This window comes from Pongo abelii, chromosome 13 (assembly GCF_028885655.2).
Source record: "Pongo abelii isolate AG06213 chromosome 13, NHGRI_mPonAbe1-v2.0_pri, whole genome shotgun sequence".
NCBI classification, from domain to species: domain Eukaryota; kingdom Metazoa; phylum Chordata; class Mammalia; order Primates; family Hominidae; genus Pongo; species Pongo abelii.
In genome coordinates, this window is record NC_071998.2 from 104,122,621 (window position 1) to 104,194,216 (window position 71,596).

General features: G+C 48.1%; 1 protein-coding gene across 5 annotated transcripts; it reads right to left on the reverse strand.

Annotated features, from left to right (window-relative positions):
- Positions 1-21,946: 21,946 nt before the first annotated feature.
- On the reverse strand, positions 21,947-37,137 carry ZFP37 (ZFP37 zinc finger protein). Of its 5 annotated transcripts, none has more exons than XM_063714367.1 (5): positions 36,760-36,833; positions 35,364-35,721; positions 29,990-30,071; positions 29,561-29,695; positions 21,947-24,547 (listed from the first exon to the last, which is right to left on the reverse strand). In XM_063714367.1, the coding sequence occupies exons 2-5, from the start codon at positions 35,424-35,426 to the stop codon at positions 23,004-23,006; spliced, it is 1,824 nt and encodes a 607-aa protein (XP_063570437.1). In that variant the 5' UTR covers positions 35,427-35,721; positions 36,760-36,833; the 3' UTR covers positions 21,947-23,003. The 5 variants fall into 5 exon arrangements, with proteins under 5 accessions (XP_063570437.1, XP_063570436.1, XP_009243034.1 ...); XM_063714366.1 differs by having other exon boundaries at positions 29,990-30,074; XM_009244759.4 differs by lacking the exon at positions 35,364-35,721 and having other exon boundaries at positions 29,990-30,116; positions 36,760-37,137.
- Between the last annotated feature and the right edge of the window lie 34,459 nt (positions 37,138-71,596).

The window sequence follows — 71,596 nt, forward strand, 5'->3', positions numbered from 1 at the left end:
TAAGCGTTACTTCTTCTCAACTTGTCTGCTTTTTATTTATTTTTCTTGTCTTACTACACTGGCCAGGATTCATATTGTTGAATAAAAATGAGAACAGATAATTTTTTTCTGTTTTTGATCTTACATACAAAGCAGTAACCAAAAAACTGATAGGGGTAGAAAAAAAACTTACTGTCTATTGTTCATTTGTTCAGAGTTTTCATCATGAATAGATGTTGAATTTTGTAAAATGTTTGTATGCCTCTACAGAAATAATTGTGTGAGTTTTTGCATTACTTTATTATGCTGAATTACATTGATTTATTTTCACAATTAAATTAAAAACTTGCATTTCTGAAATGCCGTTCCAATTAATCAGAACAAATTTCTACATTTTATGTAGAAATTGCTGGATTCAATATACTAATTAATATACTAAATTCTGAAGAATTTTTAAATCTATAGTCATCCAGGGTATTGATTTGGAGGTTTTCCTATTTATGATGTCTTTGGTGTTGCTTTCAGGATAATACTGATCCACTAAAATGAGATGAAAAGTACTTAATTCTCTTCTACTTTCTCAAAGAGTTTTTATAGGATTGTTATTATTTCTTCCTTAAGTATTTGACAGAATACACTCGTGAAGCCATCTAGACCTGGTTTTCTTTTGGGGAAGATTTAAAATTACTACTTCAATTTATTTAATTGTTATTGGGCCACTTAGGCATTCTATTTCTTCTATACTCTGTTTTGGTAAAATATTTTTAAAGAAAATCTTCCATTTCATCTAAGCTGTCAAATTTCATAGTCTATATTGTTTGCTTTGTTTTACATGCCTTCAAAAAATGCAAACATGATTCTTAATTTAAGACCTCTATGAAAACAGGTCACTGGACCAATTGGGCCAGTTGTCTGACCCCTGTTCTACTTCACTCATTTGTGCTCTTATATTTATTACTGATATCCTCCTACTTAATTTTGGTTTAATTTGTTTGCATTTTTCTTTCTTCATATGGTGGAAGCTTACATTATTGATTTTAGACTTTTATTCTCTTCTAACAAAACATATAAAGCTATAATTGTTTTTCTAAGCTGTGCACCAGGGCATCCCAATTTTTTTTTGTTTTTTTATTTCATTTCAGTATTATCCAAACATTTTCTGATTGTCTTGTAATCTTTTGACTCATGAGTGATTCAAATTTGTGATGTTTAATTTCCACATATTTGAGGGCACTTCAGTTATCTTTGGGATACTGGTTTTCAGCTTAATCCTGTTTGTTCACAGAATATATTCTGAATCCTTTCAATACTTTAAAATGTATTATGACTTTTAAAAAGTCATTCAGAAAATGGTCTTACTTGTTGAATGTCTCATGTGCACTTGAAATAATGTATAGTATGCAGATGTTGAGTGGAATGTTCTATAAATGTCAATTAAATGAATTTGATAGGATTGGTCATGTCTATCACCTTCCTGCTGACTTTTTGTCTACTTGTTCTATCACTATTGGGAAAGAAGTGCTGAGCTCTATAACTGTAAGTCTGTCTGACTCTCCTTTCTATTCTGTCAGTTTTTTCTCTTTATTTTGAACCTTTTTAATTAGGTGTAATCACCCTTAGTTAGGATTGCTAGCTATGTTTTTATGAATTAACCATTGTCTGTTTTTGTCCCTGGTAATATAGATTTTTTAAAAAAAAAATAATTACCTTTATTATTGCTCTCTCTCTCTGTCTCTCTCTGTCTCTCTCTCTCTGTGTTTGGGTGTGTGTGTGTGTGCGTGTGTGTGTGCATATGCACGAATGTATGCATATAGATTCAAATTTTCAGATTAGTGTTTTGGGTCGCTTGCTTTCAGCCTGAAGAACTTTCTTTATTATTTCTTGTAAGGTGGCTCAGTTAGCAATGAATTATCTCTTGCATTCATTTTTGAAAGATAAATGTTTTATGTTTTGCTGGATATAAAATTCTTAGTTGACAATTTTCTTTATGAGGCAGGGTCTTGCTCTGTTGCCAGGCTGGAGAGCAGTGACATATTCATGGCTCACTGCAGTCTCAATTTCCCAGGCTCAAGAAATCCTCTCACCTCAGCCTCTCAAGTAGCTGAGACTACAGGTGCACACCACCACACCTGGTTAATTTTTAAAATTTGGGTAGAAACAGGATCTCGCTATGTTGCCCAGGATTCAAACTCCTAGGCTCAAGCAATCCTCCCACCTCAGCCTCCAAAATTGTTGGGATTATATGCATGAGCCACCGTTCTTGGCCAACAATTCTTTTAGGACTTTAAATGTGCCATCCCACTGCATCGTAGCCTCCATTTTTTTTTTCTGATGATGAGTCAGCTGTTGATTTTATAAGGGCTCCCTTTTAATGACAAGTTGTTTTTCTCTTGTTGCTTTCAATATTTTCTCTGTATTTCAACATTTTAATATAAGGTATCTGGGCGTATTAGTCAGTTTTCACACTGCTATAAAGAACTACCTGAGACTGGGTAATTTATAAAGAGAAGAGATTGAATTGACTCACAGTTCTGCATAGCTGGGGAAGACTCAGGAAACTTACAATCATGGCAAAAAGGTAGAGGGGGTCAAGGTGCGGTAGCTCATGCCTGTAATCCCAGCACTTTGAGAGGCTGAGGTGGGCAGATCATGAGGTCAGGAGTTCAAGACCAGCCTGGCCAACATGGTGAAACCCTGTCTCTACTAAAAATACAAAAATTAGCCAGGTATAGCGGTGGATGCCTGTAATCCCAGTTACTCGGGAGGCTGAGGCAGGAGAATTGCTTGAACCCGGGAGGCAGAGGTTGCAGTGAGCCGAGATCACACCACTGCACTCCAGCCTGGGTGACAGAGCAAGACTCTGTCTCAAAAAAAAAAAAAAAAAAAGAAGTGAAGGGGAAGCAAGGCATGTCTTACATGGTGGCAGGAGAGAGAGAGAGTGAGGGGGTAAGTGCCACACTTTTAAACCATCAGATCTTATGAGAACTCACTATCACGAGAACAGCATAGGGGAAATCCACCCCCATGATCCAATCACCTCCTACCAGGTCCCACCCTTGACACATGGGGATTACAATTCAAGTTGAGATTTGGGCAAGCCAAACCATATCAATGGGTGTAGTTCTTTTGGAGGACATTGAGTTTCTTAGGTATGTATTTTAATGTTTTTCATCAAATTTGGGAAGTTTTCAACCATCATTTTTTTCATATATTTTTCTTTATTTTCTCTTGTCCTGAAATTTTCATTATATATATGTTGATGTGCTAAATGACATCCCACTCTTCTCTGAGGCTGTGTTCATTTACCTTCACTCTTTTCTCCCTCTGTTTTCGAATTTTATGATCTCTGTCACTCCATCTTCAAGTTCGCTGATACTTTCCTCTGCCAGTTGAAATCTACTGTAATCACAACTAGTGATTTTTTTCATTTAAATTATACTTTTCAACTCTGAAATATTCTGCTTATTTATCATTTTTGTCTCTGTTGATATACTGTATTTGATGAGGTTGTCATAACATCCTTCACTTCTTTAGGTATAATTTCCTTTAACTATTTGAGCACATTTATAATGGCTGATTTGAAGTCTTTGTGTATTGTCTGACATATGTGTCTTCTCACAGTTTCTATAGTTTGCTTTTCCCCTGTGTATGGGTTACATCATTCTGATTATTTTTATGTCTCATCATTTTTGTCAAAAAGTAGATGATTTAGATAATATATCTTAGCAAGTTTAGATATGGATTCCTCCAGGGTTTGCTGTTTGCTTGTTTACTTGTTTAACAACTTGGCTAGACAATTTTAGTCAAAATATTTCCCCCATAGTGTGAAGTCTCTGATGTACCTTATCAGAGGGTTCAGCCTTGGGCAAAAGTACAGTCACTCTGGGATGAAAATGGATTTAGCAGAGTTGTCTCTGTCTTAATCAAATCTCTCTGTTAAGCCATCTGCCTCAGTTGGTATCACATCCAGCTGTTAGGCTCCACAAGTTGCCAGCTGCTGTTCTATTGTTTTCAGCAATACCCTGAAGCATAAGTTGCTCCAGTCTTTTTAGAGGTAGCTTTTGAGGCCTATCTTTAAGGTTTTTTTCACACTCCAGGAGGGCCCTTCTAGGTATCTCTTTCCCTCGTTCTGTCTGGTAAACTAAATGGGTTATAGTTTGGGCTTATTGTCTTCATGGAGCTACTGGATTCCTCTTAAATACTTACTGCCAAAATCTCTGTTGTGTTTGAGAGCACCCTTAGGCTTGAATTTCCTTTCACTCTGTTCTAAATGAAGTCAATTTTGGGGGTGGGGAAAGGTCAGCTTGTGTGCTGTCTGTTCTTATGGTCTGCCTGTCCTCTGGACAGAATCTCTGAGTCGTTGCTTTAGAGCTAGGGTTGGAGGACAGTGGCCCACTTCTCCTGCAGTAACACTCCTGTTTTGTGAGAAGGTACTGTATGGGTGTGGTAGTTTCTGTTCTCAGCTTGCTTCTCCTGCCACGGAATTTCCTGGATGAGTAAGCTGAAGCAAGGGTGACTAGTGCCCCAGTATTCAATACCTGTCACAGATGGGGTAAAACCTCTGGCTTGTGTAAAGGGGTCAGTGGAAGAAAGAAGCGCTTGACCTCTCAGCTGTATTTGCCTGAAATTTAGCTTTCACAGTGTGGACCTGGTGGTGAGGGGATGAGAAATTTTGGTGGCCTGCCCCTTATGGGGTGGGGAAGGATGTACTATTACTTGATTGGAAACTGGAGGAGCCCTATCTTCTTAGCCACTTCCTAGAGTGGAGCTTCCATGATAGATGAAGTAGGAAAGTGGGAGGGAAAAGATGGGTCATGGCACACATGCTACAGATTCCCACTATCTTTAATGAGATTTAGATTTTCTTGAATAAATGTTTTTTCCTTTGCTGTGTTCCCTCAGGACAATTTTGAGTGTCTTTAAATTATAATATTACAAATGTCATGAGTTATGTTTGCTTTACTGGGAAAAAGGAACTCAGACCTCCTACCACCATTCTGGAAGTGGATTTGTGGCTATTTTTTTTAAGGTCTCTGCCCCAGCTGACAAAATTCCACATCTCTTCTGATGGTCTTCATGAATATTCCTCAAGGCATTTTGGGGCAGCTCTGACAGCTTGCAGCTATATTAGACCAGAGAGGACAGAAAACTCAGGGAAGGAGGAAGAAACAATGACTGATAGGAATGATGAGAGCAAGAATGTCTTTTAAGACATATCTTTAAATAAAGCTATTCTTATATGGTCAACATTTCAGTCTTGGCATTTCCCTTTCCACTTCAATCCTATTACGTGGTATTAATTTATTCTATGATTTGAAATATCTTCATTTCCTTTACATCACAAACTAGTATTTTTAAAACACTATAACCATATTAAAAAGATACCTTGCATAGTTACATTTGAATTCAATTGTTTTTTTTAGTTAAACAAGGGAAACAGTCTCAGCCAGGTTCTACAGATCTTTCTTCCTCTGTCTCCCCCAAGCAATTGCAGTTAACCCGCAAAATCAGGAACCATGATTGTTTTACTGCTTTATTGTTTGACACCCACCCCTCCCCCCAACTTTCTGCTAATGTACAAAAATTTTCTACAGACTATTGCTTGGCTGTTTCACCCTAGATAAAATATTGATAAAAGTCATTTTGTGTATACATTTTTATTTAGAATGTGCTGTTTTAAGCAAATATTGCTTTTAGTAAAGTTTTAAACAGCATGATGTAGCCACAAGACATTTTCACTTCTTTATTTGTTAAACTTTGTTTCCGTAGATAAGGTAAAGCAATTAAGCAAATAATGATGAAATACCTATTTCTCTGTGTCTTAGTGGTATATAAGACAACAAAAATGAATCTTCTCCATAGAAAATCTCCAAACCTTGAATATCTAGTGCTAAAGAAGATAGCAATTAAGAGTGTGTGTGTCAACACCACAAAGTGATTGAGTCTTGGTGATGAGGTTGGCATGCTTTTTGTTTTTAAGATGCTGCCCAGACCCAATTCTAATCTAATGTCCTCCAAAAAGGAGCCTTGGTAAAGCCTAAAATATTCGTGGATGTCTTGCTTATCCGTCTTTTGCCTTTGGATAATACAATATGCCCTGCAATCAGAATGCAAGCAAAGGGGAACTGTTGGTTCTACTTTACTGTTCATGACAATGAATACACTTCTTTGTTCCTTTTTAAGTTCCAGGATTTGAGTACTCAGTTTGGTTAGTAAGAACTTTAAAAATGAAATAGGCTGTTTGTAATTCCTCCGTCCAGCTCAGAAGCTATTCTGCAAGAGCCATACTGTCTTGACTAATCCCTACCTAAGCTACCAAAGGGGTTTTGAAATTCCATTTTCTGCACCTTGTCAGAAAAAAAATAGTCTGCAGTGTGACTCCCTCCTATCGCATTCACCACACACTTGCATAATTCCATTTCAATCTGTTATACCCTAAGAATGTCTGAAATAGGGTAGATTCAACTGTGAAAATGGTAAGACTTTCAACTAGAATTTTAAATAAATGTAACACCTAAGCATCAGCATATCTATACACTTCAGTACATACATTTAAAATAAACATTAGCATCTCATTGGAAGGCATAATTAACTATTTAGTCATTTAATTTGCAAACAATTTTTACCATATTTTTAGCACTAAGGTAGTCCCATTTGTTACAACTTTTAATTCTGCCTGAAATTTTTGAAATATCTGTAAGAGTTTACGTATAGTGCAATGTTTCAGAGTCTCTAGGTATGAGCTGTGCTTTCTTGTGTGACTTTAACAAGTTATTTTCTTTGTGACTCAAATCTCAGTTGTTTAAAATGAGAATGGTAACTGACTCAGAGCCCAGTATATATAAGTGCTATAATTTGAACAACCTCTACAAAATTCATGTTCAAATTTAATTGCCAATATAGTGGTATTGGGAAGTAGAGCCTTTAGCTCCTTTCCTATTTGGAAAAAAAAAAGTGCAGCTCACTGCCAGTGCTTGCTTAATTTTACATAAATATACTCTTTCAAGCTAAAGCAAATCTGACTGATTTTCAATGTGAAAATAAAATACAGAACTGTTATTGGAGTCACTTCTAAACAGAACTAACAGCAGAATCTTCTGAATCATCAGAATCATCTATTTTGGAAAAATCAGATTCATCAAATATATCTCCAGCTAACAACTGTTTGAGAGCAATGTTAACATCACACATAGGAATGCTACATTTTCTAGGATTTGACCTTTTCAGCGATTGAGAATTACTATATTTTGTAAATGGAAATAGCACTACTAAAAACAGAAGGCTATAAATAAAATAATGTCTTTTGTTTCCAAAGTTCATATATGAGGGCAATGTGAAAATATAATAAAAGTGAGATATTTCATGGCAATGTTATCTTGGGGTAAATGCTGCAGCTGCAAGCACTGCTGATGAGTATTCTTGGGGCAAATGGGAAAAGGGATAAGAGGTGATTAGCTCATAATGGCTCTGCTCTCATGAACGGACTGATGCCATTACTATAGAAGTGGGATAGTTTATGAGAAGTCAACTCCCAATAAAAGGATACATTTTGCCCTCACTTTCGTCTATCTTTCATGCTCCTTCCTTCTCACCATGTGATACTTTTCCAAGTTAGGATGCAGCAAGAAGGTCTTCACCAGATGTGGACCCTCAATCTTGGACTTCCCAGCCTCCAGAACTATGAGCCAAATAAACTTTATCAATTACACAGTCTGTGGTATTCTATTATACCAGAGAAAATGGGCTAAGACAATTAGTAATAGTAAAATTACTGAAGTAGGAAGGAGGCAGTATTTTAAAGAGAAAAAATGTAAATAAGGCTTAGATGTCAAATATTTGGGGAGAAAAGTAAAGAGGAGAAGCACAAGAATTTCCTACCTATTTGATGTTCATTGCAATACTAGCAAGAGACCATGAAGTAGAAGGCAAAATGGTGAAATAAAGATATTGGATATTCTAAGACCAGAAATGACTATAGAAGGGGCATGGCCTTTCTTCTTGCTGAAGTCATGCACAGAATTAATAGAAATGGTGGTGATGACTATGTGGGCAGGATAAAGACAAGAAAGACAATAAATTCTAATAATAATTGCTTTCTGAAAATATTACTTGGTTTCATCTGAAACATAATAGTAAACTGGATCTGCACGAAATTCTAAAAGACAGGTGTTCCACAAATTATTGGTGACACTGCATAACCTGCATTATTATTTATTTTCCAAAAATGACAATGTTGAAGGGCAAGACAGATATAGGTATTTTAGTCTGCCATGTTTAGAAAACCAGTCTCGTGATTTACAGTCCCACCTCAACATTTCATCTTCAAAAATGACTAATACAACCATTACCCAGATCATGACTGCAATGGACTTAGTTAAAAATCATTACTTGAAATTTTAATTTTTTTTAATTTAAATTAAAAATCATAGTTATTATTCACTATGTTCAATTTAAAAACACTATTTTTAATTTATAAACCTACAAAAGAAAAATTTGATGTAAGAAAAACTGGGTTCAAGTTCAATAGGGTATATTAATTTCATCTTCACTCAAGAAAAAGCTTAAAAGGTTTTTTGATACCAATCCTTTTCGTATTACTTGACAATGAACATTTATAACATGTAAGATTAAGTTATGCTTCAAAAGGCAATCATGCCTTAGATAATGACAGAATTTGTAGGAAAAGTTCTGAAAATAAAATGACAGCTCAATGAAGGAAAGATTAATTTTTTCAAACTAAAAAATAATGGTATAACTTCCAATGTTCAGGCTGGTCAAAAGGAAATTTATAGGGCAGTGAAACTGACATACCTGAAGCAATAGCCCCCAAAATATAACATTTCTAATACCTCCTACATATAAGGAATACGAATCTAATAATGTTTTTAAAATGAATGTTTCTTGTTAACTTGTTGAACAAAATGCAGGGAGAGGATACAAAATGCCATGATGCCTGATCAAATTAAATTCAATAATGTTTGGAGTTGAGGTGATGTGGCACCTATCCTTCCATGTGCCCAGTGGAACAGAACAGTGTCGGGGCTAAAAACTTGGTCTGAAGCACCGTCTTACACTTACTAGCCATGTGGCCTTAGCGGGGGCAGGGACCCTTCCTGGGCTCCACTTGCTTCATCTACAAAATGGAGAAAATGCCAGTCTCACAGATTTGCTGTACCTCACAGACCACAGATTTGTAATAATTAAGAAGTATAGGTCACGTGCAGTGGCTCACACCTATGATCCCAGTACTTTGGGAGGATGAGGCAGGAGGACTGCTTGAGCCCAGGTGTTTGAGATCAGCCTGGGCAACAAAGTGCGACCCCATCTTTACAAAAAAATTAAAAAAAAAATAGCTGGGTGCAGTGATGCACACCTGTGGCCCCAGCTATTTCACAATCTGAGGCTTGAGCCCAGGAGGCTGAGGCAGCAGTGAGCTATGATTGTGCCACCACATTCCAGCCTGGGTGGCAGAGCAAGACCCTGTTTTTAAAATTAAAAAAGTATATGCTAAATTGCTTAACAAAATTCCTGTGTGGCAGAAACATCCAATAAAAGCTTTAAAAAATTCACTGTGATCACCACAAGGAAACAAAGAACTTATGCTATGCATAACAGTATTTGTCTCAATACTATACTGAGTTAAAACTAACAGAAGTGTGTAAACAGGAGTTCCATGTGCAGAACTACTCAAGTGTGTAGCATGCCAAGCCTGTCAGCTGCCACTTTGCTGCCCTCTTTTGTGTTATTCTGGTGCCCTTCTTACCACTTTATAGAAAACTACACTTTTAAAGCCTACAAATGACTTTGGATTACATAGAAATACATTAAATTTAACAGACAAACAGCCAAATCATGAGTGAACTCCCATTCACAATTGCTTCAAAGAGAATAAAATACCTAGGAATCCAACTTACAAGGGATATGAAGGACCTCTTCAAGGAAAACTACAAACCACTGCTCAATGAAATAAAAGAGGACACAAACGAATGGAAGAACATTCTATGTTCATGGATAGGAAGAATCAATATCATGAAAATGGCCATACTGCCCAAGGTAATTTATAGATTCAATGCCATCCCCATCAAGCTACCAATGACTTTCTTCACAGAACTGGAAAAAAACTACTTTAAAGTTCATATGGAACCAAAAAAGAGCCCACATTGCCAAGACAATCCTAAGCCGAAAGAACAAAGCTGGAGGCATCACACTACCTGACTTCAAACTATACTACAAGGCTACAGTAACCAAAACAGCATGGTACTGGAACCAAAACAGAGATATAGACCAATGGAACAGAACAGAGCCCTCAGAAATAATACCACACATCTACAACCATCTGATCTCTGACAAACCTGACAAAAACAAGAAATGGGGGAAAGGATTCCCTGTTTAATAAATGGTACTGGGAAAACTGGCTAGCCATACATAGAAAGCTGAAACTGGATCCCTTCCTTACACTTTATACAAAAATTAATTCAAGATGGATTAAAGACTTAAATGTTAGACCTAAAACCATAAAAACCCTAGAAGAAAACCTAGGCAATACCATTCAGGACATAGGCATGGGCAAGGACTTCATGACTAAAACACCAAAAGCAATGGCAACAAAAGCCAAAATTGACAAACGGGATCTAATTAAACTAAAGAGTTTCTGCACAGCAAAAGAAACTACCTTCAGAGTGAACAGGCAACCTACAGAATGGGAGAAAATTTTTACAATCTACCCATCTGACAAAGGGCTAATATCCAGAATTTACAAAGAACCTAAACAAATTTACAAGAAAAAATCAACCCCATCAAAAAGTGGGTGAAGGATATGAACAGACACTTCTCAAAAGAAGACATTTATGCAGCCAACAGACACATGAAAAAATCCTCATCATCACTGGCCATCAGAGAAATGCAAATCAAAATCACAATGAGATACCATCTCACACCAGTTAGAATGGTGATTATTAAAAAGTCAGTAAACAACAGGTGCTGGAGAGGATGTGGAGAAATAGGAACACTTTTACACTGTTGGTGGGACTGTAAACCAGTTCAACCATTGTGGAAGACAGTGTGGCGATTCCTCAAGGATCTAGAACTAGGAATACCACTTGACCCAGCCATCCCATTACTGGGTATATACCCAAAGGATTATAAATCATGCTGCTATGAAGATACATGCACACGTATGTTTACTGCAGCACTATTCACAATAGCAAAGACCCAAATGTCCATCAGTGATAGACTGGATTAAGAAAATGTGGTACATATACACCATGGAATACTATGCAGCCATAGAAAAGGATGAGTTCATGTCCTTTGTTGGGACATGGATGAAGCTGGAAACCATCATTCTCAGCAAACTATGACAAGGGGTTCTGGTTCTAGCAGCTGGGAAGTCCAATATTGGGTGTCAGCACCTGGTCAGTTTCTGGGGAGATCTTGTGCTGCGTCATAACATGGCAGAGGTGTGGAAGAGGAAATGAGTGCATGTGAAAGGCGCAAACCACAAGGAGAAGTCTTGCTCCATAACAATTGGCTTTAGTGGTTAGTAATTCAGTCCTGTAAGAGTGAGAACTTACTCACTTCAGCAAGAATTAACCCAGTCCTGGGAGAGTGGCATTAATTCCTCTTAACAACCTAATCACCTCTTAAAGGCTCCATCTCCCAACACCTCTACCCAGGGACCGAAATTCCAACACATGAATTTTGGGGGACACATTCAAAATATAACACTTAGATTAGGCAAAAGCATAAAGACAAAGTAGAATGGTTGTTTCCAGGAGCAGGAGAGTAGGGGGAGGATGAGGAGTTATTTTTTAATGGGTATAGAGTTTCAGTTTTATAAGAGGAAAAGAGTAATGGAGATGGAGAATGGTGATGGTTGTACTTTGTGAATACATTTAATAACACTGAACTGTACTGTTAAAAATGATGAAGATAGTAAATTCTATATTATGTGTATTTTACCACATAAAAAATTGGAAATAAACAAATGCATTCTGGTGAACTTTTAAATGTTACCCCCACTAGTGTATGATGTCTACCTTACTTTAAACAATGAAAGTAATTCTTACTGTCCAAAAACTCCAGGATGATCACGGTGTGGTGGATGTTCTGTTCAATGTTTCCTTCCACTCCCAGCTAGATATAAGGTGAGAGGAGGCAAGAGTCAGACATTACATGAAAATGGTATTACATGGAAAATGTATTAAATGGAAATTCCATTACATGAAAATGGTATTATGCATATGAGGAAAAAATATGTATCAAATCTGTTAAAAGAAAACAGCTGAATTAAATTTAAAAGGAGTTTAATTGAGCAGTAAATGGTTCACAAATCAAGCAGCCCCCCGAATCACAGCAGATTCAGAGAGACTCCAGGGATGTCTCGTGGTCAGAACAAATTTACAGGTAAAAAAAAGGGAAGGGACATACAGAAATTGGCAGTACAATTTCTGTACTGCCAATAGCAGTACAAAAATAGCTGGATTGGTTACAGGTTGGCATTTGCCTTATTTGAACACAGTTTGAACACTTAGCAGTCTATGAGTGGTTGAAGTACGGCTGCTGGGATTGGCCAAGACTCAGCTATTGTTACAGGCCCACACTTCTAAGTTAGGTTTTCAATCTTGTCTGCCTATTAAGCTAGGTTACAGTTTATCCACAAGGACTCAAACATAGAAGTACAGAATCCTTCTCAGGCCATATTTAGTTTGCTTTAACAAATCTTACGTGCTGTAGACGTGTGCATATGTGCACTTACTGCAACACAAATGTATTTTATTATGCTACTTACTGCAATACAAATTTAGAATCCAAATATTGTCTCCAGTGAGTCAAATACAATCAAGACACATCTAAAGGAGGTGATTCTTATAGATTATTATAAACAAGGGATGTAATCAATCAGGAAAACCACACAGACAAGGAAATGCAAGGCACAAAAGATGAAGCCCTGGAAAATACCAACTGGCAAGGGATAAGAAGAGAAAGAGGAGCTGATGAAAGAAATAAAGGAGAAACAGAAGGAGCAGAAGATGAAGGAAGGCTGTGTCAAAAGAACAAATGGTAAAATATTTCAAGGAAGAGTGGAGGATTAAATGTTAGATGTAACAAAAAAATCTACTAAGTTAAGGACAAGAAAATATCCCCTGGATTTGATAACACCAAGATGGACTTTGTATTATAGAAGTTGTTTCAGAGTAATGATGAACACAGAAGCTCTACTGCATGATACTAAAGTGTGTATGTGAACTGAGGAAGCAGAAACACCAAGATAATATCAGTTTTCAAAAGCTTGTGTGTTAAGGGAAAGAAAGATGAGAATGCAGGTTACAAGACGGTATTTTTAATTTCAGAGAATTTAAGCAGGTCAAAGACTGAGGTGGGAAAGCTCAAGATGATTTGAACAGGTCAGAGATTAAGCAAAGAAAACTACAGAAGAAAAGGAGAAGTAAAAGGCCTATAAGAGAGTGAATTCCTAGTGGACAGTGACCCCTGGGTATAAAGGAGGAAGGTTCCAAGCTACTCAAGAGATCAAAAACAAGAGAAATCAAGAAAACAAAAACTGATGACATAAACAAATTTTAAATTCACAATGGAACCAAAAACAAAGTGAAATTTTAAATTATTATCGAAGAAACACATTTCTTCAGAAAATTATAAAGGCATTGATCAAAAACCCAATAGAAAAAAGGACCAAGAAAGCCCAAGAGGTCCCTGAGGCTTTCCACCATGCACTGTGCTCCTGGTTAATCGAGAATGGAGAATGGTGATGACTTTTACCAAGCATACTGCCTGTAAACATTTTGTTAACAAGGCACATCCTGCACAACCCTAGATCCCTTAAACCTTGATTCCATACAGCACATGTTTCTGTGAGCACAGGGTTGGGGCTAAAGTTACAGATTAATAGCATCTCAAGGCAAAACAATTTCCTTAGTACAGATCAAAATGGAGTTTTTTATGTCTTCCTTTTCTACATAGACACAGTAACAATCTGATCTCTTTTTCTTTTCCCTACAAAAACCTTCCTGCACAATGTATGCATTGAATCAAAGACTTTATATGGTGGTGTGCATCCACTGGGAAGAATACATCAGTCCACTAACCAAGAGATGAGAGTGGGAGTGGAGCCTATTTACCATCACTGCCAATGCCAATTCTACTAAGAGGCACTAGTCCCTAAAGGGGGCACATTTTCACCAGAGGACACATTGTTAGTCTCAGTAAATTATAAACTATGGCTACTCCCTGGATACTTTGAGCTCTTTGTGTTCAGGGACCAGGAGGAAAGAGGAGGAGTCACTCTCTTGGTACAGGTAAATAACACTGATATCGGTAGGAAATGGACTGCTATCGCACAATGTGGGCAGGGAGAAAAACATGTGAAATCTAGTGATTAGTATCTCTCGTCTAATTGTGATATGAATGCACTGGCCCAGCAGCTCTGGACTGAGAAGGGCATAATGACCAATGTCTCAGGTCAGCAGAGTTGATAGCTGAGAATGAATAATGAAGAAGGGAGATGATGAGTTACCTACTGTGACCCTGAGATCAGTGTAGCAGCAGGGGCCATGGTTCATCCCACTAATCTCCCTTTTCTAATTCCTCCTCAGGCATAGAGGCATACAGAAATCCTGGAGGAAGTACTTTCCAGATATATATGGATAATTATATCTGAGCTGAGCAAGGAATGGACTGTAATAGACACAGAGTTGCATGCCCAGATTCTCCTTTAAGGAAGGACTTGTTGCCTAGATGACAGGAGTGCCATCAGAAGACAACTTCTAGCTATCAGCTACTTCACGGTGGGCCTCATCTACAGAGAGCTCCCTTACCTAAAGTCATGCCCTTTGCAAGACAGCCTACATCATGTGAATGAGCAAGGTGGAGGTATAAAGGCTCAAGGCAGGACACTCAGCTGGGGGAAACATTTACTCCAGAGCTCCTCTCCAGGTTGGCAAGGCTTCGTTAGGCTTGCAATAAAATTTCAACTTCTTCCTCTGCCCAATCCTCTTTCTGTCCATTCCTTTCATGGGTGTCGATCTCTAATAAATATCTGATACCTCCAACTCTGTTATGATTTGGATATAATTTGTCCCCACCAAAACTCATGTTGACATTTGATTCTCAATGTTGTGGTGTTGAGAGATGCAGGCTAGAATAGTAGTTGTATGGGTTATGGGGGATGGATCCCTCATGAATGGCTTGGTGCTGTTCTCAGAGTGGTGAGTCCTCACTCTCATGAGACTGGATTAGGTCTCACAGCAATGAATTAGTTCCCATGAGAGTGGGTTGTTTTAAAGCCAGGACATCCCTCAGGTTTTCCCCTTTTCATGTATGCACTTCTCCTTTGACCTTCTCTGCCATGTTGTGACACAGCACAAAAGCACTTGCCAGAAGCCAGGGCCATGTCCTGGAACTTCTCAGCCAGCAGAACCATGAGCTAAATAAACTTCTCTTTATAAGAAGTTCTTTTCTTTCTATATACCCAGTCTCACACATTCTTTTACAGCAACATAAAAAGTAGTAAGACAAACTCCATTTCAACACCTGCCTCCAGGGAACTCAAACACAATTTTATTGTGGTCAGAAAACATACTCTGTATGATTCCAATTATTTTAAATATATTGAGACTTGTCTTGTGCCCCAACGTATTTCCTATCTTAGTGCACACGCCTTGAGCACTTGGAAAAAAAGGTATATTCTGCAGTTGCAGGTTCTATAAACATCAATTAGGTCAAGATCAAGGTTGTTGATAGCGTTCTTCAGATAATCATTGTCCTTACTGATTTTTCTAACTGTTCTATCAATTTCTTAAAGAGGGATATTAAAATCTCCAACTATGATTGTAGAATTGTTAGTATCTCCCTTTAATTCTTCCAATATCTGCTTCATGTACTTTGGAGCTCTGTTTAGGTGCGTAGACACTTATGAATGTTATGTCTTTCTGTTGAGTTGATCCCTTTATCTTTTTAAAGTGTTCCTTTTTATCTCTGCTCATACTAATTATCAAGAAATCTGTTTTGTCTGATATGAATATAGACATTTCAGACATCTTATGCTTACTATTTCTATGGTATATCTTTTTCAATTCATTTACTTTTAACATATCTGTGGTTTTTAAAGTCTGGACGTTGTAGAGATTGGGTCTCACTCTCTTAGCCATTGTGAAAATTTTTGTCTTTTAATTGAAATGTTTAGTCCATTCACTTTTAATGTACTTATTGTTAGGGTTGGATTTAGCTCTAACATCTTATTATTTGTATTGTTTGTCCCCTCAGATTTTGTTCCTCCATATCTCTCTTCATACTTCCATTAGGAATTTTTGAATATTTGTAGAGGTTTATTTTAATTTATTTGTTGTGTTTTGGCTATACCTCTTTGCATTACTCCTTAGTGGTTTCTCTGTAGATTGCTTTATACATCCTAGGCTTTCACAGTCTACTTGAAATTAATATTGTACCATATCACATGAAATTTATTGTAAACTTACTATAATATAGGTGTGCCCTCCTTTCATTATGTAAACTTGTCATATGTATTGCATTTAATACCTTACATTCCATATAAGATAATAAGTTTTGTTATAAATAATCCAAAATATTTTAAAGAATTTAAAAACAAAAACCAGTCTTTTATATTTATCAACATATTTACCTTTTCTGATACTCATCATTGCTTTCTGAGGTTCCATCTACTATGATTTCCTTTCAACTTGAAGAACCATAGAGTTCTCTGGGTATACATTGTTTTAGTTTTCTTTTATCTGAAAAATGTGATTATTTCACAGTCATTCATGAATAATACTTTTTGCTGGATATAAATTTTGAGGGTGAAGGTTTTTAAATTCAGTTTTGTTTCTTTCCTATAAGAAGGAAACAGATACACTGTCTTCTGGCCCTTGTAGTCTTTGATGGTAAGTCACCAGTCGTTTTTATTGTGTTTTGAAATACATTTAATGTGTAATTTTTCTCTGTCCTTGATGATTTTCTTTGGGTATTTTGTTGGTTTGTTTTAAGACAGGGCCGCACTCTGTCATCCAGGTTGGAGTGCAGTGGTGTGATTTTGACTCCCTGCCTCCCAGGCTCAAGTGATCCTCCCACATCAACCTCCCAAATAGCTGGAACCACAGGTATGCACCACCATGCCTGGTTAATTTTTTTGTATTTTTGGTAGAGATGGGGTTTCACTATGTTGCCCAGGCTGGTCTTGAACTCATGAGCTCAAGTGATCCACCCATCTTGATCTCCCAAAGTGCTGGGATTTCAGGTGTGAGCCACTGCACCCAGCCCAAGGATTTTCTTTTTATCTTTGTGTTTCAGAAGATTGACTAGGATGTGCCTTACAGGGTTTTTTTTTTTTTTTTTTTTTTCCACATTTATCCTGATTGGAATTCACTGAGATTCTCAAATCTGTACATTTATATTATTCACCAAATTTGGGGAAATTTCAACCACTATATCTTAAAATATTTTGTGTGTCCCATTCTCTCCTCATGGGATTTCAACTACACTTATATAAGACATTTTGTTATTGTCCCAAAGGTCACTGAGGTTCTGTTCATTTCTTCTTATTTTTTTTACTCATTTGTTTGGGTAATTTCTACTGATCTATTTCAAGTTAACTGGCTCCCCTGTCATTTTTATTCTGCAGGCAAATTTATTCAGTGATTTTTAAATTTCAGTGTATTTACAGTTGTAGAATTTTCATTTGTATTTTTTGTAGTTTCTATTTGTTTCATTGAGTTTTATAAAAACTACATTCCTTGTGAGAATATTTTTTAAATTTATTAAGCATAGTTAAAATATCTACCTTAATATTCTCATATGCTCATTCCATCACCTGGGTTGATTGTCTATTTTCTTGAAATGGGAGGTCATATGTTCTTAATTCTTTGAATGTCAGGCAATTTTTAAAAGTTGTGTCTTACATAACATGAATGGTTAAGATGCGGAGATTCTGGACTCTGTTTTGCTCCTCTGCAGAGTGCTAATGTTTTTGCTTCATTAAGTAATGAACTTAGTTAAACTCAAACTTCAAATGCTGTCTCTAGGCCAGCAGCACAAATGAAAGCTCAGTTCTTTTGTCCTTAGCGTATCCTATGCATGCATAGCTCAGGTGTCATCCAGAGACTTGGGCAGCTTATACACAGAATTTGGGATGTCCACTCTTTGAGTTCCTCTTTTCTGAGACTCTTCCCTCACTTTCCAGTGACTGTGGTTGCCCTGAACTTTGTCCTATGGTTTTTCATGTCAAAAATATTTTTTCTATCAAATTATCCCCCTCTGTTACACTAAATTCAGCCTATCTTCAAGCAAACAGTCTTAAAAATGTGATCTAACCCCCTTCCATTCCTTTCTTCCAAGATTCAAGTCTTTCACATAATATGCCTGCTTTTGTTCATTCTTCAGTACCACTGGATCATTGGGGGGTGTGTGTGTGTGTGTGCGTGTGTGTGTGTGTGTTTGTGTTTTGTCCAGAGTTTATAATTATCTGTGGGAGGGCCATGCCCAGTAGGAATCTACTTGGCCATATCAGAAATGTTATTACTTAAAAAAAAATTGATTCATGAAAATATAAAAATTGTTTAGAAAAACACAAAACTTACTCTTAAACCCACGATCCCAGAAGAACCACTATCCACATAATGATAATATGCATTTTTCATCATATGTATTTGTGTGTATAAACAATATCTATATTTAAATTAAAATCCTAATGTGCATATAGTTTTGTAACCTGTTTTTTATTTAGTATTTTAGATGCTGCAGGTTGGTTTGTACAACATCCATTTTTCAAAGCCCATGTCTCTTTGCTTCCTTTACTATAAAGGTTAAGAAATTAAAGATTTGGCCAAATGTGATGGCTCACACTTTTAATCACAGCACTTTGGGAGGCCAAGGTGGGCAGATCACTTGAGCCCAGGAGTTTGAGACCAGCCTGAGTAACATGGCAAAACTCTGTTTCTACCAAAAAAAAAAAAAAAGAAAAAATTAGCTTGGTGGCATGCACCTGTAGTCCCAGCTACTAGGAAGACTAAGATGGGAGAAGCGCTTAAGCCTGGGAGGTAGAGATTGCAATGAGCCAAGATTGCACTACTGCCCACTCCAGTCTGGGTAACAGAGACCTTGTCTCAAAACAAAATAAAGCAAAAAAAGAAAGATTCAATTTCCTCAAGCCACCTGAAACTAGGTGTGGTCATGTGACTCATTTCTGGTCAAAAGATGTGAGCACATTCTTCTAGAAGGGGGACTTTGTGGAAAATTTTAATTTTCTTCAATATTGGATTACTCACTTGATGCTTGGGGATGCATCACTCAAACACATACCTGAGAGTAAAAGTAATAATATAGAATTATTTGTATCTTCTTAAATATAGTTTGAAATTGTGGTTTTTAATGTCATATTACTCAATTTTTGAAGGTATCATGCTTTATTTAATCAATTAACTAGCAATGTATATGCTATTTCTCTCTGTTCTGCAATAAATATTATAGTACGCCTTGATTGTGCAACATAGAATAGATTCCTCGATGGACTGCCGACCATCATAAGGCTTTGATGTATACTGTCAGATTTACATTTTGGTAGGTGGTACAAACTTACACAACTACCAAAAGCAGTGTGTGACAGATTGTTTTCTACCTCTCACAAATGTAATATTTTTTTAAATCTTGATTTAAAAAAAATGTTTCCACTTTTTTTCCTCTTCTTTATGTCAGAGGAGTTTAGCATCTTTCTCTTCCCACACCCTCAGATTCTAAAAGATATATGCCTGGAATGCTCTTCCATCATATATATATACATGAGTTGCTCTTTTACTCTCTCTGGGTCTTTGCTTTTGTCACCATCCAAGTAAGCTTACTGCCTGCTTCCCATCACTATATTTAAAATTACATTCCCCAACACTTCCCTCCCCTTCCTTGGTTTGCTTTTTGCCATCTGGTGATCTGTTATACTTTACATTGTAGTTGTTTATTTATTACCTATGTCCTCCTCTAGAATTAAGGTCTATGAGAACAGGGTTTTGTTTTGTTTGTTTGCTTTCTTTTTGTTTTGTAGACTGCTGTATCTCAGGCACTTAGATGATCATATCACTTGAATAAATAAATGTTTCAAAACTGTTAATAATAATTTACTTTATGCCCCTTCATTTTCTTAAAGAGGATCTCAAAAACAGTTTAAAAATAATTTTTTAAACTTACTTACACCATGATTTAGATTAGTGGTTCTCAAAGGGTGGTCCCCAGACCAACAGCACAGGAATCCACTGGAAACTTATTAAAATGCAAATTCTCAAGCCCCACCCACAGGGTTTCTGATCCAATATGTCTGTGACGAGGCCCAAGAATTTGCACTCTAAAGTCTGTGTTTTAACAAATCATTCAGGCAATTTTTATGCACACTAAAGTTTACGTATCATTGATTCAGACTTACCACTGTGTGTCTGTTTTCCTATACTAACCCCCAACTGTATTTAGACATCCTTTCCTCGTTCATCAATCCTAACTTTTAATTCATTTTATTACTGCACAAAGTGGCTTTCAGCATTCATTTATACCATTCAGGCATACCTATAATTCTCACTGTCTCAGGTGTGGCAATACTATGGGTTCCCCAAGACATGTGGAAATTCAACATAGCCATAACCTGCAACTGTTTCATCCATCTAAAAAGTGCAGGCTTTCTACAGCTCTAGACAGTGATGACTCATTCTGTGCATAGTGCTATATTTCCACTTGTTAAGAAATTACTGGTAGAAATGGCTTTCATATTGCATTTTCTTCCCATGTGATAAGTTACTTGGAAATGAGGGGATATATTCATGAGTTGAGCTTTCAACCCATGCATGTGTATGCATGTGTGCATATGCACACACACGAACACATATTCCATTCTCAATGTGTTATATTAACACATTATAATTCTCTGAAATGAGGTCAGGAAGGAAGGAGCTTGAATGATAAATATTTGTAAAGATGGCATTTAAGCACATATTTCTTTAGGGCCCATTATTGTGCTAAATTACTGTCTAGGTGAAATATTTACTCAACAGAATTGAACATGACTAGACAAGTCCTGATTACTGCTCATATGTTAGTTCTGAGGAATAAATGAAATAATGTAGGGATTGTGCTTTAAAAAATGTAAACAATAACATGCTAAATTACAATATTTTATGTAAATTAATATTGTATTAAAATAAAGGTATGATGTTTTTGAAAACCATTTCTGTACTTATGTCTCTGCTTTTAGTGTAACAACTTAGATTTCAAAATAGTTCAGAAGTTTTGTGCATTTTTTCTATTTCTTTTTTTTGAGACAGAGCCTCACTATGCTGCCCAGGCTGGAGTGCACTGTAACCTCCGTCTCCTGGGTGCAAGCAATTCTCTTGCCTCAGCCTCCTGAGTGGCTGGGATTACAGGGATTACAGCATGCCCAGCTAATTTTTTGTATTTTTAGTAGAGATGGGGTTTCATTGTGTTGGCTAGTCTGGTCTCAAACTCCTGGCCTCAAGTGATCCACCCACCTTGGCCTCCCACAGTGCTGGAGATTACAGGCATCCACCATGCCCAGCCAGAAGTATTTTTAATCTATGGCTCAAGAGTAAAAAAAATCCAGGTGTGCAATGGCAAATAGGTCTCCTGTGACAGTCCAAGTTGATGCATAGTACCTTCTGGAATGCACGCTGCACAATGATTCTGAGGCCAACTCTGGGTTCACTCAGAAAGAGTACAGTGATCCAGTAAATAATGCCCAATATTGAGCGAGAACAAGGAGGGGTGACATTTGTTTCATTTGAATTCCCTGATTGAGGTGTTTGTGTGCTAGTTCTTTGAATATGAGATAAAACGGGGTGATTATTCAGAAAATCACTTTCATTCACCTGCAATCACAATTCAACATCAAAAAATGGCAAATATAGAAACAGTGGTGTTATAATTCACTATGTTAATGAAAGAACTTGTGTTTGATAGAAAAAGTCTTTATGAATTCAACATCAAGTTTCATACTATATACTTTAGATACATCATCATTCATGAATAAGCATAAAAATATTTTAACTCTGTCAAACAACATTGTGGAGGGGCTCAGTGACAACCTTAAATAATGTTGATTTATGCATATTAAAATATTTTAATTATAAAAATAATACATGTGCATGATTTAAAAATCCAAATATACAAGGAAGTCTTGCTCCTATCCTAGACCCCAATCCTATACTCCTGTGCCCAATGGCAACCACCATGGAGTTTATTCTGTATTTTTTCAAAGTCTATGCACATACAAATACATGTATATATGCATACAAAGATACATACACATACAGAGATAAGAGACAGAGGTTAAACAAACATACCCTTTTGTACACAAAGGGAAACATACTATATACATGGTTCAGCAACCTAATTTTTCACACTTCACAATATATCTTGAATATCACTCCCTACCAGCACATTTGTATCCTCAGTTGCTTTATTTTCTCTCATTTTCCTGTTAACAGTTTTTACATATATAACAACCCTTTTAAAAAGATTTCTGCTGATGCAGAAGCCAACACAGACATTAAGAAAGAGCTGGGTGAAAATGTCAAAGAGGCTTATACAAATGGCCACACTCATTTACATAAGGCAATAAACAGATATGCAAATTCAACTCTAATATATGGTGCTTAGGTACAAAACAAGAAGAAACACAGGAACTGTCAGCATATATAACTTGTTTCTCCATTGCTTTGAATATTCAAATTATTCACAATTTTTAAAGCTTTCAATTTCAATCTGAACATGTAGATCATTTATAATAATTGAGCATTGTTAAAACAATATTTTTTATAAAAGGTTTTGTATCAAGTTTAAACCCTTGTTTCCATCCACTGATTCTATATGAAGATCCATTTTCAAAGTTTCTCATGTACAACAGGGTGTGACATCTTGCTAAAGGCTTTCTAACACTCTTTAAATTCAGCATATTTCCAAGGTTCAACAAAACCTTAAATTTAGTTAACAGATTTCCCACATTAACTTCACTCATGAGATTTCTCTTCTGAATGAGTTTTCACATGTTTGGTTAGGGATGCATTTTGTTTGAAAGTTTTCCCGCATTCATTACATTCATAGGGTTTTTCTCCAGTGTGGGATCGCTGATGTATAACAAGCTGTGACTTTGCATTAAAGGCTTTTTCACATTCGTTACATTCATAAGGTTTCTCTCCAGTATGAGTTCTCTGATGTACAATGAGGTGAGACTTTTGGCTAAAGGCTTTCCCACATTCATTACACTCATACGGTTTCTCTCCAGTATGAATTCTCTGATGTTGAGTAAGGCCTTCAATTTGTTTAAAGCCTTTCCCACATTGATTACATTCAAAGGGACTTTCACCTGTATGAGTTCTCATATGGTAAGTAAGAGATGAGCTATGTCCAAAGGCTTTTCCACACTCATTACATTTATATGGTTTCTCCTTAGTATGAGTTCTTTGATGTATAATGAGGTGTGACTTCTTGCTGAAAGCTTTCCCACATTCATTACATTCAAAGGGTTTCTCACCTGTATGAATTCTCATGTGTTTAGTAAGGGATGAGCTATACTTAAAGGCTTTTCCACATTCATTGCATTCATATGGTATTTCACCTGTATGTGTTCTCACATGTTCGGTAAGAGATGAGTTATACCTAAAGGACTTCCCACATTCCTTACATTCATATGGCTTCTCACCTGTGTGAGATCTCACATGTTGAATAAGGTTTGAGCTGTGTCTGAAGGTTTTCCCACATTCAGCACATTCATAGGGCTTTTCTCCAGTATGAATTCTTAGATGGTCAGTGAGTGCATGTTTATGACCATGGGCTTTGCCACACTGAATACATTCATATGGTTTTTCTCCGGTGTGAGTTCTCTGATGTACAACAAGGTGTGACTTTTGGCTAAAGGCTATCCCACATTCATTACATTCATATGGTTTCTCCCCAGTATGAACTCTCTGATGGTCAATGAGTCCTTGTTTATGGCTGAGAACCTTTCCACATTGATTACATTCATAGGGTTTCACACAAACTTGAGGTTTTTCATGCTTAGTAGATGAGCTGAGGCTGGATGATTTCTCATGTTTCTCTCCAGTTTGAATTTTGTCTTGTTTAATATGGGATGAGCTATGACAGCATAATTTGTCATGTTTTTTGCCAGTTTTGTTACACTTATCAGATGAGCTATGGTTGGATAATTTCTCATGTTTCTTTCCAGTTTGCTTTTTGCCTTTCCTTGTATCAGATAAGCTATGGTTGAATGACTTCTTGTGTTCTTTAGCTGCATCAGATTTCCCTTTTACACAGTTTCTTGAGTGATCAGGTAAATCTAAATTCTGTTTCAAAATTTTTCCACGTGACTCAAATTTAAGAAGCCTTTTCTTTGAAGGAACATGTTTTGTATGCAAATTATATTTTTTCCCCAGTGAACCACAGTCACTGCCATTCTTCTTAGCTTGAGTTTTCTTCTTGACTACAACTTCCCTGAGGAGTTTGTTTTGAGATTTCTGGTTATTTTCAAGCTGGTCATCATCTTGCTGGACTTCTAAAATGGAATTCAGTGAGATATTCTTGTGAATCTTTGTACTCTTATATTTTGGAATAAAACTTGTAAAGAAATGACCTGTTGTAGGGTTAAATTTTTATTCAATCCTGGTATACCAATGTGAATGAGACAACTAGGGTGAATGGACTTGAGGGGGAAAATGTTGTAGTAAAAAGAGGTGGGAAAAGTGACAATAGTGATTTTTTAAAGTTTTTGCTGCTTAAAAATATGAGTGTGCCACCTGGGACAGAAGATGAAATAAACACAGGGAGAAATGAACAGGGAACAGATGGAGTTAAAAGAGCTTATGATTGTAGCTGATACTTTTTGAGGTTTCTTATAAGCCCAAGCTGCCCAGTTCTGATAACTCCCAAGCTGGCCATAGTATATTGCTCCTGCAGCCTATACTATATTACCCCAATTCTCCATGGGCACAGTTGGAGACAAATCTGACTCAAACCAAGATGTCCAACAAGATTCTTTCTTCTAACAAATTGGACTCCAGTTAGTCTCCACTTGGTACTTAAATTTAGAAATTATATACAGCAGGTACTAGTAAGCCATATTTTCTCTACGTAAACAGAAAGCTTGTCAGGTCAAAGTATGAAACATCCACACACAGAAAAGCAGAGACATAAGAACTGTGTCTTTAAAGAGATCACTTGCACAATTTCAATTCCCAGTGGCTTCCTAGTTCCTTCCTAGTTCCTATTTCTAGTCCCTGGTGAGGACTGGCTGAACTATCTTGCCCTTAGCTTGTAAGAGATGTACCCATGTCCTTATCACAAATTCCTGTATTTACTGAAGCTAGCTAACGTAAACTTTTGTTGTTATATCCAAAAGAGCCAGAAAAGAAAAATAAAGTGAGTCCATCAAGAAGTACTGATGGGCCGATAAGTGGCTGAGAGAATAAATAGGAAAGGTTATCCACTTTATACTACTCATGGTGAATTTTTCTTGCAGTGCTTAGATCTTTTCCTGCTGATATATCTTTTCCTTTCCATTGCTACTGCTGAAATGACCCCTAAAATGATATTCTTGTACTTTAAAAATCACTAGTTTCTCTAAATTACCTGATGCTTTCATCAAATGATAAAATTCATAGTAATTAGCGTAGCAAACAAACTTTACTCAATCTGATTTGTAGTGTACATCCAAGCTTGTTTTGTTTTCCAATAGTTTGCTATGGAATATATATTTGTTCTTTTCAGGTCATTCTAATTGTCAATTTTAAATTTTAAGTTTATTCCCAGCTCTAAGTGGTTGCTCACATTCTTTCTGCCATACATTATAAACTTACACATTTTGAGATGTCTCCTTAATCCCTGCTTCCCTTCTCTGAGACCATTACCCACACTGAAAGCTGTGGGCCACTATGTTCGTACTACATAATCCAAATTCTGGCTAAAAACAATTGATTGGACAGTGGTAAACACCAGGTAGTGCAATAATATTCTTTTGCCTAAGAACCTGAAATTGAAATTTATAGACTTCTGTTAGCTAGCTATGGATACTACATGTATAAAAACCTATAATCTTAAGAGCTGGGGCCACCATTTAGGGGTGTTATTTTTCAGCTACATGCTATATGCATGAAATAGCAGAAAAAGCTTCAGAGTGAGAATTAAACACTCTTAGAGAGAAGCAGATATAAAAATCCCCATGACTTCAGAGAGAAAGAAGCAGGAAGTGAATAGCCACCTTGATGGTAAAGAAACATTACACTGAGAAAGTGAAAACTGGACTCAATCCGAAAAGAGTTATGGTATCTGAATGGATAGACAGGAAATATTATTACTTTTATAAAGGACATTAGAGAGATTAATTCCCATGTTGCAGAAGATCAGTTTTTGAAAAATAAAACATATATATAGACAGATACATATCTCTATATATATAGACAGATATATATCTATATATATATTAGGGAGTCTAGAGAAGTGCAGTTGCTGGCTGCTTTTTCATTTAGGAAATTTTAAGTCATGCAGAGAGTACAATAAACTTTTAGGTACCATGACAAGGCTGTGTCTTTCAATGCCCAAGGATGATGGAAAACATTGAGGAAAAATTTCCTTCTGGAAAGAAAGGAATCAAAACTGAAAACTTTCCCCTTGACATGTAATATTATAAGAACCTCTACAATGATGAATTCGACTGGTCCCAACTGATATCTGCCATCAGGAAAAGATATAAGATAGTACAAGAAAATATCACCATGAAGGAAAGGAGGAGAATTTGAACAAGTAAATTGGTATAGTAGTATGGTAATACCAGAGAAGAGTTGGGTCTGGAAAAGCAATTGACTAAGGCTGGAAGTTTTTCTTGAATTTGAGACAGTAACTAAAACATAAATGCTAAGCTAAAACAACTGTAACTTCAGAAACAAATACGGAGCTCACTTGGCCCAGCAAATTATTGGAGAGAATAGAACAGTCCTTCTTTGAAGAGCCTCCTAAGTAGTATATAAGAACCTGAACTGGCCGGGCGCAGTGGCTTAAGCCTGTAATCCCAGCACTTTGGGAGGCCGAGGCGGGTGGATCACGAGGTCAGGAATCGAGACCATCCTAGCTAACACGGTGAAACCCCGTCTCTACCAAAAATACAAAAAAATTAGCTGGGCGTGGTGGTGGGCACCTGTAGTCCCAGCTACTTGGGAGGCTGAGGCAGAAGAATGGTGTGAACCCGGGAGGAGGAGCTTGCAGTGAGCCGAGATTATGCCACTGCACTCCATCCTGGGCTACAGAGCCAGACTCTGTCTAAAAAAAAAAAAGAACCTGAACCAAGAAGAGAGTCATTGTAGCAATGATAAAGATGTATTAAATGACTCAGGATTGTTTTTTAGCTGTAAATTAAAATGTCAACAAGAAAAGTAAGGATAGCCAAAACTGGAGCCATTTATGGATGAATCAGAAACTCCATTTAGTCTCTTCATTTGTTATTTGAAAGACTTGTTCCTCTGGTCTCAGGGAATTCATACAGTCTTGGACAATTTGGGGTCAAAAGAAACTTAAAAGACATAGCAGATATTCTGCTATTAATAATTTGGGGACTATGGTAACATAAATAATAACTGAATATTTTAATGTTTGGTGGTAACATCTAAGATCAATTAAAGCTGGGCATGGTGGCTCACACCTGTAATCCCAACACTGGGAAGCTGAGGAGGGAGAACTGCTTGAGACCAGCAGTTCAAGACCAGCCTAGGCAACATAGCAAGACCCTGTCTCTATGAAAAAAAAAGAGAAAAAATTAGGAAAAAAAGTGGATTTAGCAAATTTACCTAAGAATTGGAAAAATTAAGTATGAGATAATATGAACGTGATTTGTGTGATGACACTGAAAATTGAGAAAAAGAACCAGAAACTGAAGACAGGATAGTAAGTCTATGGGAGACAGTCCTATAATCAGAGCACACCCTGATAAAAACAGGGAAGATGAAAAGAACCTCTAATTTAGAGAGAAAGACAAAGCTTTCCATTTCTGATATCGTAAGAATAAGCTGTTGTGTAAGTAGGTCAAATATGAGTATAAGACAAAGGAACTGGAGATGTCCATTTGGAAGTCACAAGTGTAGAATAAATAGCTTTTATTTGCACAATGAATAATCAATACAATTTTAAAGAAGAACAGATGGTAGAAGACAAAACCTTAGGGACACCTCAGCAAAATGAGAAGGAAGAGAAGCTAGTAAGTAAATGATAAAGAAGCACTTAGAGGATAAGATCTGATTCAAGTTGTACAATTCAAACTGGGTAAGTGAGAACTTCAAGCTAACAAAAACGATTAAAGTATGCACTGAAAAGTAAGCAGTGGTGACCTTAAAGTCAGAAATTTAGATAGAGGCATGAATTCTGTGGGATTTGACTACAGGGGTTAAGGAGAAAATGGAAATGATGATGTGCTATAGATCACGGGTCTAGAGAATTTCATAGTGAAAGGAGAGAAACGGAAATAACTCAGGGCAGGAGCATCATGCCAAGAGATTTGGAAAGAGGGCAGATCTAAGAATGTCCAAATACATACGAGAAAATTTGATACCCTAGGGTCTCGGAGTATGGGTGGAGAAAAGGAGAAAGGCTAAGGATATTAGGAAAAGGGAGGATGCTTTTTTTAAAAAGCACTGATTTATATAAGGTAAGCAGGAGTGGGATCAAGAACAGCTAAGAGGGTCACTGCTCCTTCTGAAGATTGAGCAATTGAGCACAGGAATAAGGATATGTGCCTATATGGAAGGGTCAGTTAGGCATCTGAGGGGCTGGTACCAAGTTTCGGAGCCTTGATTTTCACCTTTTATCCTACCACAACCTGAGTGGTGTGACAGATAGTATTATTGCTTCCTGTGGCAAGATTATACCTCCCAGCCCCTTCCAAATGCATAGCCTTTTGGAATTATAGCACCCTTCCCAGTGGAAGGATTATACATTCCTACCATGTTGAACTCAGGAGTGGCCAGATGGCCTGCTTTGACCAATAAAATATGAGCTGAAAGGGATACCTACAACTTCCAAGAGTGACTTATTTAAGAGTTACCATGTGGTTCCCCTCACCCTTTTTTTTTTTTTTGCCTCTGCCGTGAGACCAGAATTTGCTAAATGGAGAATGCTCTTTCAGCATAGGTCCCCAAATAAAGATAATATGGAATAGGGCTGTGGCTTGAGCAAGCAATCAATTTTTCTTTTTGTAAGTAACTAAGATTTCAGGGGCTTATTCCTTCATGGAGCAAAACTGAGTGGAAACTGACTGATACCGGTGATATAACCAAACTCCCGTGGTTAACACTAGCTCACTACTATAGCGAACCTCACAAAGAACCTCTCATGTGAACAAGTTCATAAAAGGAAGAGATATTAGAATCTCTCAGGTTACAGAATCTTTGTAGTTTGAAATATTCTTTCCTCAGGAAATCCTGATTTTTTCTACTGCTATTTTCTAGTTAAGAAAGAAAAGTCTAGGACCTTTAAGAAGAATTTCAGAATAAATTATTCGCTGAAAAATTTCAAAGTTACAACTTACTTCCATCAGTTTCTTTTTGCTTGGATCTTGCTATTTTACTTGGACAACCTTGACTGGGTCTTTTCCCCTTCCCCAACCATGGTGCTTCTCCTTTTTCCAACTTGGAGATCATGTCTGGTTTGGGAGCTTGACACCCTGCTCATGAGAAATAGCAGAAACTGAGTGTTAGAACAACCATCCCAGAAATGAAGCCCCAGCATTTGTACTTCATGGCCTAAAGAATACATGGCTTCTGGAGTTTCACAATGTGAATGCCAGGTCAACTAAATAGATCTTCCATTTTGGAGGCAGGGGCACAAATATCCTGCCTAGTACCCAAAAGAGAAGAAACCCCTTTGACCCACAAAAATGAAGGCCAAACTTATCAAGGACTCCAGAGAGAAGGTATCACAGTGGACACATTTTGAATTACAAAGGAATTGTTCTTACCCATTGAGGCTTGGTTGCTGTAGTTCTCCAGCATCACATCATTATACAGGTTCCTCTGAGCAGGATCCAGTTGCTTCCATTCCTTCTGTGTAAAGGCCATAGTCACATGTTTGAATGTTACTGATACCTGTGATAGCATATTCCTGTTCACGCTAATGTTATCCACATTTGGTGAGCAATTTGGACAAGATAATAATTTGTTCTTACCTTGACTACTCACTGTTGATTATGATATTATAAAGGATACCTATTCTCTACTCAATTTTTCATTATTTTGAGAAACAAAAACCATATTAAGAAATGCCCCTACTGAGCTAGGCACAGTGGCTCATGCCTGTAATCCCAGCACTTTGGGAGGCTAAAGCAGGAGGATTGCTTGAGCTCAGGAGTTTGAGACCAGCCTGGGCAACATGGCAAAACTCCATCTCTACAAGAAAATACAAAACTTAGCTGGGCATGGTGGTGCATGCCTGTAGTTCCAGCTACTCAGGAGGCTGAAGCAGGAGGATCACCCTGAGCCCAGGAGGTCAAGGCTACAGGGAGCTGAGATCACACCACTGCACTCCAGCCTGGCTGAGAGAGTGAGACCCTGTCTCGGCAAACAGAAATGTCCCTATTGTGAATTTCTTTATTCAAGAGGATAGAATCACGTGCATATCGGAAAGAAAAACAGCCAAAAAAAAAAAAAAAAGAAAAAAGAAAAAAGGAACAGAATCAATCTTTGTCTTCTCTTCTATAACAGGGGATGCTAAAAGGCTATTGAGCAGTATTTATAGTTCTGAGGTAGAAGAATTGAGACCCTTGATTTTTATAACCAGTCAAAAAAATCATTTATGGGCCAGGTGCAGTGGCTCATGCCTGTAGTCCCAGCAATTTGGGAGGCCAAGGCAGGTGGATCATGTGAGGTCAGGAGTTTGAGACCAGCCTGGCCAACATGGTCTCTATTAAAAATACAAAAATGAGCCAGGCGTGGTGGCAGGCACCTGTAATTCCGGCTACTTGGGAGGCAGAGGGAGGAGAACTGCTTGAACCCAGGAGGTGGAGGTTACAGTGAGCCAACGTCAAGCCATTGCTCTCCAGCCTAGGCAACAGAGACTCCATCTCAAAAAAAAAAAGTCATTTATGTTTGGCAGCAAAAGTAAGATATTTTAGGCATGTAAGAATGCCAAAAGTACACTACCAATGTTCTTTAGAAATAAAGGAGAAAGTTGGGGAGAAATAGAGGAAGGGGGAAGGGGAGGAGAAAGAGGAAAAGAATCAGAAAAAGAGAATGAATGATTTTTAAAAGAAGTAAAAATGGATCAGAATAAAGATTTCAAAATTGGGAAAGACTTAATATGCAAGAGAGAGCTATGAAAAATACAACCAGTAAAATGTCTAGTTAAATCTAAGTAACTTGATAATGTGCTTGTACAACTGTTATGAAAATATCCTTAAAATCAAGAGGTATGATATTAAAAAATAAGCAGAACCCTAACTAGGGGGGTGAGAGTAGGGAAGAAATTAAAGTATGTTGACGTCCTCTTATTAGGCAGGTGGGGGAGGATGGCACAGCTATTGGAGAATTTTGATACTAATAAATATACATTCAAACATGTTTGTCTAACATTTAAAGATAATCCCTTATCCTTACAGACAACCAAATTTTTTTTCCTTCTTTTTTTTGCAGTGCGGTGGGGGGGCAGATAAAGTCTTACTCTGTTGCCCAGGCCGAAGTGCAATAGCGTAATCATAGCTCACCGACACCTTGAATTCCTGGACTCAAGCAATTCTCCCACCTCAGCCTCCCAAGTGGCTGGGACTACAGGCATGCACCACCCATGCCTGACTGACTTTTAAATTTTTTTGTAGAGACAGGTTCTCGCTATGTTGCCCAGGCTGGGCTCAAACTCCTGGGCTCAAGCAATCCTTCCACCTCAGCTTCCCAAAGTGCTGAGATTACAGATGTCAGCCACTGTGCCTGGCCAGACCACCATTCAATTACCTGCAAAAGTCATCAATTTAACCCCACAGACCTCTAGTCACTGACTACCAATAATCTCCCATCATTGATTGTCACTGGCCTTCCAATCACTGAGCTGATACAGACAGCCTTGCCTAATTACTGGGCCTATAGTTCCAAAATGACTGGGTAAAGCAGACCTCCCAATCAGTAGCAGCAGCAGATCTCCCCAGTCACTTGCCCCCACAGACACTCCAATCACATATTCTCACAGGTTCCTCAACCAATGATACCCACAGGACACATGGTAATCTATCCCCCATTACCCCAATTCCCTCATCTTATCAATCCCCAATCACTGACACCAATAGAATTCTCAAGCAGTGGCCTTTATAGAAACTATGCCAGCAAATTCCACTCCTCCCTCAACCTCTTTAGCCACTCCCTTCATTTGCATGCTTTACCTGAAATCTACCTGTCTCCTGAGGATCCTGCTTCCTTACAGGAGCCTCAGAGGAGTGGAGGCTGTCTTTCCTGCACCACCCACCTCCCTGCCATGACCCGTGTACCTCAGGGTCTAAAGATGAGGTAAATGATGACTTTCAACAATTTCTCATTCTTCTTTCAAAATTCATAGCTTATTTATAGTATCACCAGGTTTTCAGCCATTAACCCTTCTGGGTCCAGTGATTTGCTAAGAGGACTCACATGACTCAGTACATAATTGTACTCATAGCTATTATTTATTGTAGCAAAAGTGTACAAAGTCAGTTAATCAGCATGAGGTAAAGTCCAGAGGACACCAGGCACTAGCATCCATGAGTCCTCTCCCAGTGAAGTCATATAAAACATGCTTAATTTAACTGGAAATGAGTTATAATAACATGTATGAAATGTTGTCTACTAGGGAAGCTCATTAGAGACCAGTACTGCCTAAGGGTTTCACTGGGGGCTGGTCAGGTAGGCACTCTGCCTGCATGTACAAAAATTCCAGACTCCCAGAAGAAAGCAGGTGTTCAGCATAAACCACACTGTGTATTCTTTAAGCACTGGGAACTACTCTTAATCAGTTCCGGGAATGGTGGGATCCTTCCTGAAATCTAATTTCCCAGATGCCAGCAAAAAGCAGACCTTGCAGCAGGCCTGTCTAAGGATAGCAGTTTTTCACTTCTATGTTAACTCTGTTCTGCAGTCATCCCACCCCATTCACTGAAAACTTTAGCACCAGCTAAATTCCTGCCATAATGCTGCACTACCTCCGTATCAATGTGGAAGAGCCATTCAACACCCTTGCCTCTCTTTTTCATGAGGTCAACAACCTCTTCTTCCACTCAAATTCAGCCACCTATTCATCAATCATCTGCACTTACACCTTGCCATCACTATACCACCTGCAAAAATCTCCAAGACATTCCACCCTCTGACCATCATTTCCTATCCTGCTACTTTTTCTAGTACTTTCACTCCAATAATTCTCCAAACTTATTGAGCCCTCTGATCCTAACCACTTTTTCACAATCTTCCACCTTTACCTAGCCTTTCTTTCTTGTTCAGATTCCTTGTTCTAGCACCATACACAATCAATTGAAAACTATAAAGTTTTAACTTCCTTGCTCCTCTTCTTCTCCACTGTACTCACCTATCAAAGCCTCAACCTTGGTTAAATCCAACTCTCCTCTTAATCTCTGCCTGAAACCTTGCAACTGAACATTGCAAGAGAAAAATCAAACTGTGCTGAGTGGACTAACTTCAAATTTATAACACATATGCCAAATGGACATCTAATCCTGTCAGTAGTCCTACTACCTAACCCTAGAAAATACATCTTTCCTTTTTCCTAGATGATTATTTTAAACATTCTCCTTTTTAACTCTGAAAACTCCAGAGTTTTCAGAGTTAAACTCCTTTCCCACTCTTGGCTGATGAATTTGCTTTATGCTTTCAAGAGAAAATAAATCCAAATGGACAAGAATTACCCTGTCTTGTTACCACCAATTCCACCAACCTGTTTCCAAACTCATATATAATATACCTTCTCTTCTGTTAAAATGGAAAGTCTTCCTTCTCTCACCTAAGGCCAGTTTCTCCATTTGTGCTCTCAATCCCATCCCCAACTGCCGTCCCAAAGACTTCACTCCTGCAAATACCTCTTTCTCTTTTGTAACATCTATGTCTCCCTTTTATTTGAATCATTCCTATTGATACACAGAGTTGCCTTAATATCATTCATCTAAGGAAAACCCCCTCTTGATTTCATATCCTATACAATGTCCATTTCTCTGCTTCCTTTACCAGCAAAACTCCTCATAACTGTTGCCTGTACTTGCTGTTTCCACTTCATTACCTCTCATTCTTTCAACTCACTCTAACAGGATATTATCCCCTTAACTCCAATAAAGGAGTTCTAATAAATCAAAATAACCGTTGAGCTACATACTGACCAAATCAAATGATCTATAGTCCTGCTTTAGGACTCAAAAGCATATATGACAATTCATTACTTCTATTATCTTGAAAGGCTTTCTTCTCTATGCTACTTTGACACTCCCTTGCACAGTTTTCCTCTTACTTCAATGGGCACCCCTTATTCTCTCTGTTGTTTTTTGTCTTCTACCAGACTTTTAAATGTCAGAGTGACCCAGCCCTCTGTCCCTGGCTCTCTTCTCTTCCCTATCTGTCTTCTCTTCCTAGGCGACCCAAGCCAATCTTAAAGCTTTAAGTACCATCTTTATTGTGATGCATTTCAAAAATGGTTCCCTAGCTCACCCCTTTCCTAAGTTCCAGATTCATATATATAGTGGCTACCCAATATCTCTAGGTAGATGTGCAATGAGCATTTTGACATGGCCAAAATAGAGCCACTGACATCACCCCAGATCCCATTTCCATCCACCAAATCTAGTCTTTTCCACCATAACCCTTTCCATTCAGAAAATGGAATCACTATCCATCCGGTTCTTCAGGTTAAAAGTCTAGATGTAAATCTCGATTCTTCTCTTCCCTCATACTCCATATATCAGTACATTAATAAGTTCTATTGCTTATCTCCAGATGTATTCTGAATTTGATTTCATTTTGCTGCTACAGCTCTATTCTAAATCACCATAATCTCTTGTCTTTGACTACTGCAAAAAGTTCCTAACTGACCTCCCTATACCTACCTACTCTTGCCCCTCTGCAGTCAATCTTCCATGAGGTAGCCATGGTGATCTTTTCAAGGTGTCAGTCATAACAAATCACTCTCCTGCTTAAACTCAATGGCTTCTCACTGCATCTAGAATAAAATCCAAATCCTTACACTAGCCAATAAAATCCTACATTATCTGATACCTTCCTACCACTATGATTCACAGCTTTCTACTTTCCCTCTGACTGTGCCCCAACTGCACTAATCTTCCTTCTCTTTTTTAAGCACACCAAGTTCACTCCTACCTCAGGTCCTTTGCAGTTGATGTTTTTTTCTTCCTGGAACACTCTTTCTTCAGATCTCTGCATGGCTGCCTCCTTGTGATGATTTATGCCTCAACCCAACTGTCATTTGCTAAGGAAAGCTTTCCATGACTAATCTGGCTAAAGTCATGCACTCCCTACCCTCAATCACTCTGTACCACATCATCCTCTTTTACTTACTTCAGCACTTATTAGTGTCTGGAATAATTTTATTTGTTTATATTTTATGATATCTTTCATATTTCTAGAATGTAAGTCATTGAGGGAGGGATTCTGGTTTTGTTTCCTGGTGTCTCTCCAGCATTTAAAACATTCCCTGGTTTTGAGGACAAAGCAGGGACTGCAAAACAACAACAAACAAAATAAAAAATACTCCCTGGCATAAAAGAAATGCTCATCTTACAGACTGTCTGTTCCTACTGTTCCTGCAAGTTTTCAATCACTGACGCCCAAATACTCCCCAATCACTAACCTTCACAAACTTCTCCCAATTATGGATCTCTGCAAGTTCCCAACTATCACTCTCCACAGAACAATCATTAACTTCCACAGACCTCCAATCACTGACCACCAAAGAACCCTCAATCATTAAATGCAGCAATCCCCTCAAACTCCTGACCCCCTTAGGCTTCTAGTCACGGAATCATAGAGGATCTTCAATCATTAATTCCTACTAATCACCTCATTACTCAAAGCACAGTTATTACTGCTAGACACCACTTAATTATTGACCTGCATACATCCCCAATTACCTTTTCTCCCCAGATGACATACAAGTCATCTACCATCCCCAGAGACACCTCAACATTGACTCCCCAAACTCCAACAGTCATATTCCCCCCTCACTGGCCCCCCGATTCCTCCATTACCCACTGACCCTCAAAGATACTGCTAATCAAACTTCCACAGACATCAACGTCACTGGCTCCCAAGCCCCAATCTCTGATGCTCCCAGATGCTCCCAATCACTGAATTTCCCAAATCCTAACACTGACCCTCTTTGATAATCCAGGCTCTAACCACCACAGGCACCCATAATCGCTGGCTCCCATAGACATCCCAAACCGCCAACCCCCACGGTCCTTCCCTATCTCTGACACATCACAAAGCCTCCATTTCTGATCTTCCAAACTCTGACATTCAGTGACTGCCACAGACGCCTCCCCATCATTGTCTCTGCAGATCCCTCCAAATACTGATATCCTAAAGCCAAATCATTAACCCCACAGATAACTCAGAACACCGACCTCCCAAGAGACCATCTAGCATCGATTCCACCAATTCCCAAATCACCTATCGTCACAGACTACTCCAATCACTGCCCCGCAAGTACACCATCTCTGACCGTCAAAACACCCTGCCTCATCACAGCTCTCACCGCGGCGCTGGCCTCGGGCTCGGACACAGCCATCTCCAGTGGTCGCCCGGCCTCTTTGGTCGTTCCCGCACTTCTCCTCCGGTCCACGGTCTCTGGCTTTGTCAGAATCTGGTCGCCGCTGGAGACCGACATGGCGGCTACCCGGAGGGCGGCCTTAGCGGGTCCGGCAGCTGCGATGGCGGCGCCCTTCGGTAATTGCGCACGGGCGCGGCCATATTGGCAAAGACCCAGCCGTACAGCGGAAGTGCGGGGACTTCTGCGACAATTAGATCGGGAGGTGGAAGATGGCGAGGGCGTTACTTGCAGGGTGCAGGAGTGATGCGATCAGAGCGAGCCGGAACCCGGTTCCGTTACGCACTACAGGAGTGACCTGGGCCTGACAACCCACCGCCGGCGTTCGGGTCGCATCACTGCCGGAAGATATTTTACAGAATTTGGAATTGCTTTTCCGAATACATGTCAGTGCGGCCAGCGGCTAGAAGTCTGGGAATCACAATGCTTAGTGCGGACTTCAGAAAGGTGGGATGCGAGAAATTGGAAGCAGATCGGAGAAAAGCCTGATCGAACAAATAACATTATTTTATAGGGAGAGGACGTTAATTTTGAGATATACGATAAATCTTTTCATATATAAGAACAATAAGAAAAACTGAAACAGAAAGTTAAGTAAACACACCACTCCTCCGTGAGAGCCCGGGTTTGGTGAAGATATTTCACCAGAATAATCAATCACTTGGAGAAATAATTCCTCAATGCGCCATTTCATGCATTAATTGCATTCATTGAATATGTGCAGCTTAGGTGCTGCGCTATGCAAGGTACTGGAAAAAGAGTGGAGAGGGGTAAGGATGATGTAAGTCCAGAGTCCAAAGGCCAGAAAACCAGGAGCTCCAATGTCAAAGGGCAGGAGATGAATGTCCCAGCTCAAGAAAAAAGAGAAGGTGGGAGGGAAGTAGGGATACTTAACGGGTTTTTTTAAAAAAAGAAAAGAATGAATAAGACCTAGTATTTGATAGCACTACAGGTGTACATATCCAATAATAATTTAGTTGTACATTTCAAAATAACAAAGTATAATTGGATTGTAACACAGAAGATAAATGCTTGAGGGGATAGATACCCCATTTTCCATGATGTGATTATTACACTGCCTGCCTGTATCAAACTATTTCATGTACCCCATAAATATACACACCTACTATGTACCCACAAAAGTTAAAGATTAAAAAAAATAGAAGAGAGGATTCACCCTTCCTCTTCCTTTTTGTCCTATCAGGCCCTCAGTGGATTAGGTGGTGGCCACCCACATTGGTGGGGGCTTCTTTACTCAGTTTTCTAATTCAAATGCTTATCCTTTCCCAGAAACACACTAACAAACCCAGAAATAATGTTTCACCAGTTTTCTGGGCATCTTTTAGCCCAGTCAAGTTGACACATAAAATTAACCATCACCCTAACCATGCCATACACAGACTTCCAGGTTACAGTATCTGTGAGATAATAGGTTTGTGATACTTTAATCCACTAAAACTGGTGATAATTTGTTATCCAGAAATACTAAACTAAGGACTCAGTGAAGATTGAAAAATAATTGATGGCTTGAAATTCCTCTTCACCTACTTAAGACACAGCCCCCTACACTGTGTTCCTGACAGAGTATTCTTTGACTGTCACCTTTGTAGGGGTAGGCAATTGCTTTGTCTCTGCCTCAGATATGGTCCTGACTTTAATTGTTCCTGATATTAGAGTCCTAAAAAGGTAAAAAAAAATTTTAAATACCTCTCCTTTCCTTTCTTCCTCACAAATCAGAAAGAGAGGCTGTTCAGTTCCTCCAGGATTTTCTTAAACACAGCATATATATATATACGTGCTAGGGATGAGTGAGTACGGTGGATCAGAACGTAATGCTGTACTCTTGAATATATTCATGTTAGTAGACCTGAAACTTCTCCCAACATGGACAAGGGAAGCATGTGCGGCAATAACTGTGTGAATTCCCTAATAAAGACGTCACACACAGTAAATATGTATCATATTTATTGTCATTTATACTTCAAGGCACCGGGAGGGGAAGGAAATACTAAATCAGGAAACAAAACTTCAAAGAGACATTACTCCTATGACAGTATAGCATTCCTAGGAACACTCTCTGCTTCACAAGGATTGACCGAACACCTCGATATGTGACACTCCATCTGAGGTTTGCTTCAAATGGCCGTCCACTATTCCAGGCACGTGGGTGTCTCCCCTAACTCTCCCTGCTCTCCTGAGCCCATGCTGCCTATCACCCATAGGAGCAGATCCTTTCTGAAGAGCTCGGGTGGATTCTCTCCATCCCACCTCTTCCCAAGAAACAAGCCACCGTTCCAAGACACCCAGTGGGACATTCCCCTTCCACCTCCTTCTCCAAAGTTGCCGAGGTATTCCATCACAGGTTAGGGAGAGAAGCTCCCAGGTTTCAGTTACAAGGCATAGGACGCTGGCATGAATACACACACACACACACACACAGAACAACGCGCGCGCGCGCACTCACACACAGACACACAGGCGCACACAAACACAAACACACCCCACTCGAAGAGGTAGCCACAAGGGTCATTAAACACTTGACGACTGTTTTCCAAAAACGTGGATGCAGTTCATTCATGCCAAAGCCGAGGGTGCAAACACGGAATGGTGGAGAGATCCCAGAGGCTCACCAAACCCTCTCAGGAATATTTTCCTGACCCTGGGGGCAGAGGTTGGAAACATTGAGGACATTTCTTGGGACACACGAAGAAGCTGACGGACCAGGCATTTTCCTTTCCACCGCGAATGACCCATGGCGGGGGCATTTCACTTTCCCCTGTAAATCACCTATGGCGAGGTACCTCCCCAAGCCCCCACCCCCCACTTCCGCGAATCGACATGGCTCGGCCTCTATCCGGGTGTCACTCCGGGTAGGTTTCTCAACGCTCTCGGCTCAAAGAAGGACAATCACAGGTCCGACCCCAAAGCCCACACCCCTTCCTTTTGTTATACCCACAGAAGTTAGAGAAAACGCCACACTTTGAGACAAATTAAGAGTCCTTTATTTAAGCCGGCGGCCAAAGAAATGGCTAACGCTCAAAATTCTCTCGGCCCCGAGGAAGGCGCTTGATTAACTTTTATAGCTTGGTTTAGGAAGGGGAGGGGAACCCAAATGTAGGGATTCTACAGAAGTAAAAACATGCAGGAATCAAAAGAAGCAAATGGTTCCAGAGAGATAAACAATTTAAAAGACAAATGGTTATAAAATGTAACCGTTCTTTGTACCAGGCGCAGGGCTCTAAATCCTTCATTACACTTAGATATAGGTGCTATGCCGGACACCAACTCAAGGCTTTACGTTGTTATCTCTTTGAGAAAAATCCTGGGAACTTGATACACTGTTTGTGCCAGTACCTTATCAGTTGATTGGGCTCCCTTGAAATGCTGAGTAGCTGCTTACACAGGTCAACTCCTTGCGGAAGGGGGTTGGGTAAGGAGCCCTCAGTGTCTTGTAAATTAAGGGGTCAATTGGAGTTTGTCCAGCATTCCCAGCTAGAGAGAGCCTTATTTACACGAGAAGCAAGGCTAGGTGATTAAAGAGACGAACAGGGAAGATTCAAAGTGGCGAGTTAGAGCAAAAAGAAGGTTAGGCATTTCACTTTCCCAGAAAACGCGCAAACATTCAATGGGAGAGAGGTCCCGAGTGGTCAAAGTCCCAGATGTGGTGAGCCCCCGGAAGGAAAAACCGTGTCTTCCTTAGGATGCCCGGAACAAGAGCTAGGCTTCCGGAGCTAGGCAGCCATCTATCTCCGTGAGCCGGCGGGAGGGAGACTGCCGGGAGGGGAACTGGGGCGGAGCCGTGCTTCTTTCTGCTCTGCTGCTGCCGGGGAGCTCCCGGCGTCCAAGCGCAGGAGGCCGCCGTCCTGCAGGGCGCCGTAGAGTTTGCGGGGCAGAGTCCGGGATCGTCTCTGGGGCAGAGGGTTCGAGCTTTTCCAAGGCGAGGGTGCTGGCTCCCGTGCGCACCTAAGGCCGCCCAGGAGTGGGCGCAAAGGGCGGCGGGCCCGCGGGCGCAAAGGGCGGCCTTTTTATAGGGAGCCAGGCCCCCCCGGGGCCCGAAGCTCGCCCAGGGCCACCTCCAGCCCGCCCAGGTGGTTGACGACTCGCGAGAGCGGGCACGGGAGGGAGAGCCAGGCTTCTGGGGAGTGGCGTCGGCGGCGCTTTGGGGAAGTGGGTCGCTCCTCCCGGAGGTCAACGCGGCGTTGCGGGCCGCTCGTCGTCCCTGGCGATCTAGGCCGGTGCTTTGGCTCCTCCAGGCGCCTCGGGCTGGGAACAGAACCTGCGCGGGACACAGAGCGGGAGGTGTCAGAGGGACTGCGCGCAGCGCTAGGGGACCCATTTCCAAGGTCCCAAAGCCCCTCCCGACCCCGCCTCCCCCTGCCCTCCATCCCCCACCCCTCCGCAGCTGGCCTCCGCGCCCCATTCTCTTGGCCCCTTCCTGCATCCTGGGGACTCCGGGGCCCCGTCCGGGGTGCCTTCCTCTCCGCCCTTTCAAACTTGAAGCACGTCTCATCTGGGGCCACCGGGGGCCCGGCTTCCTGGCGCACTGAGGGCTTCCTCGGCCCCCTCGGGGCCCCCCACTCCCCGCTCCCCTTCCCGGGGCCCTGCGCCCTCCTCCCCACCCCTCCAAGCTCCCAGCCCCTAAACCTGCCTCCTCTGCGCTCGTGGGGCCGTCGCGCTCTGCTGGACTCGGGCTTGTCGTGGCCTCTCTCTCTGGCTGGGGCTGGGGCTGGCCGTGGCTTGACCTTCCGCCCTCGGTTTCCGGTTTCTCTGCCGGGACTGCGAGGGGAGCCATCCGGGCTTCTCACCGTTTGTGCCTGGACGCAGAGGCCTCCCGGCTGTGCCCGCTGAAAGCTGCGGGGGAAGAGGAGGTCGACAGTGAGTGGGCCATGACCCCGTCCATAGACGGCTGCGGGAGGGTTGCAAGGGCCAAGCTCCCAGAGTGACTTCAAGGCAGGAATGGCTCTGCTCCCAGGTGCCCCCCACCCCCTCCTCTTTCTGCAGCTGCCCAAGACCTGCAGTCCCCACACCGCAGGTCCCTTCCTGTCTCCTGACTCTGGCTGTTCCCCAGCTGCCTAGCACCCTCCAGCAAACCCTCCTCCGCGGGCGCACCCAGAGGGTGGCCCGGCTGGCGGAGCCACCCACCGCACAAAAAGTCTGCCTTTCTTTGACCTTACGTTTCCCCACCACCTGCCGCATCAGGGCCCGCGGGGCAGGGGCCGCTGCCTTTGTCACCCCAGCTCTAACTCTCCTGCCTCCCTGGCCCCCTGCCACCCCCTCCGCACACCAATCCGCGCAGACAAGACACTCGACCCTCACTCACCTCGTCCTCTCTCACAGCCCTCCCGGTTCTCGCGGGTCTCCATCTTCCCCTGCTTTCCACAGGGAGGTCTGTCTTCTCCCTTCTCTTCAAAGGGCAGGTTCCCCATCCAGGAAAGAGCTCTGTGTTCCCGGCGAGGAGGCTCTACCCTCTGGCAGCCTGAGCAGCGCAAGCGGGGAAATGGCGGGTTGGGCGCAGCCCGCGGGCTTTTATAGGGAGCCAGGACCCCCTGCTGGGTGGGCCCAGGAGGGTTGGCTGCGGACACGCCCACAGTGGCAGGCTACCTTGATTAGGTTAGGCGGGTTGGAGGAGTTCTGCTTTCTCCCTGGGTCCCTGCCACGCTCTCTCCAGCAAGTGATGAGCAATTTTGCGGAGTGGCGGAACAGAGACAAAGGTAGCTGTGGGCTTCACGGTAATTTCAAAGAAAGTGCCCTACTTCGTTGCCCATTTCGAAGTCCTCTCTACCTGTGCGTTGGGCGATTTCTCCACTTCCTGGTGTGCACCTGCGTGTGTGCGTGAGCGTGCGTGCCCGCGCGCGTGTGTTTGGGTGTGTGCACACTATGCCGAGAGTCGGGCAAATTTCGAGTGAAGGGAGACCGCGTCCCGCAGGTTCCCTTGCTCCTGCAGTCTGCGGAGGAAAAACTCCTTTCTGCCAGGGCGGCAGGAATCCATCTACGGACGTTAGGAAAGGACAGGGTGTGCTTTCGTCCCAAATTAGATTTTTCTATGGAGAAAGAGGCAGCAGAGGAGAGTGGGCCGGAGGGCCACATTTTGCCCACGACCAGCCAGGTTTGAGTTCGTTCCTCCTAGGCCTCACGGTCTGATTTTCTCCTCCCCTTTCTGTACCCGACGGGTGTTGCTCCGAGATCAGGACCATCCATCCCAGCGGGCTGCGGATGGGATCATCGTGTGTGTGTCGCCGCAGCCCTCCGCCTCGCTCGCTCGCTCGCTCGGTGAGCACGCGAATCAAGGAAGGAGCACAACTCTAGGCGGGACCCGGCGGGGTGTGGGGAGGAGCAACTCGGTAAGAGAAGACAGGGAGAGTCAGACGTGCCAGGCTCAGGCTGTCCCGGGCGAGTCTTAGAAACCGTGCGCGCGGAGAAGTCCGCCAGAAAGGAAGCAGGCGAAAGCAAATGGGATGTCCGCAGGGCCGGTGCCATGGGATCCGGTCTCGCCCTGACGGCTTTCATGGACATCCAGGGCTCGCTCTCTCTCCACCTTGGACCTGGCGCAGAGAGGAGTGAGGCCTGAGGACAGGGCTGCGTGGCCAGCTGGGTGTGGGAGGCGCCAGCACAGTAAGGGCTGGTCAAGGGGTGGCAGAGAGCGATACGGGGGTTGCTCAAGAAATCGCCGCTGGAACTGGGATCCAGCCATCCCACTTCTGGACGTATCGCCTAAGGACACAAAATCGGGGTGTGGAGCCAATGTGTGTCCTGCCGCGTTGGTTGTCGGCACGCTGCATGTAACCAAGACGTGGAATCGACCTAAGTACCCATCAGCAGATGACTAGAGAAGGACAAAGGAGTAGGGTTCGCAGAAGAAACACGTCAGGGAAAGGAAAGGAAAGCCTGTCATCTGAGACGTCATGCATGGACCCAAAAGTCATGGTACCCAGTGAAATCAGCCAGGCCCATCCGACCCGTATTGCATGATCTCCTTGGGATGTGGGATGGGAAGCGGTGAGGATCACGAAAGTAGAGAGGAGAAAGGTGGGTGTCTGGGCCTGGGGCCGGGGTAGGGGCAGGTGTAGGGGCGGGGAAACGATGCCAATGCGAGACGTGGGTCAAAGGGCACAAAGTTTCCGAGAGACAGGTGGAGTGCTTCCTGGATATCCATGGCAGGGCAACGTGAGTACGGTGGAGCAGAATGTAAGGTTCTCTTGAATACACCCACGGGAGTAGAGCTGAAAATTCTCCCGACAGGGACAGGGGACGCCTGTGGGGCGATAAGTGTGTGAATTCGGCCGATTCTAGTGAATTCCCTAATGAAGACGTCACACACGGTAAATGTGTATCCTATTTATTGTCATTCATGCTTGAAGGCACCGGCGGGGGAAGGAAATATTAAATCGCAAGACAGAACTTCAAGGAGAGATCACTTCTAAGAGAGTCTAACGTCCGTAGGAACGCTCTCGGGTTCACAAGGATTGACCGAACACCAGGATACGTCGCTCTCCATCTGAGGCTTGCTCCAAATGGCCCTCCACTATTCCAGGCACGTGGGTGTCTCCCCTAACTCTCCCTGCTCTCCTGAGCCCATGCTGCCTGTCACCCATCGGTGCAGGTCCTTTCTGAAGAGCTCGGGTGGATTCTCTCCATCCCCCCTCTTCCCAAGAAACAAGCCACCGTTCCAAGACACCCAGTGGGACATTCCCCTTCCACCTCCTTCTCCAAAGTTGCCCAGGTGTTCATCACAGGTTAGGGAGAGAAGCTCCCGGGTTTCAGTTACAAGGCATAGGACGCTGGCATGAACACACACACACACACACACACACACACACACACAGAACAACGCGCGCGCGCGCACTCACACACAGAGACACAGGCGCGCGCGCGCACACACACACACACACACACACACACCCCACTCGAAGAGGTAGCCACAAGTGTCATTAAACACTTGACGACTGTTTTCCAAAAACGTGGATGCAGTTCATCCATGCCAAAGCCGAGGGTGCAAACACGGAATGGTGGAGAGATCCCAGAGGCTCACCAAACCCTCTCAGGAATATTTTTCTGACCCTGGGGGCGGAGGTTGGAAATATTGAGGACATTTCTTGGGACACACGAAGAAGCTGACGGACCAGGCATTTTCCTTTCCACCGCGAATGACCCATGGCGGGGGCATTTCACTTTCCCCTGCAAATCACCTATGGCGAGGTACCTCCCCAAGCCCCCACCCCCACTTCCGCGAATCGACATGGCTCGGCCTCTATCCGGGTGTCACTCCGGGTAGGCTTCTCAACGCTCTCGGCTCAAAGAAGGACAGTCACCGGTCCGACCCCATAGCCCACACCTCTTCCTTTTGTTATACCCACAGAAGTTAGAGAAAACGCCACACTTTGAGACAAATTAAGAGTCCTTTATTTAAGCCGGCGGCCAAAGAGATGGCTAACGCTCAAAATTCTCTCGGCCCCGAGGAAGGGGCTTGATTAACTTTTATAGCTTGGTTTAGGAAGGGGAGGGGAACCCAAATGCAGGGATTCTACAGAAGTAAAAACATGCAGGAATCAGAAGAAGCAAATGGTTCCAGAGAGATAAACAATTTAAAAGACAAATGGTTACAAAAGGTAACCGTTCTTTGTACCAGGCGCAGGGCTCTAAATCCTTCATTACACTTAGATATAGGTGCTATGCCGGACACCAACTCAAGGCTTTACGTTGTTATCTCTTTGAGAAAAATCCTGGGAACTTGATACACTGTTTGTGCCAGTACCTTATCAGTTGATTGGGCTCCCTTGAAATGCTGAGTAGCTGCTTACACAGGTCAACTCCTTGCGGAAGGGGGTTGGGTAAGGAGCCCTCAGTGTCTTGTAAATTAAGGGGTCAATTGGAGTTTGTCCAGCATTCCCAGCTAGAGAGAGCCTTATTTACACGAGAAGCAAGGCTAGGTGATTAAAGAGACGAACAGGGAAGATTCAAAGTGGCGAGTTAGAGCAAAAAGAAGGTTAGGCATTTCACTTTCCCAGAAAACGCGCAAACATTCAATGGGAGAGAGGTCCCGAGTGGTCAAAGTCCCAGATGTGGTGAGCCCCCGGAAGGAAAAACCGTGTCTTCCTTAGGATGCCCGGAACAAGAGCTAGGCTTCCGGAGCTAGGCAGCCATCTATCTCCGTGAGCCGGCGGGAGGGAGACTGCCGGGAGGGGAACTGGGGCGGAGCCGTGCTTCTTTCTGCTCTGCTGCTGCCGGGGAGCTCCCGGCGTCCAAGCGCAGGAGGCCGCCGTCCTGCAGGGCGCCGTAGAGTTTGCGGGGCAGAGTCCGGGATCGTCTCTGGGGCAGAGGGTTCGAGCTTTTCCAAGGCGAGGGTGCTGGCTCCCGTGCGCACCTAAGGCCGCCAAGGAGCGGGCGCAAAGGGCGGCGGGCCCGCGGGCGCAAAGGGCGGCGGGCCCGCGGGCCAGGGCCCCGCAGCCAGCAGGTGGTCGAGCGTGGCCAGCGCCCAGTGCAGGGCGGCCCCGGCGTGCGCCAGCTGCCAGGTGAGCCAGGCGCGCTGCGAGGCGCTGGGCTGCGTGCCGCCGGCGGGCCCCGGGAGGAAGGCGCCCCCCGGGGCCCGAAGCTCGCCCAGGGCCACCTCCAGCCCGCCCAGGTGGTTGACGACTCGCGAGAGCGGGCACGGGAGGGAGAGCCAGGCTTCTGGGGAGTGGCGTCGGCGGCGCTTTGGGGAAGTGGGTCGCTCCTCCCGGAGGTCAACGCGGCGTTGCGGGCCGCTCGTCGTCCCTGGCGATCTAGGCCGGTGCTTTGGCTCCTCCAGGCGCCTCGGGCTGGGAACAGAACCTGCGCGGGACACAGAGCGGGAGGTGTCAGAGGGACTGCGCGCAGCGCTAGGGGACCCATTTCCAAGGTCCCAAAGCCCCTCCCGACCCCGCCTCCCCCTGCCCTCCATCCCCCACCCCTCCGCAGCTGGCCTCCGCGCCCCATCCTCTTGGCCCCTTCCTGCATCCTGGGGACTCCGGGGCCCCGTCCGGGGTGCCTTCCTCTCCGCCCTTTCAAACTTGAAGCACGTCTCATCTGGGGCCACCGGGGGCCCGGCTTCCTGGCGCACTGAGGGCTTCCTCGGCCCCCTCGGGGCCCCCCACTCCCCGCTCCCCTTCCCGGGGCCCTGCGCCCTCCTCCCCACCCCTCCAAGCTCCCAGCCCCTAAACCTGCCTCCTCTGCGCTCGTGGGGCCGTCGCGCTCTGCTGGACTCGGGCTTGTCGTGGCCTCTCTCTCCGGCTGGGGCTGGGGCTGATCGTGGCTTGACCTTCCGCCCTCGGTTTCCGGTTTCTCTGCCGGGACTGCGAGGGGAGCCATCCGGGCTTCTCCACCGTTTGTGCCTGGACGCAGAGGCCTCCCGGCTGTGCCCGCTGAAAGCTGCGGGGGAAGAGGAGGTCGACAGTGAGTGGGCCATGACCCCGTCCGTAGACGGCTGCGGGAGGGTTGCAAGGGCCAAGCTCCCAGAGTGACTTCAAGGCGGGAATGGCTCTGCTCCCAGGTGCTCCCCACCCCCTCCTCTTTCTGCAGCTGCCCAAGACCTGCAGTCCCCACACCGCAGGTCCCTTCCTGTCTCCTGACTCTGGCTGTTCCCCAGCTGCCTAGCACCCTCCAGCAAACCCTCCTCCGCGGGCGCACCCAGAGGGTGGCCCGGCTGGCGGAGCCACCCACCGCACAAAAAGTCTGCCTTTCTTTGACCTTACGTTTCCCCACCACCTGCCGCATCAGGGCCCGCGGGGCGGGGGCCGCTGCCTTTGTCACCCCAGCTCTAACTCTCCTGCCCCCCTGGCCCCCTGCCACCCCCTCCGCACACCAATCCGCGCAGACAAGACACTCGACCCTCACTCACCTCGTCCTCTCTCACAGCCCTCCCGGTTCTCGCGGGTCTCCATCTTCCCCTGCTTTCCACAGGGAGGTCTGTCTTCTCCCTTCTCTTCAAAGGGCGGGTTCCCCATCCAGGAAAGAGCTCTGTGTTCCCGGCGAGGAGGCTCTACCCTCTGGCAGCCTGAGCAGCGCAAGCGGGGAAATGGCGGGTTGGGCGCAGCCCGCGGGCTTTTATAGGGAGCCAGGACCCCCTGCTGGGTGGGCCCAGGAGGGTTGGCTGCGGACACGCCCACAGTGGCAGGCTACCTTGATTAGGTTAGGCGGGTTGGAGGAGTTCTGCTTTCTCCCTGGGTCCCTGCCACGCTCTCTCCAGCAAGTGATGAGCAATTTTGCGGAGTGGCGGAACAGAGACAAAGGTAGCTGTGGGCTTCACGGTAATTTCAAAGAAAGTGCCCTACTTCGTTGCCCATTTCGAAGTCCTCTCTACCTGTGCGTTGGGCGATTTCTCCACTTCCTGGTGTGCACCTGCGTGTGTGCGTGAGCGTGCGTGCCCGCGCGCGTGTGTTTGGGTGTGTGCACACTATGCCGAGAGTCGGGCAAATTTCGAGTGAAGGGAGACCGCGTCCCGCAGGTTCCCTTGCTCCTGCAGTCTGCGGAGGAAAAACTCCTTTCTGCCAGGGCGGCAGGAATCCATCTACGGACGTTAGGAAAGGACAGGGTGTGCTTTCGTCCCAAATTAGATTTTTCTATGGAGAAAGAGGCAGCAGAGGAGAGTGGGCCGGAGGGCCACATTTTGCCCACGACCAGCCAGGTTTGAGTTCGTTCCTCCTAGGCCTCACGGTCTGATTTTCTCCTCCCCTTTCTGTACCCGACGGGTGTTGCTCCGAGATCAGGACCATCCATCCCAGCGGGCTGCGCATGGGATCATCGTGTGTGTGTCGCCGCAGCCCTCCGCCTCGCTCGCTCGCTCGCTCGGTGAGCACGCGAATGAAGGAAGGGGCACAACTCTAGGCGGGACCCGGCGGGGTGTGGGGAGGAGCAACTCGGTAAGAGAAGACAGGGAGAGTCAGACGTGCCAGGCGCAGGCTGTCCCGGGCGAGTCTTAGAAACCGTGCGCGCGGAGAAGTCCGCCAGAAAGGAAGCAGGCGAAAGCAAATGGGATGTCCGCAGGGCCGGTGCCATGGGATCCGGTCTCGCCCTGACGGCTTTCATGGACATCTAGGGCTCGCTCTCTCTCCACCTTGGACCTGGCGCAGAGAGGAGTGAGGCCTGAGGACAGGGCTGCGTGGCCAGCTGGGTGTGGGAGGCGCCAGCACAGTAAGGGCTGGTCAAGGGGTGGCAGAGAGCGATACGGGGGTTGCTCAAGAAATCGCCGCTGGAACTGGGATCCAGCCATCCCACTTCTGGACGTATCGCCTAAGGACACAAAATCGGGGTGTGGAGCCAATGTGTGTCCTGCCGCGTTGGTTGTCGGCACGCTGCATGTAACCAAGACGTGGAATCGACCTAAGTACCCATCAGCAGATGACTAGAGAAGGACAAAGGAGTAGGGTTCGCAGAAGAAACACGTCAGGGAAAGGAAAGGAAAGCCTGTCATCTGAGACGTCATGCATGGACCCAAAAGTCATGGTACCCAGTGAAATCAGCCAGGCCCATCCGACCCGTATTGCATGATCTCCTTGGGATGTGGGATGGGAAGCGGTGAGGATCACGAAAGTAGAGAGGAGAAAGGTGGGTGTCTGGGCCTGGGGCCGGGGTAGGGGCAGGTGTAGGGGCGGGGAAACGATGCCAATGCGAGACGTGGGTCAAAGGGCACAAAGTTTCCGAGAGACAGGTGGAGTGCTTCCTGGATATCCATGGCAGGGCAACGTGAGTACGGTGGAGCAGAATGTAAGGTTCTCTTGAATACACCCACGGGAGTAGAGCTGAAAATTCTCCCGACAGGGACAGGGGACGCCTGTGGGGCGATAAGTGTGTGAATTCGGCCGATTCTAGTGAATTCCCTAATGAAGACGTCACACACGGTAAATGTGTATCCTATTTATTGTCATTCATGCTTGAAGGCACCGGCGGGGGAAGGAAATATTAAATCGCAAGACAGAACTTCAAGGAGAGATCACTTCTAAGAGAGTCTAACGTCCGTAGGAACGCTCTCGGGTTCACAAGGATTGACCGAACACCAGGATACGTCGCTCTCCATCTGAGGCTTGCTCCAAATGGCCCTCCACTATTCCAGGCACGTGGGTGTCTCCCCTAACTCTCCCTGCTCTCCTGAGCCCATGCTGCCTGTCACCCATCGGTGCAGGGCCTTTCTGAAGAGCTCGGGTGGATTCTCTCCATCCCCCCTCTTCCCAAGAAACAAGCCACCGTTCCAAGACACCCAGTGGGACATTCCCCTTCCACCTCCTTCTCCAGAGTTGCCCAGGTGTTCATCACAGGTTAGGGAGAGAAGCTCCCGGGTTTCAGTTACAAGGCATAGGACGCTGGCATGAACACACACACACACACACACACACACACACACACACACAGAACAACGCACGAGCGCGCACTCACACACAGAGACACAGGCGCGCGCGCGCACACACACACACACACACACACACACACCCCACTCGAAGAGGTAGCCACAAGTGTCATTAAACACTTGACGACTGTTTTCCAAAAACGTGGATGCAGTTCATCCATGCCAAAGCCGAGGGTGCAAACACGGAATGGTGGAGAGATCCCAGAGGCTCACCAAACCCTCTCAGGAATATTTTCCTGACCCTGGGGGCGGAGGTTGGAAATATTGAGGACATTTCTTGGGACACACGAAGAAGCTGACGGACCAGGCATTTTCCTTTCCACCGCGAATGACCCATGGCGGGGGCATTTCACTTTCCCCTGCAAATCACCTATGGCGAGGTACCTCCCCAAGCCCCCACCCCCACTTCCGCGAATCGACATGGCTCGGCCTCTATCCGGGTGTCACTCCGGGTAGGCTTCTCAACGCTCTCGGCTCAAAGAAGGACAGTCACCGGTCCGACCCCATAGCCCACACCTCTTCCTTTTGTTATACCCACAGAAGTTAGAGAAAACGCCACACTTTGAGACAAATTAAGAGTCCTTTATTTAAGCCGGCGGCCAAAGAGATGGCTAACGCTCAAAATTCTCTCGGCCCCGAGGAAGGGGCTTGATTAACTTTTATAGCTTGGTTTAGGAAGGGGAGGGGAACCCAAATGCAGGGATTCTACAGAAGTAAAAACATGCAGGAATCAGAAGAAGCAAATGGTTCCAGAGAGATAAACAATTTAAAAGACAAATGGTTACAAAAGGTAACCGTTCTTTGTACCAGGCGCAGGGCTCTAAATCCTTCATTACACTTAGATATAGGTGCTATGCCGGACACCAACTCAAGGCTTTACGTTGTTATCTCTTTGAGAAAAATCCTGGGAACTTGATACACTGTTTGTGCCAGTACCTTATCAGTTGATTGGGCTCCCTTGAAATGCTGAGTAGCTGCTTACACAGGTCAACTCCTTGCGGAAGGGGGTTGGGTAAGGAGCCCTCAGTGTCTTGTAAATTAAGGGGTCAATTGGAGTTTGTCCAGCATTCCCAGCTAGAGAGAGCCTTATTTACACGAGAAGCAAGGCTAGGTGATTAAAGAGACGAACAGGGAAGATTCAAAGTGGCGAGTTAGAGCAAAAAGAAGGTTAGGCATTTCACTTTCCCAGAAAACGCGCAAACATTCAATGGGAGAGAGGTCCCGAGTGGTCAAAGTCCCAGATGTGGTGAGCCCCCGGAAGGAAAAACCGTGTCTTCCTTAGGATGCCCGGAACAAGAGCTAGGCTTCCGGAGCTAGGCAGCCATCTATCTCCGTGAGCCGGCGGGAGGGAGACTGCCGGGAGGGGAACTGGGGCGGAGCCGTGCTTCTTTCTGCTCTGCTGCTGCCGGGGAGCTCCCGGCGTCCAAGCGCAGGAGGCCGCCGTCCTGCAGGGCGCCGTAGAGTTTGCGGGGCAGAGTCCGGGATCGTCTCTGGGGCAGAGGGTTCGAGCTTTTCCAAGGCGAGGGTGCTGGCTCCCGTGCGCACCTAAGGCCGCCAAGGAGCGGGCGCAAAGGGCGGCGGGCCCGCGGGCGCAAAGGGCGGCGGGCCCGCGGGCCAGGGCCCCGCAGCCAGCAGGTGGTCGAGCGTGGCCAGCGCCCAGTGCAGGGCGGCCCCGGCGTGCGCCAGCTGCCAGGTGAGCCAGGCGCGCTGCGAGGCGCTGGGCTGCGTGCCGCCGGCGGGCCCCGGGAGGAAGGCGCCCCCCGGGGCCCGAAGCTCGCCCAGGGCCACCTCCAGCCCGCCCAGGTGGTTGACGACTCGCGAGAGCGGGCACGGGAGGGAGAGCCAGGCTTCTGGGGAGTGGCGTCGGCGGCGCTTTGGGGAAGTGGGTCGCTCCTCCCGGAGGTCAACGCGGCGTTGCGGGCCGCTCGTCGTCCCTGGCGATCTAGGCCGGTGCTTTGGCTCCTCCAGGCGCCTCGGGCTGGGAACAGAATCTGCGCGGGACACAGAGCGGGAGGTGTCAGAGGGACTGCGCGCAGCGCTAGGGGACCCATTTCCAAGGTCCCAAAGCCCCTCCCGACCCCGCCTCCCCCTGCCCTCCATCCCCCACCCCTCCGCAGCTGGCCTCCGCGCCCCATCCTCTTGGCCCCTTCCTGCATCCTGGGGACTCCGGGGCCCCGTCCGGGGTGCCTTCCTCTCCGCCCTTTCAAACTTGAAGCACGTCTCATCTGGGGCCACCGGGGGCCCGGCTTCCTGGCGCACTGAGGGCTTCCTCGGCCCCCTCGGGGCCCCCCACTCCCCGCTCCCCTTCCCGGGGCCCTGCGCCCTCCTCCCCACCCCTCCAAGCTCCCAGCCCCTAAACCTGCCTCCTCTGCGCTCGTGGGGCCGTCGCGCTCTGCTGGACTCGGGCTTGTCGTGGCCTCTCTCTCCGGCTGGGGCTGGGGCTGGTCGTGGCTTGACCTTCCGCCCTCGGTTTCCGGTTTCTCTGCCGGGACTGCGAGGGGAGCCATCCGGGCTTCTCCACCGTTTGTGCCTGGACGCAGAGGCCTCCCGGCTGTGCCCGCTGAAAGCTGCGGGGGAAGAGGAGGTCGACAGTGAGTGGGCCATGACCCCGTCCGTAGACGGCTGCGGGAGGGTTGCAAGGGCCAAGCTCCCAGAGTGACTTCAAGGCGGGAATGGCTCTGCTCCCAGGTGCCCCCCACCCCCTCCTCTTTCTGCAGCTGCCCAAGACCTGCAGTCCCCACACCGCAGGTCCCTTCCTGTCTCCTGACTCTGGCTGTTCCCCAGCTGCCTAGCACCCTCCAGCAAACCCTCCTGCGCGGGCGCACCCAGAGGGTGGCCCGGCTGGCGGAGCCACCCACCGCACAAAAAGTCTGCCTTTCTTTGACCTTACGTTTCCCCACCACCTGCCGCATCAGGGCCCGCGGGGCGGGGGCCGCTGCCTTTGTCACCCCAGCTCTAACTCTCCTGCCTCCCTGGCCCCCTGCCACCCCCTCCGCACACCAATCCGCGCAGACAAGACACTCGACCCTCACTCACCTCGTCCTCTCTCACAGCCCTCCCGGTTCTCGCGGGTCTCCATCTTCCCCTGCTTTCCACAGGGAGGTCTGTCTTCTCCCTTCTCTTCAAAGGGCAGGTTCCCCATCCAGGAAAGAGCTCTGTGTTCCCGGCGAGGAGGCTCTACCCTCTGGCAGCCTGAGCAGCGCAAGCGGGGAAATGGCGGGTTGGGCGCAGCCCGCGGGCTTTTATAGGGAGCCAGGACCCCCTGCTGGGTGGGCCCAGGAGGGTTGGCTGCGGACACGCCCACAGTGGCAGGCTACCTTGATTAGGTTAGGCGGGTTGGAGGAGTTCTGCTTTCTCCCTGGGTCCCTGCCACGCTCTCTCCAGCAAGTGATGAGCAATTTTGCGGAGTGGCGGAACAGAGACAAAGGTAGCTGTGGGCTTCACGGTAATTTCAAAGAAAGTGCCCTACTTCGTTGCCCATTTCGAAGTCCTCTCTACCTGTGCGTTGGGCGATTTCTCCACTTCCTGGTGTGCACCTGCGTGTGTGCGTGAGCGTGCGTGCCCGCGCGCGTGTGTTTGGGTGTGTGCACACTATGCCGAGAGTCGGGCAAATTTCGAGTGAAGGGAGACCGCGTCCCGCAGGTTCCCTTGCTCCTGCAGTCTGCGGAGGAAAAACTCCTTTCTGCCAGGGCGGCAGGAATCCATCTACGGACGTTAGGAAAGGACAGGGTGTGCTTTCGTCCCAAATTAGATTTTTCTATGGAGAAAGAGGCAGCAGAGGAGAGTGGGCCGGAGGGCCACATTTTGCCCACGACCAGCCAGGTTTGAGTTCGTTCCTCCTAGGCCTCACGGTCTGATTTTCTCCTCCCCTTTCTGTACCCGACGGGTGTTGCTCCGAGATCAGGACCATCCATCCCAGCGGGCTGCGGATGGGATCATCGTGTGTGTGTCGCCGCAGCCCTCCGCCTCGCTCGCTCGCTCGCTCGCTCGCTCGGTGAGCACGCGAATGAAGGGAGGGGCACAACTCTAGGCGGGACCCGGCGGGGTGTGGGGAGGAGCAACTCGGTAAGAGAAGACAGGGAGAGTCAGACGTGCCAGGCGCAGGCTGTCCCGGGCGAGTCTTAGAAACCGTGCGCGCGGAGAAGTCCGCCAGAAAGGAAGCAGGCGAAAGCAAATGGGATGTCCGCAGGGCCGGTGCCATGGGATCCGGTCTCGCCCTGACGGCTTTCATGGACATCTAGGGCTCGCTCTCTCTCCACCTTGGACCTGGCGCAGAGAGGAGTGAGGCCTGAGGACAGGGCTGCGTGGCCAGCTGGGTGTGGGAGGCGCCAGCACAGTAAGGGCTGGTCAAGGGGTGGCAGAGAGCGATACGGGGGTTGCTCAAGAAATCGCCGCTGGAACTGGGATCCAGCCATCCCACTTCTGGACGTATCGCCTAAGGACACAAAATCGGGGTGTGGAGCCAATGTGTGTCCTGCCGCGTTGGTTGTCGGCACGCTGCATGTAACCAAGACGTGGAATCGACCTAAGTACCCATCAGCAGATGACTAGAGAAGGACAAAGGAGTAGGGTTCGCAGAAGAAACACGTCAGGGAAAGGAAAGGAAAGCCTGTCATCTGAGACGTCATGCATGGACCCAAAAGTCATGGTACCCAGTGAAATCAGCCAGGCCCATCCGACCCGTATTGCATGATCTCCTTGGGATGTGGGATGGGAAGCGGTGAGGATCACGAAAGTAGAGAGGAGAAAGGTGGGTGTCTGGGCCTGGGGCCGGGGTAGGGGCAGGTGTAGGGGCGGGGAAACGATGCCAATGCGAGACGTGGGTCAAAGGGCACAAAGTTTCCGAGAGACAGGTGGAGTGCTTCCTGGATATCCATGGCAGGGCAACGTGAGTACGGTGGAGCAGAATGTAAGGTTCTCTTGAATACACCCACGGGAGTAGAGCTGAAAATTCTCCCGACAGGGACAGGGGACGCCTGTGGGGCGATAAGTGTGTGAATTCGGCCGATTCTAGTGAATTCCCTAATGAAGACGTCACACACGGTAAATGTGTATCCTATTTATTGTCATTCATGCTTGAAGGCACCGGCGGGGGAAGGAAATATTAAATCGCAAGACAGAACTTCAAGGAGAGATCACTTCTAAGAGAGTCTAACGTCCGTAGGAACGCTCTCGGGTTCACAAGGATTGACCGAACACCAGGATACGTCGCTCTCCATCTGAGGCTTGCTCCAAATGGCCCTCCACTATTCCAGGCACGTGGGTGTCTCCCCTAACTCTCCCTGCTCTCCTGAGCCCATGCTGCCTATCACCCATCGGTGCAGGGCCTTTCTGAAGAGCTCGGGTGGATTCTCTCCATCCCCCCTCTTCCCAAGAAACAAGCCACCGTTCCAAGACACCCAGTGGGACATTCCCCTTCCACCTCCTTCTCCAGAGTTGCCCAGGTGTTCATCACAGGTTAGGGAGAGAAGCTCCCGGGTTTCAGTTACAAGGCATAGGACGCTGGCATGAACACACACACACACACACACACACACACACACACACACAGAACAACGCACGAGCGCGCACTCACACACAGAGACACAGGCGCGCGCGCGCACACACACACACACACACACACACACACCCCACTCGAAGAGGTAGCCACAAGTGTCATTAAACACTTGACGACTGTTTTCCAAAAACGTGGATGCAGTTCATCCATGCCAAAGCCGAGGGTGCAAACACGGAATGGTGGAGAGATCCCAGAGGCTCACCAAACCCTCTCAGGAATATTTTCCTGACCCTGGGGGCGGAGGTTGGAAATATTGAGGACATTTCTTGGGACACACGAAGAAGCTGACGGACCAGGCATTTTCCTTTCCACCGCGAATGACCCATGGCGGGGGCATTTCACTTTCCCCTGCAAATCACCTATGGCGAGGTACCTCCCCAAGCCCCCACCCCCACTTCCGCGAATCGACATGGCTCGGCCTCTATCCGGGTGTCACTCCGGGTAGGCTTCTCAACGCTCTCGGCTCAAAGAAGGACAGTCACCGGTCCGACCCCATAGCCCACACCTCTTCCTTTTGTTATACCCACAGAAGTTAGAGAAAACGCCACACTTTGAGACAAATTAGGAGTCCTTTATTTAAGCCGGCGGCCAAAGAGATGGCTAACACTCAAAATTCTCTCGGCCCCGAGGAAGGGGCTTGATTAACTTTTATAGCTTGGTTTAGGAAGGGGAGGGGAACCCAAATGCAGGGATTCTACAGAAGTAAAAACATGCAGGAATCAGAAGAAGCAAATGGTTCCAGAGAGATAAACAATTTAAAAGACAAATGGTTACAAAAGGTAACCGTTCTTTGTACCAGGCGCAGGGCTCTAAATCCTTCATTACACTTAGATATAGGTGCTATGCCGGACACCAACTCAAGGCTTTACGTTGTTATCTCTTTGAGAAAAATCCTGGGAACTTGATACACTGTTTGTGCCAGTACCTTATCAGTTGATTGGGCTCCCTTGAAATGCTGAGTAGCTGCTTACACAGGTCAACTCCTTGCGGAAGGGGGTTGGGTAAGGAGCCCTCAGTGTCTTGTAAATTAAGGGGTCAATTGGAGTTTGTCCAGCATTCCCAGCTAGAGAGAGCCTTATTTACACGAGAAGCAAGGCTAGGTGATTAAAGAGACGAACAGGGAAGATTCAAAGTGGCGAGTTAGAGCAAAAAGAAGGTTAGGCATTTCACTTTCCCAGAAAACGCGCAAACATTCAATGGGAGAGAGGTCCCGAGTGGTCAAAGTCCCAGATGTGGTGAGCCCCCGGAAGGAAAAACCGTGTCTTCCTTAGGATGCCCGGAACAAGAGCTAGGCTTCCGGAGCTAGGCAGCCATCTATCTCCGTGAGCCGGCGGGAGGGAGACTGCCGGGAGGGGAACTGGGGCGGAGCCGTGCTTCTTTCTGCTCTGCTGCTGCCGGGGAGCTCCCGGCGTCCAAGCGCAGGAGGCCGCCGTCCTGCAGGGCGCCGTAGAGTTTGCGGGGCAGAGTCCGGGATCGTCTCTGGGGCAGAGGGTTCGAGCTTTTCCAAGGCGAGGGTGCTGGCTCCCGTGCGCACCTAAGGCCGCCCAGGAGTGGGCGCAAAGGGCGGCGGGCCCGCGGGCGCAAAGGGCGGCGGGCCCGCGGGCGCAAAGGGCGGCGGGCCCGCGGGCCAGGGCCCCGCAGCCAGCAGGTGGTCGAGCGTGGCCAGCGCCCAGTGCAGGGCGGCCCCGGCGTGCGCCAGCTGCCAGGTGAGCCAGGCGCGCTGCGAGGCGCTGGGCTGCGTGCCGCCGGCGGGCCCCGGGAGGAAGGCGCCCCCCGGGGCCCGAAGCTCGCCCAGGGCTACCTCCAGCCCGCCCAGGTGGTTGACGACTCGCGAGAGCGGGCACGGGAGGGAGAGCCAGGCTTCTGGGGAGTGGCGTCGGCGGCGCTTTGGGGAAGTGGGTCGCTCCTCCCGGAGGTCAACGCGGCGTTGCGGGCCGCTCGTCGTCCCTGGCGATCTAGGCCGGTGCTTTGGCTCCTCCAGGCGCCTCGGGCTGGGAACAGAACCTGCGCGGGACACAGAGCGGGAGGTGTCAGAGGGACTGCGCGCAGCGCTAGGGGACCCATTTCCAAGGTCCCAAAGCCCCTCCCGACCCCGCCTCCCCCTGCCCTCCATCCCCCACCCCTCCGCAGCTGGCCTCCGCGCCCCATCCTCTTGGCCCCTTCCTGCATCCTGGGGACTCCGGGGCCCCGTCCGGGGTGCCTTCCTCTCCGCCCTTTCAAACTTGAAGCACGTCTCATCTGGGGCCACCGGGGGCCCGGCTTCCTGGCGCACTGAGGGCTTCCTCGGCCCCCTCGGGGCCCCCCACTCCCCGCTCCCCTTCCCGGGGCCCTGCGCCCTCCTCCCCACCCCTCCAAGCTCCCAGCCCCTAAACCTGCCTCCTCTGCGCTCGTGGGGCCGTCGCGCTCTGCTGGACTCGGGCTTGTCGTGGCCTCTCTCTCCGGCTGGGGCTGGGGCTGGTCGTGGCTTGACCTTCCGCCCTCGGTTTCCGGTTTCTCTGCCGGGACTGCGAGGGGAGCCATCCGGGCTTCTCCACCGTTTGTGCCTGGACGCAGAGGCCTCCCGGCTGTGCCCGCTGAAAGCTGCGGGGGAAGAGGAGGTCGACAGTGAGTGGGCCATGACCCCGTCCGTAGACGGCTGCGGGAGGGTTGCAAGGGCCAAGCTCCCAGAGTGACTTCAAGGCGGGAATGGCTCTGCTCCCAGGTGTCCCCCACCCCCTCCTCTTTCTGCAGCTGCCCAAGACCTGCAGTCCCCACACCGCAGGTCCCTTCCTGTCTCCTGACTCTGGCTCTTCCCCAGCTGCCTAGCACCCTCCAGCAAACCCTCCTGCGCGGGCGCACCCAGAGGGTGGCCCGGCTGGCGGAGCCACCCACCGCACAAAAAGTCTGCCTTTCTTTGACCTTACGTTTCCCCACCACCTGCCGCATCAGGGCCCGCGGGGCGGGGGCCGCTGCCTTTGTCACCCCAGCTCTAACTCTCCTGCCCCCCTGGCCCCCTGCCACCCCCTCCGCACACCAATCCGCGCAGACAAGACACTCGACCCTCACTCACCTCGTCCTCTCTCACAGCCCTCCCGGTTCTCGCGGGTCTCCATCTTCCCCTGCTTTCCACAGGGAGGTCTGTCTTCTCCCTTCTCTTCAAAGGGCAGGTTCCCCATCCAGGAAAGAGCTCTGTGTTCCCGGCGAGGAGGCTCTACCCTCTGGCAGCCTGAGCAGCGCAAGCGGGGAAATGGCGGGTTGGGCGCAGCCCGCGGGCTTTTATAGGGAGCCAGGACCCCCTGCTGGGTGGGCCCAGGAGGGTTGGCTGCGGACACGCCCACAGTGGCAGGCTACCTTGATTAGGTTAGGCGGGTTGGAGGAGTTCTGCTTTCTCCCTGGGTCCCTGCCACGCTCTCTCCAGCAAGTGATGAGCAATTTTGCGGAGTGGCGGAACAGAGACAAAGGTAGCTGTGGGCTTCACGGTAATTTCAAAGAAAGTGCCCTACTTTGTTGCCCATTTCGAAATCCTCTCTACCTGTGCGTTGGGCGATTTCTCCACTTCCTGGTGTGCACCTGCGTGTGTGCGTGAGCGTGCGTGCCCGCGCGCGTGTGTTTGGGTGTGTGCACACTATGCCGAGAGTCGGGCAAATTTCGAGTGAAGGGAGACCGCGTCCCGCAGGTTCCCTTGCTCCTGCAGTCTGCGGAGGAAAAACTCCTTTCTGCCAGGGCGGCAGGAATCCATCTACGGACGTTAGGAAAGGACAGGGTGTGCTTTCGTCCCAAATTAGATTTTTCTATGGAGAAAGAGGCAGCAGAGGAGAGTGGGCCGGAGGGCCACATTTTGCCCACGACCAGCCAGGTTTGAGTTCGTTCCTCCTAGGCCTCACGGTCTGATTTTCTCCTCCCCTTTCTGTACCCGACGGGTGTTGCTCCGAGATCAGGACCATCCATCCCAGCGGGCTGCGGATGGGATCATCGTGTGTGTGTCGCCGCAGCCCTCCGCCTCGCTCGCTCGCTCGCTCGGTGAGCACGCGAATGAAGGAAGGGGCACAACTCTAGGCGGGACCCGGCGGGGTGTGGGGAGGAGCAACTCGGTAAGAGAAGACAGGGAGAGTCAGACGTGCCAGGCGCAGGCTGTCCCGGGCGAGTCTTAGAAACCGTGCGCGCGGAGAAGTCCGCCAGAAAGGAAGCAGGCGAAAGCAAATGGGATGTCCGCAGGGCCGGTGCCATGGGATCCGGTCTCGCCCTGACGGCTTTCATGGACATCTAGGGCTCGCTCTCTCTCCACCTTGGACCTGGCGCAGAGAGGAGTGAGGCCTGAGGACAGGGCTGCGTGGCCAGCTGGGTGTGGGAGGCGCCAGCACAGTAAGGGCTGGTCAAGGGGTGGCAGAGAGCGATACGGGGGTTGCTCAAGAAATCGCCGCTGGAACTGGGATCCAGCCATCCCACTTCTGGACGTATCGCCTAAGGACACAAAATCGGGGTGTGGAGCCAATGTGTGTCCTGCCGCGTTGGTTGTCGGCACGCTGCATGTAACCAAGACGTGGAATCGACCTAAGTACCCATCAGCAGATGACTAGAGAAGGACAAAGGAGTAGGGTTCGCAGAAGAAACACGTCAGGGAAAGGAAAGGAAAGCCTGTCATCTGAGACGTCATGCATGGACCCAAAAGTCATGGTACCCAGTGAAATCAGCCAGGCCCATCCGACCCGTATTGCATGATCTCCTTGGGATGTGGGATGGGAAGCGGTGAGGATCACGAAAGTAGAGAGGAGAAAGGTGGGTGTCTGGGCCTGGGGCCGGGGTAGGGGCAGGTGTAGGGGCGGGGAAACGATGCCAATGCGAGACGTGGGTCAAAGGGCACAAAGTTTCCGAGAGACAGGTGGAGTGCTTCCTGGATATCCATGGCAGGGCAACGTGAGTACGGTGGAGCAGAATGTAAGGTTCTCTTGAATACACCCACGGGAGTAGAGCTGAAAATTCTCCCGACAGGGACAGGGGACGCCTGTGGGGCGATAAGTGTGTGAATTCGGCCGATTCTAGTGAATTCCCTAATGAAGACGTCACACACGGTAAATGTGTATCCTATTTATTGTCATTCATGCTTGAAGGCACCGGCGGGGGAAGGAAATATTAAATCGCAAGACAGAACTTCAAGGAGAGATCACTTCTAAGAGAGTCTAACGTCCGTAGGAACGCTCTCGGGTTCACAAGGATTGACCGAACACCAGGATACGTCGCTCTCCATCTGAGGCTTGCTCCAAATGGCCCTCCACTATTCCAGGCACGTGGGTGTCTCCCCTAACTCTCCCTGCTCTCCTGAGCCCATGCTGCCTGTCACCCATCGGTGCAGGGCCTTTCTGAAGAGCTCGGGTGGATTCTCTCCATCCCCCCTCTTCCCAAGAAACAAGCCACCGTTCCAAGACACCCAGTGGGACATTCCCCTTCCACCTCCTTCTCCAGAGTTGCCCAGGTGTTCATCACAGGTTAGGGAGAGAAGCTCCCGGGTTTCAGTTACAAGGCATAGGACGCTGGCATGAACACACACACACACACACACACACACACAACAACGCGCGCGCGCGCACTCACACACAGAGACACAGGCGCGCGCGCGCACACACACACACACACACACACACACACCCCACTCGAAGAGGTAGCCACAAGTGTCATTAAACACTTGACGACTGTTTTCCAAAAACGTGGATGCAGTTCATCCATGCCAAAGCCGAGGGTGCAAACACGGAATGGTGGAGAGATCCCAGAGGCTCACCAAACCCTCTCAGGAATATTTTCCTGACCCTGGGGGCGGAGGTTGGAAATATTGAGGACATTTCTTGGGACACACGAAGAAGCTGACGGACCAGGCATTTTCCTTTCCACCGCGAATGACCCATGGCGGGGGCATTTCACTTTCCCCTGCAAATCACCTATGGCGAGGTACCTCCCCAAGCCCCCACCCCCACTTCCGCGAATCGACATGGCTCGGCCTCTATCCGGGTGTCAATCCGGGTAGGCTTCTCAACGCTCTCGGCTCAAAGAAGGACAGTCACCGGTCCGACCCCATAGCCCACACCTCTTCCTTTTGTTATACCCACAGAAGTTAGAGAAAACGCCACACTTTGAGACAAATTAAGAGTCCTTTATTTAAGCCGGCGGCCAAAGAGATGGCTAACACTCAAAATTCTCGGCCCCGAGGAAGGGGCTTGATTAACTTTTATAGCTTGGTTTAGGAAGGGGAGGGGAACCCAAATGCAGGGATTCTACAGAAGTAAAAACATGCAGGAATCAGAAGAAGCAAATGGTTCCAGAGAGATAAACAATTTAAAAGACAAATGGTTACAAAAGGTAACCGTTCTTTGTACCAGGCGCAGGGCTCTAAATCCTTCATTACACTTAGATATAGGTGCTATGCCGGACACCAACTCAAGGCTTTACGTTGTTATCTCTTTGAGAAAAATCCCGGGAACTTGATACACTGTTTGTGCCAGTACCTTATCAGTTGATTGGGCTCCCTTGAAATGCTGAGTAGCTGCTTACACAGGTCAACTCCTTGCGGAAGGGGGTTGGGTAAGGAGCCCTCAGTGTCTTGTAAATTAAGGGGTCAATTGGAGTTTGTCCAGCATTCCCAGCTAGAGAGAGCCTTATTTACACGAGAAGCAAGGCTAGGTGATTAAAGAGACGAACAGGGAAGATTCAAAGTGGCGAGTTAGAGCAAAAAGAAGGTTAGGCATTTCACTTTCCCAGAAAACGCGCAAACATTCAATGGGAGAGAGGTCCCGAGTGGTCAAAGTCCCAGATGTGGTGAGCCCCCGGAAGGAAAAACCGTGTCTTCCTTAGGATGCCCGGAACAAGAGCTAGGCTTCCGGAGCTAGGCAGCCATCTATCTCCGTGAGCCGGCGGGAGGGAGACTGCCGGGAGGGGAACTGGGGCGGAGCCGTGCTTCTTTCTGCTCTGCTGCTGCCGGGGAGCTCCCGGCGTCCAAGCGCAGGAGGCCGCCGTCCTGCAGGGCGCCGTAGAGTTTGCGGGGCAGAGTCCGGGATCGTCTCTGGGGCAGAGGGTTCGAGCTTTTCCAAGGCGAGGGTGCTGGCTCCCGTGCGCACCTAAGGCCGCCCAGGAGTGGGCGCAAAGGGCGGCGGGCCCGCGGGCGCAAAGGGCGGCCTTTTTATAGGGAGCCAGGCCCCCCCGGGGCCCGAAGCTCGCCCAGGGCCACCTCCAGCCCGCCCAGGTGGTTGACGACTCGCGAGAGCGGGCACGGGAGGGAGAGCCAGGCTTCTGGGGAGTGGCGTCGGCGGCGCTTTGGGGAAGTGGGTCGCTCCTCCCGGAGGTCAACGCGGCGTTGCGGGCCGCTCGTCGTCCCTGGCGATCTAGGCCGGTGCTTTGGCTCCTCCAGGCGCCTCGGGCTGGGAACAGAACCTGCGCGGGACACAGAGCGGGAGGTGTCAGAGGGACTGCGCGCAGCGCTAGGGGACCCATTTCCAAGGTCCCAAAGCCCCTCCCGACCCCGCCTCCCCCTGCCCTCCATCCCCCACCCCTCCGCAGCTGGCCTCCGCGCCCCATTCTCTTGGCCCCTTCCTGCATCCTGGGGACTCCGGGGCCCCGTCCGGGGTGCCTTCCTCTCCGCCCTTTCAAACTTGAAGCACGTCTCATCTGGGGCCACCGGGGGCCCGGCTTCCTGGCGCACTGAGGGCTTCCTCGGCCCCCTCGGGGCCCCCCACTCCCCGCTCCCCTTCCCGGGGCCCTGCGCCCTCCTCCCCACCCCTCCAAGCTCCCAGCCCCTAAACCTGCCTCCTCTGCGCTCGTGGGGCCGTCGCGCTCTGCTGGACTCGGGCTTGTCGTGGCCTCTCTCTCTGGCTGGGGCTGGGGCTGGCCGTGGCTTGACCTTCCGCCCTCGGTTTCCGGTTTCTCTGCCGGGACTGCGAGGGGAGCCATCCGGGCTTCTCACCGTTTGTGCCTGGACGCAGAGGCCTCCCGGCTGTGCCCGCTGAAAGCTGCGGGGGAAGAGGAGGTCGACAGTGAGTGGGCCATGACCCCGTCCATAGACGGCTGCGGGAGGGTTGCAAGGGCCAAGCTCCCAGAGTGACTTCAAGGCGGGAATGGCTCTGCTCCCAGGTGCTCCCCACCCCCTCCTCTTTCTGCAGCTGCCCAAGACCTGCAGTCCCCACACCGCAGGTCCCTTCCTGTCTCCTGACTCTGGCTGTTCCCCAGCTGCCTAGCACCCTCCAGCAAACCCTCCTCCGCGGGCGCACCCAGAGGGTGGCCCGGCTGGCGGAGCCACCCACCGCACAAAAAGTCTGCCTTTCTTTGACCTTACGTTTCCCCACCACCTGCCGCATCAGGGCCCGCGGGGCGGGGGCCGCTGCCTTTGTCACCCCAGCTCTAACTCTCCTGCCCCCCTGGCCCCCTGCCACCCCCTCCGCACACCAATCCGCGCAGACAAGACACTCGACCCTCACTCACCTCGTCCTCTCTCACAGCCCTCCCGGTTCTCGCGGGTCTCCATCTTCCCCTGCTTTCCACAGGGAGGTCTGTCTTCTCCCTTCTCTTCAAAGGGCGGGTTCCCCATCCAGGAAAGAGCTCTGTGTTCCCGGCGAGGAGGCTCTACCCTCTGGCAGCCTGAGCAGCGCAAGCGGGGAAATGGCGGGTTGGGCGCAGCCCGCGGGCTTTTATAGGGAGCCAGGACCCCCTGCTGGGTGGGCCCAGGAGGGTTGGCTGCGGACACGCCCACAGTGGCAGGCTACCTTGATTAGGTTAGGCGGGTTGGAGGAGTTCTGCTTTCTCCCTGGGTCCCTGCCACGCTCTCTCCAGCAAGTGATGAGCAATTTTGCGGAGTGGCGGAACAGAGACAAAGGTAGCTGTGGGCTTCACGGTAATTTCAAAGAAAGTGCCCTACTTCGTTGCCCATTTCGAAGTCCTCTCTACCTGTGCGTTGGGCGATTTCTCCACTTCCTGGTGTGCACCTGCGTGTGTGCGTGAGCGTGCGTGCCCGCGCGCGTGTGTTTGGGTGTGTGCACACTATGCCGAGAGTCGGGCAAATTTCGAGTGAAGGGAGACCGCGTCCCGCAGGTTCCCTTGCTCCTGCAGTCTGCGGAGGAAAAACTCCTTTCTGCCAGGGCGGCAGGAATCCATCTACGGACGTTAGGAAAGGACAGGGTGTGCTTTCGTCCCAAATTAGATTTTTCTATGGAGAAAGAGGCAGCAGAGGAGAGTGGGCCGGAGGGCCACATTTTGCCCACGACCAGCCAGGTTTGAGTTCGTTCCTCCTAGGCCTCACGGTCTGATTTTCTCCTCCCCTTTCTGTACCCGACGGGTGTTGCTCCGAGATCAGGACCATCCATCCCAGCGGGCTGCGGATGGGATCATCGTGTGTGTGTCGCCGCAGCCCTCCGCCTCGCTCGCTCGCTCGCTCGGTGAGCACGCGAATCAAGGAAGGAGCACAACTCTAGGCGGGACCCGGCGGGGTGTGGGGAGGAGCAACTCGGTAAGAGAAGACAGGGAGAGTCAGACGTGCCAGGCTCAGGCTGTCCCGGGCGAGTCTTAGAAACCGTGCGCGCGGAGAAGTCCGCCAGAAAGGAAGCAGGCGAAAGCAAATGGGATGTCCGCAGGGCCGGTGCCATGGGATCCGGTCTCGCCCTGACGGCTTTCATGGACATCCAGGGCTCGCTCTCTCTCCACCTTGGACCTGGCGCAGAGAGGAGTGAGGCCTGAGGACAGGGCTGCGTGGCCAGCTGGGTGTGGGAGGCGCCAGCACAGTAAGGGCTGGTCAAGGGGTGGCAGAGAGCGATACGGGGGTTGCTCAAGAAATCGCCGCTGGAACTGGGATCCAGCCATCCCACTTCTGGACGTATCGCCTAAGGACACAAAATCGGGGTGTGGAGCCAATGTGTGTCCTGCCGCGTTGGTTGTCGGCACGCTGCATGTAACCAAGACGTGGAATCGACCTAAGTACCCATCAGCAGATGACTAGAGAAGGACAAAGGAGTAGGGTTCGCAGAAGAAACACGTCAGGGAAAGGAAAGGAAAGCCTGTCATCTGAGACGTCATGCATGGACCCAAAAGTCATGGTACCCAGTGAAATCAGCCAGGCCCATCCGACCCGTATTGCATGATCTCCTTGGGATGTGGGATGGGAAGCGGTGAGGATCACGAAAGTAGAGAGGAGAAAGGTGGGTGTCTGGGCCTGGGGCCGGGGTAGGGGCAGGTGTAGGGGCGGGGAAACGATGCCAATGCGAGACGTGGGTCAAAGGGCACAAAGTTTCCGAGAGACAGGTGGAGTGCTTCCTGGATATCCATGGCAGGGCAACGTGAGTACGGTGGAGCAGAATGTAAGGTTCTCTTGAATACACCCACGGGAGTAGAGCTGAAAATTCTCCCGACAGGGACAGGGGACGCCTGTGGGGCGATAAGTGTGTGAATTCGGCCGATTCTAGTGAATTCCCTAATGAAGACGTCACACACGGTAAATGTGTATCCTATTTATTGTCATTCATGCTTGAAGGCACCGGCGGGGGAAGGAAATATTAAATCGCAAGACAGAACTTCAAGGAGAGATCACTTCTAAGAGAGTCTAACGTCCGTAGGAACGCTCTCGGGTTCACAAGGATTGACCGAACACCAGGATACGTCGCTCTCCATCTGAGGCTTGCTCCAAATGGCCCTCCACTATTCCAGGCACGTGGGTGTCTCCCCTAACTCTCCCTGCTCTCCTGAGCCCATGCTGCCTGTCACCCATCGGTGCAGGGCCTTTCTGAAGAGCTCGGGTGGATTCTCTCCATCCCCCCTCTTCCCAAGAAACAAGCCACCGTTCCAAGACACCCAGTGGGACATTCCCCTTCCACCTCCTTCTCCAAAGTTGCCCAGGTGTTCATCACAGGTTAGGGAGAGAAGCTCCCGGGTTTCAGTTACAAGGCATAGGACGCTGGCATGAACACACACACACACACACACACACACACACACAGAACAACGCGCGCGCGCGCACTCACACACAGAGACACAGGCGCGCGCGCGCACACACACACACACACACACACACACCCCACTCGAAGAGGTAGCCACAAGTGTCATTAAACACTTGACGACTGTTTTCCAAAAACGTGGATGCAGTTCATCCATGCCAAAGCCGAGGGTGCAAACACGGAATGGTGGAGAGATCCCAGAGGCTCACCAAACCCTCTCAGGAATATTTTCCTGACCCTGGGGGCGGAGGTTGGAAATATTGAGGACATTTCTTGGGACACACGAAGAAGCTGACGGACCAGGCATTTTCCTTTCCACCGCGAATGACCCATGGCGGGGGCATTTCACTTTCCCCTGCAAATCACCTATGGCGAGGTACCTCCCCAAGCCCCCACCCCCACTTCCGCGAATCGACATGGCTCGGCCTCTATCCGGGTGTCACTCCGGGTAGGCTTCTCAACGCTCTCGGCTCAAAGAAGGACAGTCACCGGTCCGACCCCATAGCCCACACCTCTTCCTTTTGTTATACCCACAGAAGTTAGAGAAAACGCCACACTTTGAGACAAATTAAGAGTCCTTTATTTAAGCCGGCGGCCAAAGAGATGGCTAACGCTCAAAATTCTCTCGGCCCCGAGGAAGGGGCTTGATTAACTTTTATAGCTTGGTTTAGGAAGGGGAGGGGAACCCAAATGCAGGGATTCTACAGAAGTAAAAACATGCAGGAATCAGAAGAAGCAAATGGTTCCAGAGAGATAAACAATTTAAAAGACAAATGGTTACAAAAGGTAACCGTTCTTTGTACCAGGCGCAGGGCTCTAAATCCTTCATTACACTTAGATATAGGTGCTATGCCGGACACCAACTCAAGGCTTTACGTTGTTATCTCTTTGAGAAAAATCCTGGGAACTTGATACACTGTTTGTGCCAGTACCTTATCAGTTGATTGGGCTCCCTTGAAATGCTGAGTAGCTGCTTACACAGGTCAACTCCTTGCGGAAGGGGGTTGGGTAAGGAGCCCTCAGTGTCTTGTAAATTAAGGGGTCAATTGGAGTTTGTCCAGCATTCCCAGCTAGAGAGAGCCTTATTTACACGAGAAGCAAGGCTAGGTGATTAAAGAGACGAACAGGGAAGATTCAAAGTGGCGAGTTAGAGCAAAAAGAAGGTTAGGCATTTCACTTTCCCAGAAAACGCGCAAACATTCAATGGGAGAGAGGTCCCGAGTGGTCAAAGTCCCAGATGTGGTGAGCCCCCGGAAGGAAAAACCGTGTCTTCCTTAGGATGCCCGGAACAAGAGCTAGGCTTCCGGAGCTAGGCAGCCATCTATCTCCGTGAGCCGGCGGGAGGGAGACTGCCGGGAGGGGAACTGGGGCGGAGCCGTGCTTCTTTCTGCTCTGCTGCTGCCGGGGAGCTCCCGGCGTCCAAGCGCAGGAGGCCGCCGTCCTGCAGGGCGCCGTAGAGTTTGCGGGGCAGAGTCCGGGATCGTCTCTGGGGCAGAGGGTTCGAGCTTTTCCAAGGCGAGGGTGCTGGCTCCCGTGCGCACCTAAGGCCGCCCAGGAGTGGGCGCAAAGGGCGGCGGGCCCGCGGGCGCAAAGGGCGGCGGGCCCGCGGGCCAGGGCCCCGCAGCCAGCAGGTGGTCGAGCGTGGCCAGCGCCCAGTGCAGGGCGGCCCCGGCGTGCGCCAGCTGCCAGGTGAGCCAGGCGCGCTGCGAGGCGCTGGGCTGCGTGCCGCCGGCGGGCCCCGGGAGGAAGGCGCCCCCCGGGGCCCGAAGCTCGCCCAGGGCCACCTCCAGCCCGCCCAGGTGGTTGACGACTCGCGAGAGCGGGCACGGGAGGGAGAGCCAGGCTTCTGGGGAGTGGCGTCGGCGGCGCTTTGGGGAAGTGGGTCGCTCCTCCCGGAGGTCAACGCGGCGTTGCGGGCCGCTCGTCGTCCCTGGCGATCTAGGCCGGTGCTTTGGCTCCTCCAGGCGCCTCGGGCTGGGAACAGAACCTGCGCGGGACACAGAGCGGGAGGTGTCAGAGGGACTGCGCGCAGCGCTAGGGGACCCATTTCCAAGGTCCCAAAGCCCCTCCCGACCCCGCCTCCCCCTGCCCTCCATCCCCCACCCCTCCGCAGCTGGCCTCCGCGCCCCATCCTCTTGGCCCCTTCCTGCATCCTGGGGACTCCGGGGCCCCGTCCGGGGTGCCTTCCTCTCCGCCCTTTCAAACTTGAAGCACGTCTCATCTGGGGCCACCGGGGGCCCGGCTTCCTGGCGCACTGAGGGCTTCCTCGGCCCCCTCGGGGCCCCCCACTCCCCGCTCCCCTTCCCGGGGCCCTGCGCCCTCCTCCCCACCCCTCCAAGCTCCCAGCCCCTAAACCTGCCTCCTCTGCGCTCGTGGGGCCGTCGCGCTCTGCTGGACTCGGGCTTGTCGTGGCCTCTCTCTCCGGCTGGGGCTGGGGCTGATCGTGGCTTGACCTTCCGCCCTCGGTTTCCGGTTTCTCTGCCGGGACTGCGAGGGGAGCCATCCGGGCTTCTCCACCGTTTGTGCCTGGACGCAGAGGCCTCCCGGCTGTGCCCGCTGAAAGCTGCGGGGGAAGAGGAGGTCGACAGTGAGTGGGCCATGACCCCGTCCGTAGACGGCTGCGGGAGGGTTGCAAGGGCCAAGCTCCCAGAGTGACTTCAAGGCGGGAATGGCTCTGCTCCCAGGTGCTCCCCACCCCCTCCTCTTTCTGCAGCTGCCCAAGACCTGCAGTCCCCACACCGCAGGTCCCTTCCTGTCTCCTGACTCTGGCTGTTCCCCAGCTGCCTAGCACCCTCCAGCAAACCCTCCTCCGCGGGCGCACCCAGAGGGTGGCCCGGCTGGCGGAGCCACCCACCGCACAAAAAGTCTGCCTTTCTTTGACCTTACGTTTCCCCACCACCTGCCGCATCAGGGCCCGCGGGGCGGGGGCCGCTGCCTTTGTCACCCCAGCTCTAACTCTCCTGCCCCCCTGGCCCCCTGCCACCCCCTCCGCACACCAATCCGCGCAGACAAGACACTCGACCCTCACTCACCTCGTCCTCTCTCACAGCCCTCCCGGTTCTCGCGGGTCTCCATCTTCCCCTGCTTTCCACAGGGAGGTCTGTCTTCTCCCTTCTCTTCAAAGGGCGGGTTCCCCATCCAGGAAAGAGCTCTGTGTTCCCGGCGAGGAGGCTCTACCCTCTGGCAGCCTGAGCAGCGCAAGCGGGGAAATGGCGGGTTGGGCGCAGCCCGCGGGCTTTTATAGGGAGCCAGGACCCCCTGCTGGGTGGGCCCAGGAGGGTTGGCTGCGGACACGCCCACAGTGGCAGGCTACCTTGATTAGGTTAGGCGGGTTGGAGGAGTTCTGCTTTCTCCCTGGGTCCCTGCCACGCTCTCTCCAGCAAGTGATGAGCAATTTTGCGGAGTGGCGGAACAGAGACAAAGGTAGCTGTGGGCTTCACGGTAATTTCAAAGAAAGTGCCCTACTTCGTTGCCCATTTCGAAGTCCTCTCTACCTGTGCGTTGGGCGATTTCTCCACTTCCTGGTGTGCACCTGCGTGTGTGCGTGAGCGTGCGTGCCCGCGCGCGTGTGTTTGGGTGTGTGCACACTATGCCGAGAGTCGGGCAAATTTCGAGTGAAGGGAGACCGCGTCCCGCAGGTTCCCTTGCTCCTGCAGTCTGCGGAGGAAAAACTCCTTTCTGCCAGGGCGGCAGGAATCCATCTACGGACGTTAGGAAAGGACAGGGTGTGCTTTCGTCCCAAATTAGATTTTTCTATGGAGAAAGAGGCAGCAGAGGAGAGTGGGCCGGAGGGCCACATTTTGCCCACGACCAGCCAGGTTTGAGTTCGTTCCTCCTAGGCCTCACGGTCTGATTTTCTCCTCCCCTTTCTGTACCCGACGGGTGTTGCTCCGAGATCAGGACCATCCATCCCAGCGGGCTGCGCATGGGATCATCGTGTGTGTGTCGCCGCAGCCCTCCGCCTCGCTCGCTCGCTCGCTCGGTGAGCACGCGAATGAAGGAAGGGGCACAACTCTAGGCGGGACCCGGCGGGGTGTGGGGAGGAGCAACTCGGTAAGAGAAGACAGGGAGAGTCAGACGTGCCAGGCGCAGGCTGTCCCGGGCGAGTCTTAGAAACCGTGCGCGCGGAGAAGTCCGCCAGAAAGGAAGCAGGCGAAAGCAAATGGGATGTCCGCAGGGCCGGTGCCATGGGATCCGGTCTCGCCCTGACGGCTTTCATGGACATCTAGGGCTCGCTCTCTCTCCACCTTGGACCTGGCGCAGAGAGGAGTGAGGCCTGAGGACAGGGCTGCGTGGCCAGCTGGGTGTGGGAGGCGCCAGCACAGTAAGGGCTGGTCAAGGGGTGGCAGAGAGCGATACGGGGGTTGCTCAAGAAATCGCCGCTGGAACTGGGATCCAGCCATCCCACTTCTGGACGTATCGCCTAAGGACACAAAATCGGGGTGTGGAGCCAATGTGTGTCCTGCCGCGTTGGTTGTCGGCACGCTGCATGTAACCAAGACGTGGAATCGACCTAAGTACCCATCAGCAGATGACTAGAGAAGGACAAAGGAGTAGGGTTCGCAGAAGAAACACGTCAGGGAAAGGAAAGGAAAGCCTGTCATCTGAGACGTCATGCATGGACCCAAAAGTCATGGTACCCAGTGAAATCAGCCAGGCCCATCCGACCCGTATTGCATGATCTCCTTGGGATGTGGGATGGGAAGCGGTGAGGATCACGAAAGTAGAGAGGAGAAAGGTGGGTGTCTGGGCCTGGGGCCGGGGTAGGGGCAGGTGTAGGGGCGGGGAAACGATGCCAATGCGAGACGTGGGTCAAAGGGCACAAAGTTTCCGAGAGACAGGTGGAGTGCTTCCTGGATATCCATGGCAGGGCAACGTGAGTACGGTGGAGCAGAATGTAAGGTTCTCTTGAATACA

Bases quoted from the DNA above. Each gene is read 5' to 3' on its own strand.
- ZFP37 (XM_009244759.4), bottom strand. From the start codon at position 36,891: ATGTCGGTCTCCAGCGGCGACCAGATTCTGACAAAGCCAGAGACCGTG. The intron at 29,696-29,989 runs GTAAGAACAATT...TCTCATGAGCAG, and splicing joins CAGCAACCAAGCCTCAATGG to GGTGTCAAGCTCCCAAACCA. The intron at 24,548-29,560 runs GTAAGTTGTAAC...ATTCCATTTTAG, and splicing joins GCAAAAAGAAACTGATGGAA to AAGTCCAGCAAGATGATGAC.